The 58,198-nt window shown below is 38.8% G+C and overlaps 2 protein-coding genes and 1 long non-coding RNA gene across 3 annotated transcripts; 1 reads left to right on the top strand and 2 right to left on the bottom strand.

The window, feature by feature from the left end:
• Positions 1-4,223: 4,223 nt before the first annotated feature.
• Positions 4,224-9,978, bottom strand: LOC122989083. Its single transcript, XR_006404936.1, has 3 exons — positions 9,845-9,978; positions 7,635-7,818; positions 4,224-6,089 (listed from the first exon to the last, which is right to left on the bottom strand). It is a non-coding gene; the product is annotated as an uncharacterized LOC122989083 (long non-coding RNA).
• A 2,672-nt stretch (positions 9,979-12,650) lies between these two features.
• Positions 12,651-24,441, top strand: ptmaa (prothymosin alpha a). The gene is made up of 5 exons (XM_044362002.1): positions 12,651-12,829; positions 16,210-16,278; positions 16,365-16,443; positions 19,797-19,879; positions 23,781-24,441. The coding sequence occupies exons 1-5, from the start codon at positions 12,785-12,787 to the stop codon at positions 23,817-23,819; spliced, it is 315 nt and encodes a 104-aa protein (XP_044217937.1). The 5' UTR covers positions 12,651-12,784; the 3' UTR covers positions 23,820-24,441.
• Positions 24,442-26,920: 2,479 nt separating this feature from the next.
• lrrc40 (leucine rich repeat containing 40) lies at positions 26,921-42,606 on the bottom strand. The gene is made up of 15 exons (XM_044361913.1): positions 42,355-42,606; positions 41,253-41,434; positions 40,241-40,314; positions 39,163-39,292; positions 38,945-39,068; positions 38,471-38,610; positions 37,683-37,855; positions 37,256-37,346; positions 36,525-36,570; positions 34,767-34,869; positions 31,998-32,105; positions 31,732-31,842; positions 29,231-29,308; positions 27,959-28,144; positions 26,921-27,388 (listed from the first exon to the last, which is right to left on the bottom strand). The coding sequence occupies exons 1-15, from the start codon at positions 42,497-42,499 to the stop codon at positions 27,268-27,270; spliced, it is 1,812 nt and encodes a 603-aa protein (XP_044217848.1). The 5' UTR covers positions 42,500-42,606; the 3' UTR covers positions 26,921-27,267.
• Positions 42,607-58,198: the final 15,592 nt, after the last annotated feature.

Genomic DNA, 58,198 nt, shown 5'->3' with positions numbered 1-58,198 from the left:
TTCAAGAGTCCACATTTAATTATCTTATTTTGTTGTACTATTGCAGTAGTGGTTTTAATTTTTACTAGATTTTCATGAATGGCTCTTCTTTTATATACTTTGGATTTAATTGATTTATGTGGTCGGGGGACAGACACAGTCTCTATGTGGTTTTGGGTGGGTAACTGCTCTAATGGAAGCGCAGAGAAGCGTGTAGGACTGCAGCTCTGCCTCCTGGTCTCAACTCTGGGTTGTCATGGTTTTGGTTTACTAATAAACTTGGCCATATTTCTGGATATCAGAGCAGCTCCATCCAAAGTGGGATGTATGCCGTCTCTCCTAATCAGACCAGGTCTTCCCCAGAAAGTCTGCCAATTATCTATGAAGCCCACATCGTTTGCTGGACACCACCTCGACAACCAGCGGTTGAATTGTGACATGCGGCTATACATGTCATCACTGGTCAGATTAGGCAGCGGTCCAGAGAAAATTACGGAGTCCGACATTGTTTTAGCAAATGTACACACCGACTCAACATTAATTTTGGTAAATAAGACAGACAGCTGTATGACTAAAAACTCAAAATTCATACTGTGCACAAATGATTTAATTAAACTGACTGACAGATTTCAGCCCTGGTTGATTTGGAAACACCTGTGCTTACTGTTCCTAACAATGCAAACTACTACTGTATAGGGAAGAAATTACACAGTGCAAATACTGAATAGCTTAAAGCATGCCAGCCATAAATCATATCAAAAATGGGGTTTGGTTGATATAATGAAAATAACAATGATTAGAACTGTGAGTCTCTTTCACTAATATACTATAGATTTTTATGAAATGACAGGTTCACAATTTTTTCAAGCCTGTCTTAAAACAACAGTCAGGTGTCCATATGAACAGTGAAAGAGGTTTTCCTTGCTGTAATCATTCCTCCTGTTCATACTAAATATTAAAAGATCGCCTTCAAATGTACTTTCAATGTATGTGATGGGTGCCAAAATCCACAGTGTGTCTACACAGTCATTTAGTGCAAAAATGCATTTAAAAGTTGATGTGAAGCTTATATTCAAGATTTAGTTTATTGTCATTTTCGTGTGTGTTTGCATACATAAAAATACGAAATGCTGTTCCTCCAACAACAGAAAGGATAAAGAAAGTACATGTCTCAGTTTGATGTAGCACCGACGGGGGAGTGAAATAATCCATTTTACTGTCCAGAGAACATTAGGCAGCATAATTGTTGGAACTGCTGGTTTGTATGAGCTAGCAGTTAGCCTAGCTTGCACTCCTATGCGCTTGCCCAGCTTCCGCGTCCTATCACATTGCTTTTGATGTTTCCTGTCCAGTGCAGCTCCAGGCAAGGTCGTGGTCTCCTTTGGGTTCACTGGGGGTAGCAGACCAAGCTTGCTCAGCTGATTTAGGTCCCCCAGCCAGTATTTCTTGTAGCAAAAGTCTTTGTTATGAATGTCCAAAACAAACTGACAATCATAGACATATTTCCCTTGCACTCCACACGATGACACAGATGTAGACATAAACATAGACAAAGACACTGCATAGTCAGGACTAGGAGAGGCCGAGGCAGATATTGTTATATTGTTGCGCCGCCATCACACCGTTTCATGGAGAGGGAGAGAGAGAGAATACCACCAACAAGGGCCCCTTAATTTCTCTTTTCTTCACAAAATAACTCTTCTGTTAGCTTCCTCAGTGCTTCTCCTTTGGAATGTTGGTAACAGCGGCAGTTAGCAGTTGACAGCTAGCTAGTTGTTTTGATTTTAAAAAATATATCCAAAGATGGTATTTCCTCTTCTGTTCTTGCTGATTAATGCTGTTACCTCTTCTTTAGAGTCTTTTCTGAAGATTATTTTTTGCAAAATGTCCCACTTTTTAGGTCCAAGTTTGAGATGTATTCAGGAGCCCATCTCTGGTGAAGCCACTTTCTCTCATTCCAGGCTGGCTTTTATGAGGCTTCAGTAGTCTGAGTTAGTCATATCAAGTGGATATCTGCCACATTTACAGTCTTTTTAGCATCAAATTTGCTTTTTGTGTTTCCTCAGACAGTGTTTCTGAAGCTTCATATTAGCTTCAGATCCAGCCTGGTCACCAGAATAAAACATTGGCATTGTATGTTTCTGCAAACCACGGATACGTTGAATATCTATGCTTCAGCACATGTAATACGTAGTATATCAACATTTCAACAAGATGTATCTTATCAACATTTCTAAAATACATATCATATCAACATTTCCAGAATAAGTTACATATCATATTAACATTTCTAGAATACGTATCATATCAACAAGTCTAAAGTGATGTAGTTCACGAGATCTATATGAGCGGACTTTCTCATCAGGAGGAGTAGGGGTCGGTGGATGGCTTGGAAGTTTGTTGGCAGAAAGTCGGAAATCAGCATGGTTCGAGACCACCTTGAAACAAACGCCCACTTCCCATTTCAACCGACAAAACTGGGTGTTGTTAGTGAGACGTCGGGGCATTTGCAGCCGTTTTTCTGGCGACAAAACCAGGTGTTTTTAGTGAGACGGGACATTTGCAGATGTTTTTAATTATTTAATTTTTTGAATTTTAATCCAAACCACAATCTTTCCCTAACCCTAACCAAGTGGTTTTTGTGACTAATCCTAACAAGACCTGAACCACAACGTTGTCACATCATAAAACGTCATTATTCAACTGATAATGGCCAACATTGAAACATAGATATTCAATGTATCCATGGTTTGCAGAAACGTACAATGCCAATGTTTTTATTCTGGCGATTGGGTTGTCAAATAAACTAGATTTTGTCCCCTACCACTTACACTGTAAGCTGCATTATGAAGGGATCTTCTAATGGTCAGTATGACCAGGGGGAATGATTACAGCAAGAAAAATATATTGTTCATTTGGGCTCCTGACTGTTGTTTTAAGACAGACTTGGAAAATTGTGAACCTGTCCTGTCCTGTAGACTCTTAAACTGATAAACACACAAAGTCCAAGCATTTCCTTTGCTTACTGCCAGGTGTCATAAAATGTGGACTATTTCTTCACTGAAATCTTGTGTTTGAAGCCATTATAGGTCCAACATCAAGACTAGGTGTGAAACATGAGCAGGATTGTGGAAAAAAATCCACAACCTGAAAGCCTCTGATGCTACTGATGTATTCAATTAATTCATCTGCTGCTTTCAAGGAAGGGCGGCAGCCTCAAGACAAACTGATGAAACATCAGTCACTCAATATTTTGTGTTGAGAATAAATGTATTCATTGCATCAGGAACCTTCTGTGTCCACACACTGGTAAATATAGTTTGTCATTGTCATCACAAATGCTGAAAGAACTGTGAACATCAGCTTTGGTCTGCTTTGGATTGGCCCTCAACAGACTGAACTGACATCAGTCAATCACATTAGAATAAGCTTTTAAAATATCATTTATGGGGAAGTTACATGCTGGAACTTTTTCTTGAGTATCTGCCCAGTAGTTCTGTGCAGCACCTTTTTAGTTGCCAGCTACACTTGGTGAGCACAGGTTTGGTCTGTGTATATGCATGATGGTACCAAACCACACTGTGACGACAAGACCATCACGCGATGCTGTACACAGTCACTGTTGTTTTTTTTTTTAAGGAATAGGTCCACCACACTCCTTAAAAGGAGAAAATGTCATTTTTACATGCCTGTTTATGTACAGTTGCAGCTTCAGAGGTGTTTTTAGTTGTAAGTTTGAACTTTTGACAGAGCAGGCTAGCTGCTTCCCCAGGGGTGGAGCAGCGATTTTAAAAGTAGGGATGCACGATGTTGGATCCGATATGCCGATAGTACAATCTATGCTTGCATGCATAATAGTATCGACATTGGCAATCGGCAGAGGAAGCACTGGGACCGTCAGGGTAGCACAGTCCATCCAGGGAAGCATAGTCAGGCGGCGGAGGAGAAGGCGACATATCGGCCTCTCATAATTGGCAAATTCGCCGATGCCGATATTTCATTTTAGTGTTTTTATCAGCCAATACCAATGGCGTGCTGATAATATCGTGCATCCCTATTTAAAAGTGTGGGGGTTCTACAGGTGGGACATGAGCACGGCAACCTCCCCGCCTTCGAGCCCTGTTCCAGTCTCAACATGCCAAATCAAAATGAATAAATGAATACCATGCATTTAAACAATTTTTTCTACTACTGTAGTTGTAACCACTGCTTCAGCTTACCATAAAATAATTACTGAGACCATATGAGTGTAACAACTCAGCACAATTTATTTAGGGTCTGGTAGCAGTTTACTACTTACATCCAGTTATTTGTATGAAATGCTGTACTGAAGCATAGCTAAACTTATTATACTTAAGATAATCACAGAGTATCTTTATCCTACTTCCTTACATACCTTATGGACATGACATTAAAGGAAACTTACACTTCCATTAAAATGAAATGGATAGTTATAGATGCAAAACAAATTGAACCCTGGTAACAAATCAGTATCTTCAAATAATTGGCTTAATAACATTAACAATTACAGGTTCAACCTGAAAATGTTTATGTTGCCCTTAAAACATAGAGTTTCATTTCTGAGTCCATGGACTAGTACAACCTAAACTGTTTTCAAAAAGTGTCTCTTTTAGTAGGAATCCGAAGGGGACCTTTAATTGTCTTTAACTGGGAAATTAAATACCAAAAGTTGTCCTGGAGGTTTTGTATCAGCAGGCGTCAGTTCCTCGCTAATAGCCACAGGGAACAAGTGGTCCCTCTTCACCCGAAGTCCACCTCAAAGCTAACAGGTGAATATCACAAAAGCAGGTGATTTGAGGCTAGTGATTGCAGAGAGTGAGCAACTAGCTCTGCCACAGCTACAACCATCTGAGCCCTTTTTAAGCTTAATAATAAACAGTAATATTACTGTGGTCTAGCTTTAATACACAATTCAAACTACATTTAGCTTATGTGAGTTTACATTCTGGACACAGAGGTAACTTGTACATATTCTTGCCAAAGTCCGCCTAGCATGGTGGCTAATTAGCGATTAGTTTAACTCATGGTTAGCGATTAGCATGCTAATAATTAATTTGGTCGTTAAGACTTTACAATAAGGCAACACATTGTCATGAGACAGACAGATGTTACACATCTCAAATATGAGTGCTCACCTTTGTCTATGACTATTTAAGAACGACTAGCCGAGCTGACACATCACATAACGAGACATCGTTACAAAAGAAAATTCTACATTACTAACTAGTTAAATAGCTGTTTCATACCTCTGATCTGTTATTCTCTAATCTGTTATCACAGCCGGCAGCGAGTAACAGAAGCACCGTCGCTGAATGCACAAACGTGTCTTTACTATACTTCAATTCTTTACTCTTCCCTGGCCCGGTGGATTGGTCAAATGGCTGGATGGATGTTCAATTAATCTAACTTGACCAATAGGTTTCATCAATGACTACCTCAGGAAAAAAAGAGGGGGGCGGCATGTTCAGATATCCATCTGAACATGTCACTCTTGAAAAGAAAACAAATTAGAGTATTTCCCCAAATTCTGAACTCTTTCTTTCAACAATAAAGGGGCCATGGACAGTTTTTGCATAAAGTCGCTGCATTTTGATCAAAACACAATGTGTCAGTGATTGTGCTCCTATAGGCTGAGATTTTGTTCTACAGTTGCTGCCCATGTTGTTTGTCATTTTTAACCATAAGCTGCATAAAGGAATAATCACACCAGTTGAATAATTCATCAAGGCCGTGACAGCTAAATGAACTATAAAAAAGTGTTGTACAAACATGGAAAACTGCCTATCTGGGTAGATTTCTGCCCTATATGACAGTGATTACACTAATGGGGAAAGGACACACCACTATGTAAAGATGATCAAAGAAGCTGCCAGTTACTTGTTTTTACATTTAAAGAATTAAAATCCACTTGTGAATACATTTGCTCTGACTCACAGCTGCAGTTGCTGACAGTGTGCTCACTGCCTCTTCTCATGAAAAAGTCCAGTTCCACTTTGCACTGCAGCTCCACTCTGGGTTTTCTCTGCAGCCTAATGTGCCTCTGATCTCCTCTTTCCTCCGCCATTTCAAACAGCTGCCTTCAGCCTGCCCTGTGATGGAAGAAGACAGAGCTCAGTGGGCTCAGTTTACAGGAGAGCAGAGGAGGGAGGGAGAGAGTGTACAGAGATCAGACAAGAGGTGAATTACAGCAGAAGCAACAGTGACTGGAACACAAAGGAAAATCTAAATTTATTTGCAGAGTCATGTTTAAAATACACATGATTGGGCATTGAAGACATTTGATTTTAAATCTGTCTTAAACTCTATCATTCATTGCAACATTAGAAATGGTTGATAATTCATCAGTTTTTTAACCCAAACTTGAACTGTTCAGGGGAGCTTAGGTCTCTCCATTGGCAGCCTTAAAATTCAAACACTGGTGGAGACCAAACAGAGCTGAGAGGAGAGTGAGTAATGAACTTAAATTCACCAGGTGGACACAAACATGACTCCAAGTGAAAGATAGTGTTACTTTATGTCTGCTGAGTAATTGTATGCTAACATATAAGTCAGAGGACTTAAGTAAGGTGATAAAACAGACCTTTCTTGATCTGTGTTCTTGTCTGTTCCTGAGTTGTCATCGACTTGTGAGTTTAAATTGCACTAAGCTCACTGCTGCTTTTGGTAGAGTGGTTGGGAAGAAACTATCACTGAGGAACATTGTTCACATGGCTACCTGCAGTATGCTTATGGAGTTACTTTTGTGTCTTTATTATGCAATCAAACAGAATAGGTTTGCAATCAAAAAATAGATTTGAGAGTAAAACTATTGTCACTGCAATCTAAAAATGTTTTATTGCAAGTAAAATAAATTTGTTATTAAAATGCAAATCAAAAACTTTTCTTTGCGAATCCAAAGTTTTGTTTGAGAATCCAAGTTTTGTTTGAGAATTTTAAAGTTTTGCTTGCTGAATTTCATGGGCGGGACCTACACTGAAAGATGTAAGACATGCCTCTATTGGCCAGTCTTGAACGGAGTGACAGCTTGGCAACATCCACAGTTAGTAAACGATCTGTGGGTAACTAGCCAATTGAGCTAAGCTAGCAGCTACAGACTGACAAAATAATATATATATATTCTTAACCCATTACACTCATTTACACCCATTAAACTTTTGGATTCACAAACAAAACTTTTGGATTTGCAAAGAAAAGTTTTTGATTTGCATTTTAATCACAAATTTATATTATTTGCAATAAAACATTTTTTGATTGCAGTGTTGATAGTTTTGATTGCAAACCTATTCTGTTTGATTGTATAATAAAGACACAAAAGTAACTCCATATATGCTCAGTAGAAGCTTTCCATCATTAGCATGTAGCTTATCAGCTAGATGACCTCTCATCATCATTGTAACAAGGGGGGCAGAGGGCTGATTACAGAGATCAGTCTGTTATAGCATGCAGCGATTTATTAGATATATTACATACATATTGACATTAGTGCTGTTTGCTTAATTGGAGCATGAATTACAATAACTTGTAAGAGAAAAAGAAAAATATTTCACAATGGGAGCTAAATATAATGAAAAAAGTTACACTGCACTGCCTTAATACATACTTTTGCATTATTCAATAGTATGACCTTTGCTGACCTTTGTTGGAGATGAGATGCAGGAGAAATTATCCTTGTAATTTGTGTGTGCTCCCCTTTCCTCAGCAGAAACATTTAACTGAGGCACTCTTTACTTTTTCACTGTAGTCCATAAACAGTAGCGTTCTTCAGTGTGTCTGTCCACTGTCAATCCACTGCTGCCCCCTGCTGTCAGGCTGTCACAGCTACACGTAATGCAGATAAAACATAGTTTAAATGACCCTGCAGTCAACTACATGTGAATTGGATAACTGGACATAGACAGAAACACAACAAGAGCATCCTTCTTCATACCTGTAGTTTGAGCAGCCAGTGGTTGATTCACATGACAACTTGATAAATTATATTTCTGCTTCTTCACAATTCTCCAAGAGGCTGTGTTGTTCTCTAGCATTATTATTGTAAAAATATAACAGTAAGACCTGCCTGTTTTGATGATGTGGATGTAGGTGCAATAGGATTCAGGAATTTGTAGGATTCGTAGGTTTCAGTAAAATTCTAATGAAAAGTAAAAGGTCTACTAAACTATCTTTGTAATTTATCAGTACTTTTGTTTTTGTGACATGACAGAAAAATGAATTGAGTTCTGTCTTAATTCAATTTGAACTCTAATCACCTCAACAACATCAAAGGACCCTCCTACACAGAGTACAACATCAGTGAGGAGGTTGGAGAGGGAGTACAGCAGGTCCTGGGCACAAATAGGGGATGATGAGAATCTCAGACTGACTTCAGACCAGGACAGACACTACACCAACTGTCTTCGAGTCATAATGAGTCAACACACAAACCATTTAACATGACCACCAGACCAAAACCACTCAAGATCATCAACCAGGAGTCAGTGGATAACCAGAGAAAGAACAAGGACAACATCTTTTAACAGAGTTACAATTTCCCTTCATATACAGCCACCTGTCACATGATAACAAGTGAACTGTCTCTATTCACAAAATTCTATTCTCTATTATCTATCTATCAATACTCTATTCATGAAAATCATGAGATGCAGTTGAAAGCTATGAAAAAAAAAACAAATAAGAAGACTTTGAGTTAAAATTATGTAAAACTATAGAAAAGGGAGTTTTGTGACATCTATACTCATCCAATTCTTAAGATAAAAAACATTTCTGCTGGATGGCCCTGTATTGTGTTGTAGCAAAAGCTGAGCCAGGTTAATCTTTTCTAGACTCTAAAAGACACCCAGTCGTCTCACTGAAATGCATGATGGGGCTGCAAATGTCAGTCTGGACACAGCTTTAAAATGCTCAGTACACTCTTATCAAATGTGTTCACATGACTCTAAACTTTCCAAGTTACATAGTAGGCTAGCAACAGTCCATGTCTCAGGTTGGATTACCAAAAAGGTAAAGCAGACAACTTCACAAGAGCGCAAGAAGCTCAGGGGCCCCTAGAAGCTCCACATTATGTGTCTGTTGGTTTGCAGTACTATGATATGGTGATTCATTTAGAATGAATATACACTAAACTTTCCATTAACTGAGATGATAAGGGCCATAAGATCCTGCAGTATCTTGAAGTTGGGCCCTGTGTCACACACACATCCATGTAATTTAATTTCATGATATCTTCTCTGGTGCAGACATACACCATGCTTATACTGTATATTCATTTTATTTTATTTTAAAAACAAGCCAGAGTTGGGGGATTTCAGCCCTGCTTTGAAACAGCTAGTCCACTCTGTCTCTGATTCGCTCCTGCCTTTACCTGCAACCAAACAAATCCCTCCCACCTTCATACTTCTGCTCTGGCTGATTGGCAGGTGTATCAGCTACTCATTGGCTGCAAAGCGTCAGCTTTACGTTCGCTCCAGTTCACTAACCAATCAGTTGTCTTCAACAATCGCAACGCCATACGGACCCTACGGGCCGCCATGTTGGTGAGGGACTAATAACCACAGCACTGTTTGCGCTCCTTTAAATCTCACTGGGACCACAGAGCAGTATTTTTCTTAATCAGTTTTATAAAAGAAATATGATAAATAAATATTTTTTCTCACAGTGTTTTCTTCCCTTTTCCAATTAAGCTTTTATTAATTTGTATTTCCTGAATTATCAGTGTTTTAATGTAATATTTATCATTTATTTCTGAAATTAATTATTGAATTATTATTGAAATGAATAATATTCTATACATCATTCTATGTGCTACAGAGAACAGTTTCACATGAACATGATTTAAATAGCCTACCTCCATGAACACCTCTCCCCCATTTCCTTAACGAGTCCTCCTGTCCTTCTCTCCACCTTTTTTTTCTTGGCCATTCTGTCTCCCCTTCTTCCCCTTCTCCGTCATCCTCTCTTACCCATCACCACCTCACCTCACCTCCCTCCATGCCTCTCTCTCTTTCTCCCTTTCACCCTTCCCCTCTCTTTCTCTCCCTTTCTCCGTTGCCCTCTCTCATTCTATCTCACTGTAAAGAGCTGTACCTAAAAAACACCAGCACATACAGACTTGCACAAAGAATAATGAATAACAATGAGACCAATTAGGAAAATAACATAAACATATTAGAAACATATTTAGATAAGCAGATATTATAGACTATACACACCCTGACCTAACTAGTAGTTGCCATATTAGTGATAGTTGTGCTACTAAGTAGTAGTTGTAAGACAGTCATAGCAGTCATAGCAGTAGGAGATGCAACAGTAACAACAGTGGTAGCAACAGTAATATTATAATCAAAGTAAAAGCAGCAGTTATGTGTATAACGTACAGGATATAGTTGCAGCAGTAGTAGTGGTAGTCTGTATCACTTAAAGTACCAGTGCCAGGGTACTGTAACCTAAGTACTCATCTTTACCTACCCAGGGATCAGTAATGGTTTGTTTGCAGTAGCTAGTTGTTGTACAGGTTGCATTGGTTGCAGTATAGTTGTGACTACAGCAACAGCATTTTCAATAATTGCTGCTTTGACAATAGGTTAGTAGTTGCAGGGACAGTATCAGCTGCAGTAGCTGTTTAAGGTGCAATAACAGTATTACTTGCACTGCTTAATACTTGAGTAAAATAATTTGTGGTCAAGTACAATACTCATTTACAATACTTTTTTACATTAATTTTGTGTACTTGCACTTTGCTTCAGTAAATCCACTTTGTGCAGCTGTATACTTGGAGTGAAGAGGTTTTTGCTTATCCCATGACTGTTACTTGATAATAAAGATTCAAATAAAGTGTCGACAAGTAACCTGATGCATATAATGAAGTCAAAAATATGATGCATTGATTGAACATGATAATTGGTAGATCCAGTTACCCAACAGTATTAAGCACCACCTGGACCAGCTACATTAAAATGGAACCACATTTATTGCTTCAATAATTGAACAGTCTGGGAGTCATTTTGTAAAATGACTGTTTTTTTAGCACATTTCGTTGCCAATGAAAAATAACTTTTACTGAAGTACATTTTTGAATGCATATTACTTGTAATGGGGTATTTTATATTGACATTAAGTAAAAAAATCTTGAGAATTCTTCCTCCACTGGGGGGTGATGGGGGTTGCAGTACAGTAGGAGTTGCAGCAGTAGTTTTAACAGAAGTAGAAGTAGAAGTTACACTGATTCCATTACAATGCAACTGAAATGACTGTACAGTAGCACTAATAGTTGCAGTAGCAGTAGTAAAAATAGCAGTTGCTTGCCATAGTGGGCTGGTTTAGCCATGACTAACGTAAGAACATGATTTAGACGACAGTGTTAGCAGTTGGGCTGCACAACTTATTAGGAGATTAAAGGTCCAGCCTGTAGAATTTAGTGGCATCTAGTGGTGAAGGTGCAGATTGCAACCAATTGAATACCCTTCCCCTTACCCTCCCCTTCCAAGCATGTAGGAGAACCATGGCTCTGTGAAGGAGGATCAAGTGGCAACCCCCATGTTAAAATGTCCAACTTTACAGCAGACATAAACATGTTTACAACCTGGTACAAAAGGCTGGTCTCTATAGCTATAGCTAATTTCCCCATGCATGACAGCTGTATGGGGGGTGAATTTTTATAAAACTCATCCATTTAAATTTTATGAGGGCTTAAAATTATGCATAATTAAGGGTGTGGCCGCTTTGACTACTAGTGGGTGCTGTCACAGGCAAGCTGTTACCATGGCGACAACGTTGGTTAGGTAACATAACCATGGTGTAACCCCAGATTCACAGAGTATAGGCGTGGCCGTAGCCATCACTGTTTCAGTGAGTTTTCAGTTCATGAAAGTTTGGTAGCCTAAAAATTCTTGTTCAGCGTTAGTTTGTTCTAAAAGACCCTCGAAAGAGTTGGATGTCCATTTTTTCTTTGGTAAGTACATTTTGTTTTACTGGTTTTAAGCCTGTTTTTCGCTAGCGTTAGGGTCAGCTCCACCCTCTTGTCCAAATATGGTCACTTCTCGCTCCAAATATCCAAGATGGTGATGGTCAAAATGCAGACTCGAGGCTTCAAAACAGGAGTCTACAAACCAATAACATCACGGCCAATAATGGTCACGGTGGCTACGTCAGTTTTTACAGTCTATGAAGTCTCCCTGTGTCGGTATAAGGGGCTCATTCTAAGGTAACAAAAACACAAAGATTCTTATTTTCAGATGATTATACACTAATTAAAACCCACTTATGAATTATATTCCATTTCTGCCAAATCCATTCTGCTAGATGCCACTAAATTCTACACAATGGACCTTTAAGCTATACATGCACACCATAGAAAACTCTCACATCCCCTGTGTTGCTGACACACATACACCAAGAGGGTGACAGATTAAAGATTAAAAACTTGTGTAGATAAAATTTGCTTCACATGGAGGTAAATCACACACGCGCACACACACACACACACACACACACACACACACACACACACACACACACACACACACACACACACGGGGGAGGGTTGTCTATTGTTTCCATCTGGCCAATTGCAGGCTGAATATTTTTAAAGCTAATCGACCAATCACCGTGTACCTTCAGCAACCTCGCTCTTCCCACTGGCCTATAAAGTCGGGGGCTCCGGCTAGCGAGTAGGCAGCTGTCAAAGTAACGATTGTCTCTCACACCAACAGCAACACAAACTCCTATTCATCTATTTTTTCATCGTGCAATATTGGATATTCATCTCTTTTTCTAGCCTTCATCTAACATGGCGGACAGTAAAGTGGAAAGCAGCGGAGAACTCAGCGCCAAGGTAAGGACAAGAGGAGAAGATGCAGACAATGCTTTTTCTAATTCCTGCCTCCATTTATATCACTGATTTCCCTTTTTAAGCACACCGTCGACATAAAAGAAGACTTGATTTAAAAAATACTATCCAATATCGCATGTCTTATCATTAGCTTATAAGTTTAGTAAACACTGACATTAAGCTCTATACTATTGTAGTCCACTGAGTTGTATACTGTAGGTAAAGCAGCTGTGTGAATGGATGAGGAGTGAAGACAGGCTGGTTAAGTAACGTTACTGGTTTAGGGGAAGAAAATACATCAGCTCCTCAATGGGTTTTAAGCCTTTGCTGCTTTATTTTTTGAATGTTTAATGAACATGGAGCCAGACATGAAGAGATTAGAGCATATCAATGTGTCATTTTAAACTACATTTACGGGCTCCATGTGCTTTCTGTGTATACCACGGTCCCTGCCAACCAGTCCCCAAACTCATTGAGAGATTTGCCAATCGAATCGGTTCAGTTACGCACCTTATTTGTACATTGTACCGTTTATGTAGCTATAACCTAATTTAGAACCCCCCCTAATCAAATCAGCAGTTTAATTGAAAGTAGTAGTATAAAGATCATAATTTGTTAACTACGCGACCGCTCAGTGTTTCATGCAACGCTGTGGGAATAAAGCATACAGTTGATTTCTGATCTCTAAATATTGGGTCTATATTAAAGAGATGCCTGGTGATATTTCAGAATTGCTCAGATGTCACAATTCAGAATGTGTTTGAACATCCATATTCACACAACATTTTAATTGCATCTTAAATTTATATTCTGAAGGAGTTTTGTATACTATCGAGTTCGGACTGAGTTGTATGGTGAGACAACATGAGTAGCTAATAGGCTAGGAAGGCTATACATGGATATAACTACACTATCCAGCTTAGTCTCGCCAGGCGCTAACTCCAACAATAATAGTTTATTCATCTCCAGCTCCTCCTCACTGTCGGCGGAGAGCTCCGGTCAGTTGTTGAGAACGCGCATGGATCCATGTTTAGTAGTGTGTTATTCTGGAGGCAGCCTGTTGTAGATATTGCCTCCCAGTATTTATTGTCCTCTTTAAAAATGGAAATGGTTTCTCGAAGTCTGTCGTTTCTAACTGGTAGTTCTGTTGCGTAAGGGAGGCAGTTATTGTTGAGTCCCGCTTTTGTTTCTATGATGGAAGGACGGCACGGTAGTGCCAGTCTGAATGCAGCGCGCGGTTTGAGTGATGGATCGTTAGGTAGAGTGTAAAAGAGCTCTGTTTGCGATTGTATTACACAGGTCTGGTGGAAAGGAGTAACGAACAGCCTATGGCAATCACAGACAACTAAATTAAGTTAGAATTAGGGAGGTTTGCCGTTCATTTCCAATAAGAAAGCAGGTGGATGGTCGATACAGAGAAGGTTAGCATGACCCCTGAAGAATGAAAGGATGACACGCAGTCAGATGGATGGGTAGACAGCATGGGATTCTTCTGCATGTAGCAGGTAGTTATGTTAGGTTTCTGCAGCCTATGTGTAAGTAACATTTAGAAAAGTGGCTACAATACTAAAAGACATTGGATACAGCAGCGAGGACTACATGCCCTGGAAACATCTCTTACTACTACTACTACTACTACTACTACTACTAATAATAATAATAATAACAATAATAGTAGCCTATGTGTAGTACAGTAGCCTGCATGGAGATACATGGTGTCATTCAGGTAAGTTTGGTGGCTATTGGGGTTGTTTGAGGAGTTTTGTCAGAAGAAAAGCATGTATTTGCTTTGGCACTTTCTCTGATTAGCAGAAAGAGAACAGTCAGCTGCTGTGCTGCTGGGAGTTCTGGTCTGGGTGTGTCTGTTGTTTCCCCACCAGGCTGCAGTAACAGATGGTGTCAGGTTTCAGCCAGCCAGAACGAGGTAGGAGGGACTTAGAAAAAGCTGACCAATAGGAGGTCTGAGCTTCAAAGCACCACCTGTCGCTAAAAAGGCAACTTGCAGCCCGACAGCTTCATGGAACCGAGAAGGAGGGAGGGGAGAACATCTCAATGTTCCTCCCCTCTTTCAGCAGGACACACTTGTTGTGTCTGCTACCAATCAGAAAGTCCAGTTTGATTAACAAACCACATTTACTGTTGCCAGTTGGAACGTGAGAAAATTGCATTTTTGTGTGTTGTCTATTTGGTTTAGCAAGGGATACATGAAAATTAAACTTTCTTGATGTTGGGTGCCTATTTTTTTCCATGGTCATTTTAGTCATTAATGATAGGATGTCTTTCATTTCATTGTAAAACTTTGTGCCTATTTTGTGTCATAGCATGTGGCAACTGCTCCCTTCAGTCATTACAGTACATTTTGCCAATGCTATAGAGAGTTAAATTTTGCCTTGACCTTTTTAGACTGCCCAAATTCATGTAAATGGGATGGACAAAATATTAGAAACACCTCTCAGTATAACTCCAAAATAACCCTAAAATAAAGAAACACCTCTTGAAAACTGATTAAATAAAAACTGAACATTATAATCTTCATGAAGCTGGGATGTATTGTATGGATGTAGTATTATACACAGCATTACTTTTATCTAGGTGTTCCTAATAAACTGCTCAATGTCTGCACAGTGCCCCGGCAGTTTGACCACAGAGCAAAAGAAAGGACAATACAAAGTTTAAACAAACACAGAAAGATGTTGAACCTTTGCATTAGTATTTTGATGCAGAGAGCTTAAAGATCCCCTCCAGACTTGTTTTAACACATAAAATTGGAATAATAATGTGTGTCTGAACTATTTTTTCCACAGAAAAGCACAATTCGCACATTAACATTTGCACATTCTTAAAATGGCATCTATTCCTTCTCCCTCATTAACAGTTCCAGAATCTATGAATATGCAAATATTTTTCTTTTCAAATGTTTAAGTGCTTGATGTAAAATATGTCCTACTTCATTGAATAGTCCATTCTCAGTGTGCAATGGAGGCTTCAAGTTTCCACATCACACTTGTGTGGAGGATTAGCTTCCAAACTAGTTGTGATGTCACAAATCATGCTCAGAGGTACGCACCTTAAATTCAGATTTTTGATGAGCACAGAGAAACTTTCCTCCTTCAGTAAATGAATGTGAAAACAGCTTTTAAGTATCAAAGTCTGCACATACATCATTCTGCACAGTTAAGCTCAAACTACTAACTGTAGGAACAAGAAGAAAAACACATTTTTGAGTGGAGTGGGACTTAAATGTTGACCTTTCACACTCATTTGCTGGATACATTAAGACAGATCATTTTCAGTTTTGATCATTAGGTCATTTCTTTTGTCCTTGTGTTAATAACACAATACTACATTCATAAAACTGGATGTGTGTGTGTGTTTGCTTTCAGGAGCTGAAGGAGAAGAAACAGGCTGAAGAGACAAAGAATGGAGAGGATGCCACTGCCAATGGCAAAACTGTAAGAACAGATCCTCTCTCAGTTTTTAGAACATGAATGGTCTTTGTTTCTCTGCTGATGAGCAATATAACTGTCTTACATGTCAGGATGAGGAGAACGGAGAGCGGGAGAATGAGGTAGAGGAGGATGAGGAGGACGTGGGAGAAGAGGAGGAGGATGGCGAGGGTAGGTGTCTTCATACCATGCTGAACCAAATGGAAAAAGAGAAGCTGACACTATTTTTGTGAGACTCACACTCATTATCTCACTATTGTCGCCAGAACAAAAAAAAAACATATATATACAGTACTGTGCAAAAGTTTTAGACACTTTAGATGTTTAGATTCCTTTATGCAGTTCCATCAGGGAGGCGTCTGATCATCCCAAATTTATTCTGCGGCATGACAATGAGCCCAAACAGACAGCCAGAGTCATAAAGAACTATCTTCATCAACAAGAAGAACAAGGAGTCCTGCAACAGATGGTATGCCCCCCACAGAGCCCTGATCTCAACATCATGGAGTCAGTCTGGGATTATATAAAGAGACAGAAGCAGCTGAGAAGACGAAATCCACAGAAGAACTATAGCAACTTCTCCGAGATGCAGGAACAACTGACCTGCCAAGTACCTGAAAAACTGTGTGCAGGTGTACTGAAGAGAACTGCTGCTGTCTTAAAAGCAAATCTGCTCACACCAAATATTGATTTAATTTAGGTTTCTGCTTTTTACTCAACTTTGTGTGAAGTTTATTGATAAATAAAAACTATAAATGACAGTATTTTTGAAAGCATCCTCATTTTACTTTTAGTGGCTAAAACTTTTGCACAGTACTGTGCGTATATTACATTATATATGTATATAGAATTTCAGAATACTGTTCAGAATGATGGTTGGTTATTTGTAGAGTATGCTAAATTAACAATCACTTTTACTATTTGTGCAAACAACTGTATATTTACAACAGTAATTCACGTAGTACACTGACAACATAGCAGCGCTTAGAAGAGACTTATTTCACTAACACATGGTTAGCAGAATCTGGGAGGTGTTCTCCGGAGCTTCAGTGCAGAATACCAGTCCAGCCCTCTCTCAGAGGAGGAGCCTGTTTTTAAGCCTGTTTTTACTAGTGCTACTTTAGTTGATTGTGTGTTAACTCAGGTAAGAAAGGAGAAACTGCACTAAAGAATGTAACAGAAGAGTTATTTTATGAAGACAAGAAAGAAAATTAAAGGATCCTTGTTGGTAATGTTTTTATGAGGTGCGTACACACAGGTCCAGATGCAGGGCTGCATGACTGTGAAAAATACAACAAACCAACAGAAATGTCAATGTGCTGTATATTTGTGCATGTCTTTGTGATTACAATATATGTATTAATTACCATCAACCACTGAAGCAAGCTACTTCACACTGTTGTAGTTTATATGTATATATATATATATATATATATATATATATATATATATATATATATATATATATATATATATATATATATATATATATGTGTGTGTGTGTGTGTGTATACATACATTTATTTATTAAGTCAATAATTTCTCCTTATTCAAAATTGAATTTCTGCAGTATCTATAAAACAGGGAACAGTCAGTTCGTGCTGTACAGTCTGCTGACAACAAAACTGACTGATTCTACAAGTCTCTGGAACTCTACCAGAGGAGTGAACACCATTCTTCAAAAAGATATTCCATCATTTGGTGTTTTGTTGATGGTGGTGGAGAGCTCTGTTTAACACGTCAGTCCAAAATCTCCTGTAGATGTTCAATTGGGTTGAGATCTGGTGACTGTGAAGGCCATAGCATATGATTGACATCATTTTCATACTCAGTTAACCATTCAGTGACCCCTCTTGCCTTGTAAATTGGGGCAGCATTGTCATCCTGGACGAGACCACCATCAGGATAGAAATGTTTCATCATAGGATAAAGATGACCACTCAGAACACTGTGTTGATTTGCAGTGACCCTTCCCTCCAAGGGGACAAGTGAACCCAAACCATGCCAGCAAAATGCCCCCCAAAGCATAACAGAGCAACCAGATCCAATCACTGTAGGGGTCAAGCATTCAAACCTGTACGAGTCTCTTGGTGTACACTCGCCCATTTGTCAAGAATACGGTGGTGATGACTCATCTGACCATATCACCTTTTTCCACATCTCTATAGACCAGTACCTAACACACCCTGGACTCCAGAATGCGCAGATCTATCCAGTCGCCTCTCCATCAGCTTCGCCAAATCTGTTCACTTTTGTGAACTTTTTGGACAATGATAACATATGACTATAAGTCACTCATCAGGACAGGGAAATTTTCAACTCACTACTTTGGAGGCTCTCTCCTGCCGACACTGCTACCTCGCCGGTCGAGGTTTTCCAATGTAAACATCGGAGTAAACATCGAGGAAAAGGTGGAGAGGATAAACACCAGCTGCTATCCCGACCACATAGACGAGCAAAACCATCTCTACCTCTATCTCTTACATTGGAGGAAATACCGAGGTGAACATGGAGGGATTAAACACCAGCCACATGAATCTTCTGGGGACCCCAACTGCCCTGATGGTGACCTTTTCTCCCTGCTGTGGTTGGGAGGAAGGTGTACTGGGCACTGAGGGGCTCAGGAGGAGCTTCTACCATCAGGCCACTGGGATCCTGAATTGGGCTGCTGCCTTGGACTGGCCACTCAGTGGCCAGACTATGGCACTCAGCCCCTCACAGACATAGTTTATATTTTAAAAAAGCCTTAGTATTTCTTTACAACTAGATGCTGTAGTTTTTAACAAACATTACTTAAACAGGAGGAAAATTTATTGGGGACTATTATCAACAGCAGATTATATGTAATACATGTTTGGTTCTCTGCTCCAAGCAGCATCATTTACTTCTGTTCAGTAAGCTACATTACAGCCCATCAAAATCAACAAAGGATTAGGTTCAACAACTCTTCTTCAATATACTGTGTTCATTCCTGTCCATAGTAACCTACAGACTTCATAATACCTGTGAATGTATTGTTTTCCCCTCATATACGGATATTAGTTTCCCCTGTTGCACTGCCCATACGAGTTCCTATGATATTTTCCTGCCTATATACAATGTGAATTACATCTGTATTTTAACATGAATATTAGTTCAGATCATACACACCCACACATAAACCCAGATGATACAGCAAAGTACCAGATCTGACAGATAAACCTGAAAGCTGTCTACATCCTTTATCAGTATAGGATCAGAGGAATACCTGACACAGCTGCTCAGCGCTTCCCCAACTCTTTTTAAATGTATAATGCAGTAACATATATTTTACTATCATGTTCAAGTATCTCAGATTGACAAGAACAGAAATGACAGATAAGGGGAGGTTGCAGCAGTATTCACTGTAAGGTCAACATAATCCACACAGTAATGTGATGGGAGCATTGTTATCCAGGTCAGGTAATACATGTCCACTTAAAGCCTGGGTTTATCCTGCATCACTGCATCAGTCTAACAGGCTGTGATTATCTGTGTGTATTCAGGTGATGAAGAGGATGATGAAGAAGATGAACTTGATGGGCCAACAGGGAAGAGAGCAGCTGAGGATGATGACGATGATGAAGAGGTGAGAAAGAGCTGCAATGATATATGTTCAGTTATAGGAAGAACAGTGACCAAAGAACACTTAGTGGCAGCTAAAAGGGACAGTTGATCCCTCACACTATAGAAAGGCCTTCACCCTGAAGCTGAACAAAAGTGGGGTCACCAGAGCTCAGTAGCCTTTGTATAGAGGAGGATTAGGGGCAACTTCATAAAAACCATTATATTTAATATATATTCAACTCAACTCAATTCATTCAAAGAAATGCAGGCAACTGACAAGTTATGAGTATAGTGTGTTTCCATTAACCTGAACTTCACAGATATTGTATCTTCTAAATTTCACATCACATCAACATCCTCATCTTTATAATGCACTGACAGGACAGTGAATTTAACTCCACAAGGCAGTGACTGATGGGCAAGATATTGTCTAATTCAGTAATGGAGACTATGAAGATAAATATTCAGATGCATGGTAACTTTGCCCACTGTCAATATATGAGGAAGTAGTTGGTAAGCAGACTAGATTAGTTGGCACTGGGACACAGTGATTATGTGATTGATAAAAGCTGATAATGAAAGATGATGGTGACTTGAGCTGAATATTGAAACCCCTGAGGTATAGATGTGAGGGCTGACACTGAGGTTGAAGCCTGAATGTGGAGGTGGAGAGATGAACTGATCAGAGAGGAGTGGGCTGCTGGCAGCTAAGGAGGAGTCTGAACCTGCACTTCCTCCGGTGGTCACTAGATAGAGCCTCCAGAACATCCAACTTGTCTTTGCCAAACACAAAGGGGATAGAGAAGTCATTATATACATAGAGGATCTCTATAATGTTCTTATTTTTCATTCTGATTGGTTTGAAGGTGCGGATTAACTTTTAGTAACCAGATAGTATAACCAGACACATATAACATAGGTGTTTGATTTCAATGAATGCCTCAGATGATTAATTATTGGCATAGGAAAGAAGTAAAAACAAAGTTATGCTACAAAAATTTGTATTAATGTTTGGGAAAGGGACCATTGGGAACCACTGGTTTAATACATAACAATGCATGGTATTTTATAAGCTTATCTTTTGTTTTTTTGTTGTTTTTTAATGAAATCTTAATTTACAAAGTAACTAGTATAGCTGTTAAGAAATGTTGTGAAGTAAAAAGTGCAATATTTCCCTCTAAAGTAGTGGAGTGGAAGTATAAGAATAATATGGAGAAACTCAAGGAAAGTACAGGAACCTCAAAATTCTGCTTAAGTACAGTGCTTGAGGAAATGCACTTGTCAGAATTTTAAAACTCCTTGCCCAGCCTTGTGAGTGCCTTCCTGTTTAGTTAGATGTTGCCTTGCAACATAAAAGGCTCAGGAACTATATCTTATGATATTTCAAACAGAAAAATGAGATAAACATTTGTTATGTGTAAATATTATATTTTAAATTAGATTTTACATGTGGATTTTGTTGGCAAGAGGCCATGGTATAAGCAGGATAATCATTCAATTCTATTCAGTTCAATTCAATTCAATTTTATTTATATTGCGTCAAATCATAACAAAAGTTATCTCAGGGCACTTTTCACATAGAGCAGGTCTAGACCATACTCTTTAATTTAGAGAGACATTCCCCCATGAGCAAGCACTTGGTTACAGCAGCACAGAAAAACTCCCCTTTAACGGGAAGAAACCTCAAACAGAACCGGACTCTTGGTGGGCGGCCATCTGCCTTGACCAGTTGGGTTGAGAGAGAAAAGGAGGTAGGGGGAGAGGGGTGAGAGACACAGAGAAGCATAATAACAACAATAATAACAATAACAACGATAATAATAATAGAAGTATGACTAGTAATAATAATAGCAGGAGTGGGTGTTGAGGCAGGATACCAACAGGACCACGCCACAACGGTGTCCCTGCAGCCATGTTTCTCGCTGTCCATAACCAGGTGGTCCAAGTCCCTCATCCTGTGAGACAAGAAAGCAAAAAACTCCGGGGACGAAGCAAAATTAGGCAGTCTAGGCCTATAGCAGCATAACTCAGGGCTGGTCCAAGGCAAGCCTGGCTGGCCTTAACTAAAAGCTTTATCAAAAAGCAAAGTTTTAAGCCTATTCTTAAATGTGGAGAGGACCGAATCTGGAAGATAGTTCCATAGGAGAGGGGCCTGATAGCTGACTGTAGGAACCACAAGTAAACCTGCATTCTGGGAATGCAGTGTTCTAGTGGGATAATACGGTACTGTGAGCTCTTTAAGATCTGATGGTGCCTGACCGTTAAGGGCTTTGTAGGTGAGGAGAAGGATTGATCTCTTTTTCTAGTTTTTGTCAGTACACCTGCAGCTGTATTCTGGACCATGTGGAGAGTCTTTAGAGATTGTTAGGGCAGCCTGATAATATGGAATTGCAATAATACAGCCTAGAAGTAACAAATGCGTGAACTACTTTTTCTGCATCTTTTTGAGACAGGATGTGCCTGATTTTTTGCAATATTATGTAGGTAAAAAAGGCGGTCCTTGAAATTTGTTTTATGTGGGAGTTAAAGGACATATCCTGATCAAAGATAACTTCCTGATTCCTTACGGTGGTGCTGGAGGCCAGGGTAATGCCATCTAGAGTAGCTATATCATTAGATAATGTGTTTCTAAGGTGTTTAGGGCCAAGCATGATAACTTCAGATTAGTACTGATCAGCACTGATGTTTTGCGAAAACCATTACATCCATTACGATACATTCAGTGACACTTGAACATTATAGTAAGACTCGGACATTAATCTAACATGTTTCAGACCTGCCTGAGTCACATTAAAAAAGAAGCAACGTAAAAATAGCAAAAATAAAGAGGCAAAATACATGGAAGTTGGTTTATGATTGTGGAAAGCTCTATGTGTGCACACCTCTGCTAATTGAAGATACACTTTTGTGCTCGCTGCAGTTTTCATTATGGACCAATCTGTGTGCTGAAATGTGGACAAAGGCTTGATACACTAGAAACCACTCCCCTCACTCAAACAGACGCAAACCATAGGCTAATTGCGCTCAGCTGGAAAACTTTATGGGCATGTTTGCGACGGCATACTATTAGCGCAAAATCTTTTGTAGACAAGACCTTAAAACGGAGCAGATTGTGGGTGCAAATGCTACGCAATTCACAGTGCTATTGGCGGCGCAATCCATTCTTTGTGGATTTGGCCCGTTGTGGGCATTCTCCTGGATGACTGTAATATATTTAAACACAGTTAATTTAAATTTGACTACTTTTAGATCAACACAAATAAAAAATTAATCCCCTCAAAATTTATTTCTGGCTTGAAACAGCATGCTGTAATTTCCTAATCATTTCCCAGGAGGTTTACTGGAAAGAACTAATTAATCTGGGACAATTTATAGCAAAAATAGAGACAAAGTTGGAGAAAGTTATTTAATTAGACTTGAGATTAGTTGAGTTTATAGGCAGTTGCTGATATGCAGTGGAAATAACTCCTCCATTTAAATAAAGCTTGGCAGAAGATTTAACTGAATTGAACTGCTAATTCAGTAAATAAAATATGAAAAATCTAAATGGCCACTTTGCAGCTCTGGCTTTCTATAAAGCTGCTCTTTTCCTTTTTTCTTTTGCATATTTCTGATATTATTTGGTGACATACTGCTTCTAATCTATGTTCTATATCGTTCCACATCTATAAATACAATTTTTATTTACATCAAATCTAAAACCAAACAACAAATTAGTTAAGAGTCTTTCCTCTCATGTTAGTGACTGTGGAGCTGTCATTTGTTAAGATTATTAGGTAACCAAGCATCCAGCATCTTAACACAGCACAGCCCGCATCTCAGAAAAGCATCTCTGCTTTTTTCTAACCAGCTGACTGGCTTGCATGCAGACCAGTGTTATATGTACCTGAGACAACACCTATCACCCTGTTCTTTATTTCCAGGATGAATTTGAGACCAAGAAACAGAAGACAGATAAGTAAAGTCTGCAGTGGCTGCTCTGTCTGGAGGACGACACCATCAAGAGACAGACAGTTTTCTAGCAAACCTTCAACACCTCAGTCCTCCCTTCTTAACGAGAATACTTTTAAAAAGAGAATTTGTTTGTATTTTTATTTACATTTTATATTTTTGTATATATTGTAAAGAGGACGGCCAATTTGCAACAGTAATCTTTCTGGTTATCAAGTGGTGCTTTGAAGACTTTTAGATCCAGAGTCGTTATCATGAGCCGTCCACATTCTGTATGAACCAACCAGATGCATCCAGCCTATCATTCCATTCACACTCACACCTCCAACATACTGCAGCATGTCCAACACAACACACACACACACACACCCTGGCTTACTTTACTCCAACATGGGATTCATGTATCAGTTGGAAAAAGGTGTGTTGACCTGTAATCACATGGGAGTGTTACAGTAATTCAGTACTTCTCAGGGTGCTGAGTGTGGATTAGTAGTACTTTGTATGACATTCTAAGGCGGTAATTTCTGCTGACCATCTGTCTCTGTCTGTTATGGCCTAGTTTGAATGTTTTTTATGTTCTGTTCTGTATGCTCTATCTGTGCTATTTTATTGAACAATAAACAGTCATTTGATTTTGTTTGTAACTGTGCTGTTTTGTGCAAAACACAGTCTGTGCACTGTGTATTTTACACCATCTCTGTGTCTTCTCACACTTGCACTACCCAGCACAGATGCAGTGGTAGGTGATGGGAATAAACAGCAGGCAGCGGGATGCTACAGATGTCAGCTGTAAACTGACTTCTGCTGTTGGATTGTGACTGTCACAGATGCATCATCATGCCTTAACACGAGAAAAGCTGGCAGTTGATCCAGATGAGTAAGACCAGAGCTGTCCTCTGACCCACAATTCTCTTAAACTTCCTCAAAGAGTGTGGACGACATGTCTGTGTTTAGGATTTCAGCATTAATCAAATAATGCTCATTTACACTAGATTATAAATAAACAATTTCAAACAATATTTTTGACTCTGATTTGCTTTCACAACCATGTTTAATTTCCCATTTCCATTCGTCAATTATTACCTTTATCAGGGTCATGACTACCAGTGAAGAAAAATTTTGACTTATCTCATCATTAACTATTTCTTCTGGGTCACAATTAATTTGTAATTTGTCACACTCACAATCAGTTGCATATTTTCATGTGTCATGAAAGCTGAAAGTTTGATACATTTTCAGAAAAGATGCTACACATTCCAGCTCCAGGTCTAAAGGCAAACAGCAATTTTGGTGAAATGTCAACAACATTTTAACAGTCTAACATTTTTTGAAGAAAGAGTGATGGATGAGGTTATTTCCACCTGTTGTCAGTGTATGGTTCTCCTTAGCTCACATTATGGTTAAAGTTACAAAGGTTTGGCACAGTTTTTACATCTGCTGATGAACCACGTTGTGTAACAGTGTCCATCCTCCAGTCAGGCATGGACAATCATCTATTTACTGATTCAAACATGTGGGATATGGTGAATAATGAAATGAGGTCAACAAACCACAAGTCAGTTCACCAAACAGGAGGGACAAAGACTACTTTGAAGGAAATGTTTTACTGTATGCAGAAATTGGGCTTTTGTAAGAGTTAACACAAAACAAACTGCCAACTGGAGACCGCCTTGAAGCCAGAAACGACCAATAAGTATACTGCCAGTACTCTCAAAGGTTGCTGGTCTACATTGTGTGCAATTTGGCTTTAGAGCAAATCATTCCACTGAAACTGCTACCTTGCACTTAATAGAACAAATTAAATCAAGACTTGACAAAGGAGGAGTAGTTGGTGCTGTATTTTTAGTTCTGCATAAAGCATTTGATACAGTCAATTATGATGTTTAAATATTGAAACTCTCTTAATTTAACTTCTCATCTGGAGCACTGGCATGGATGTCTTCATATTTATCAAATAGGAGACAATCTGTTAAAGTTGGTGACACACTGTCCAATAACATGAAGTGCACAATGGGTGTTCCACAAGGGTCAGTGTGAGGTCCCCTATTATTTAGCCTATATATTAATGATGTCCCTCAACAGTGTCATGATGCAGAACTACAAATGTATGCAGAAGACACCATTGTGTACACACATGCAAAAATAGCTGAGTTAGCTGCTGCTGAGCTAACAATCGCATTGGAAAGGATCACACATTGACTTGATCAATCATGTCTAAGTCTAAATGTTAACAAGACAAAAGGTATGTTTTTCTCTAAGACTATGGTACAACCTCCTAATGCTGATATTTTCATAAAAGGTGAAAACACTGACATAGTTACTGATTTAAAATATCTTGGTGTGACACTGGATCCAATTTTGAACTTTAAGAAACATGTTAAAAAAACGGTTAAAACCATAAAGTACCACTTAGCAAATTTTAGACATATTAGAAACTGTCTCTCTTTGGATGCAGCAAAGATATTTATGCATGCTATGATTCTTTCCCATATGTCTTATTGCATCACATGTTGGGGGCAGGCTGGAGAAACAGCCATAAAACCTTGAGTCCTTATACAAACAAACTTTAAAAACTCTGGACAAAAAGCCAATGCATTTCCATCACAGTAGGGTACTGGAGAAATACAATTTACTGAGCTTTGAGAACTTTAGATTATTCTCAAATTTGTGCCTAGTTTATAAAATTTTGAATGGTTTGGCCCCTCCTCCACTATGTGACTTTGTGTACACGCGCTTTGTAAGTTCTATTAGATCCTCCAGAATATCCTCTATACAAGATTGTACCATACCATTTTGTCACACTGCATTTGGGCAGTCAGCTTTCTCTGTGAAAGCCACAACTCAATGGAATGCCCCACCTGATGATATGAAGAAATGTAGTTCTATCAATGCATTCAAGACCAGACTGAAACATGTACTAAAATGTTTCAAACTGCACACTGTCCCATTCATTAAATAAATAAATCAATAAAAATTAACAGTTAGCTCACAAGACTCACTTTGGTTTTAAAGCTGTTTACAGTTTTCATGGGCCTGTGTTCTTAGAAGCACTTTGTGACTGAGGTTGTGAAAAGACAGTTGATATTACAATATTATAAAATTCACATCACAGTTCTTAGCAACAACTTTATTAAGTGACCAAGTAGCTTTGTCATTGGTTCTTTTCTGTCATACATGTAGTTTGAATCAGATTGTCCGGCAACATTCATCACATTCAGACACTCAACACATCCATCTAACACAAACCACATCACTGCAGCTGAAATTCAGATTTTTAACAACAGATGGAAACTGCTCTGTCTTGCTTCATAATGAAGACTATGTAATGTCATCACAACTTCGCACACAAATGTGGACGCTGAATTGCAGACTTGTGTAAACAAACATGGCTGATTCATTTAAGTGTCAAAATTTTTAGAAAATGAGGAATTGCAATCCCCAAAAAAATTCCCGTGTTGATCATGGTAGTGGAGCTGATGTAGGTATGCGGCCACGGAGGTACTCCAACACTGCATCCGTTCCTTTAGCAACAATGGCTGCTCTTGGTGTGCGGAAAGGATTCCCCTCCAGACTAAGACACCTGAGGACAACACAGGGTTTGAGTGCCCCAATAGAAAAATTGTTACCTGCATTTGATGCAAAATACCTGGTTCAATTCCAACCAGGGACCTTTGTTGCATGTCATACCCATCTCTCTCCCCGTTTCCTGTCTGCCACTTCACTATCCAGATTATATTGAGTTTTTCAAATCCTATTCTCACCAGTTATATTAAACTCAATAAAAAGCAAAAATAAATTCCTGTATTGAAAAATACAGGAATTTATATATTGAGCCCAAACGACAATTAAGTACAATACAAGACAGATTGTGCTTTGAGTACTTGCAGAGAGCTGTGAATCTCTCACAGTTCTCTGTGCTATACTACTACTACTTAGGAACAAGTAATTGACGCAGTTTGAGGACGGGTGTTAGTTTCACCTCATAATCATAATGCAAGACTTCTAGAAGACTTCTAGCAGTGGACACTGCACATGTAGAATACTGAACAGCACCAGTGGTGGTGTGCTGCAGTGAAGGATCTGAGACTTAGAAATAGTTGGGAGAAGGAGGAGGATAGTGTGTGTTTCTTTGTTCAGGTGTGCTCCTTACCTAAGGCTGACACACAGGCCCAGTTCAGGGGGTATGTTCAGCAAGTCATTGTTTGACAGGTCCAGTGTTGACAGATGAACCAACTTCATCAGACGACTAGGGTCCAACGCGCCCACCTGATTGTTACCAAGCAACACCGTATCCAAGGAAACTATCTGATAGAGGACTTCAGGGAAGGACTTGAACCTGTGTTCAGATCAGAGATTCTGACTCAAAGACCTACTTTACTATAGGTGCTTTCCATTCAACTAATACTGCTTCTTGTCCTCCATCCTCTGGCCCGTGACCTGGAAATCTATTGAGAGGAGGCTCCCAGAGGAATTATTCTACATAATTTACCATTCAAAAGGTTGGACACACTTTCTCCTTCAAGTGAATGGGGATGTGTGTCCAAACTATTATTATAGTATGATTATATTCAAATATAGATTCAGTAAACAAGCATCTACTCTATTTAAATAACATATTTTGGGACCTGTTCTACCAATGACTGTAATGAATAGGGGTTATTTATCCTTCTGAAATCAGTATTTTCACCAATGAGAAAGTGAATACTGATACACACACAGGTACAAAACATCCAAAAGCTTGATGAGACATCATGAAAAATATGACAAAACTAAAATCAACAAAATGAACCCAAGACATTGATGCTTCTTTGTTAAAACTGCTGTCTAGTAACATTATGTATTATGTGCTATGTGTGTGTATGTCCATCTTCCTCTAGAGAAGCTGCTGTGAGCTCTATGTGTAAAGGGCTGCAGGTGAGCCTCTCTGATTGAATGATTATGTAAATGAGTGCTTAGGTGATTCCTCTTTCCACTTCCACTTTGTAATGCTGTATATTGTAAATAGCATCATGCAAGTAGCTATGGAAGCCCTTGTAAGGGTGGGTAGCAAATGTAGTTTTCTCTCTGTATCACCTGTTTTTAGAGATTAGATAAGAGATTTGTGTTTTTGTTTCCTTTTTGTTTTGAACAGGTAATCATAGGTTGGACTGATTTAGTTTGTTGTGTTACTGTTAGCAAACCTTAAAGCAAAAATGTCCTATAACTTGTAAGAAATGAATAGCTTGAAGACTGTTATCTCTTGTTGCTGCTGATTCTTTGGAGCTAGGAAAAGGGGATCCTCATCTTCATGTTGCGCCAGGGTTTCTAAGGTAGCTAAGGTGTGTGTTTGGTGGTTGTGCAAACTTCAGTTCCATTAAAACAGATTCCAGCAGATGATGAAGATTTCATTTGCAGTTGAACTGGTCTTGAAAGAGTGAGTTACCTGTTGTAATTGAGGATTATGGAGCGTAGTTTAGTTAGGTTCCTCATTTCAGATGGTAAATCATTCAGCTGGTTATTCCTGAAAGAAAAAAATGCCACACATTAGTGCAATATTAACTCCTTTACTAATGATTCTATATCTAAATCCTATTCCTGTCCTGTTCCTAGGCCCTTGTCAGACATGAAATCTGTGACATTGCTGGCTGTTAAAGTATTCAAACACAAGTCTCCTTCATGTAATGTTTAGTAATGGCTCTATTCAAATGTGACATGACCACTATAGATGAAGCTGCAATGCTTGCAAAATATTTGGCACCAAGTCCGTGAACAGGAGCAGTGGCACTAATGGAAAATCATGGTAATAGTGTAGTGCCAGATTTGACATCTTATTTTACAGTTGAATGTTTATCACTGTGACTTTATTTAAGATCACTGTGAGTGTGAGAGACACCCACCTCACTCCAACTTTCACTAATTTAAATCAACTCTATAGATCACACTCAAAATGAAAATGACAAAGTATTAGATTGGGACACTCATTTAATCCCTATTTATTCAGATGCTGTATGTAAAGTGTTTTGCTGGATCATTTGCTGATCATTGTGTTGTCTTGTTCCTCGTATGCAGTGTATCATAAGCAAAATGGTGGAATAAAAACACATTTTGATAGACTGATCTGACTGACTTAAAATAAGCTAATTTGCAGTAGTAAGTTTTAGAGTTGTAATATATAATAAATATAATATATAAAAATATTAGATAACAAGTGCTCTTTTACTGTCTGACATCTGAGCATTCAGTTCAGACTTTTGGAAGTGTTACAGAAATGTTACAAGGTCCAACCTTGTAAGATTGCTATTGTGACTTTTATAGAATCTCTGGGCTTATTCATATGGAAAGAGTAAATTATGAAAAAAATACTCATATATAAATAATTTTACTTAAAATAAACAATTAATACAATTAATTATGTTAATGTATTTCTTTCATTTTCATCAATTAAAATGAGCTTATATTTAAGATGTAAGGAAAAACAAACAAACAAAACCCAAAAAATGGTTTTGGGCATTTTAATATGACATGTAAGCTGCTTCTGATGTGGAGAGAGAGAACATCCTGTTTCTTTGTTTCTTCTTAAGTTATTGGGACCATGTAGAGTGTTAAACATAAATGTTACCATTTGATGTACTGTACCAACGTTAGCTTATAGTTAAGTTTCATCTGCAGTCTCTTCGGCAGGTCACAATTAAAACATATAAAAGCACAATAACAGTACAAAGCAAAAAACACACAGGACACATACAAAGTACAAAGCTACACACAATAATAATCGTTCTGGCCAATGAGCCGTTGTTGATGTTTACATTTTTCAAATTGAAAGACCAAAATGTTACTTCCTACCATTCTTTTTTTACCCCTGCTGTACCAAAATCATACCAAACTGTGACCCGAAAACTGAGGTACGTACGGAACTGTAAACTTGGTGTGCTGTTACACCCTACTGACTGCCCAAACACAGCGCAACAAAATGGTATGGTACAATCTCGTATAGAGGATATTCTGGAAGATCTAATAGAACTTTCTGAGCAAGTGTACACCGGTCTGACTCCACTGACAGGACTTGTTTTCATTTTTACCATTGATCAGACAGCCACTTAACACGAATATGAATTTGGGAACGTGTAACACCACAACTAATGTGAACAGATAATGATGGATATCCGTCTCTCACAAGCAGCCAAAACCTGTCCGTTAAGCCATCAGCCGAGTCGTTTTATCAGTCAGCTGAGTTTCAGTCGTCTTGTTGAGAGCTGCAATGTTTCAACATTTCTCTGAACAACATTTCCCTTTTGTGTCAAATGTTTCCATTGCTGCTCTGAAGCTCATTTTTTTCTGACTGCTGAGCTCCCCAAAAAATCCCGAGCTAGAAAGCAGGTTGTTTTACTATGACAACAGGCAATAATGAGTTGTCATGTCAGCCAACTACCTGCATATTATACAATTTTTAATATTTAACAGTTATAAATTTGGTGATTTTAATATCGATTATTTATTCTGTTTTGATATGTTTGAAAATGTAACATAAAGAGTGGTTAATGTAATTGTTGCTGTTTTTTTTAAAATGTGATGAGATGTTATTAAAAATGCACAATAAAAGATGGTATGATTAATCTCATGGCATCCACTTTGGGAACCACTGCTGTAGTGCCAGCCTCTCCAACGTGAATACTTTCTGTGTTTTATGTCATTATGAACAGATTATCTTTGGATTTTTGACTGTTGGAGAAAACAAGACATTTGAAGATGGCTGGCCTTTTCCTCCCAATATTTTCTGACATTTTATAGGCAATTTGTTTTATCAAGAAACTAATCAGCAGATTAATTGATAAAAGAATTGTTAGTTGCAGCCCTACATATTAATACTGTATGAGCAGAACTTATAATGGAAATAAGAAATCTCTGTGTTGATCTTTGTTGGTGTGTGTTAATCTGTGTGCGTACCTGAGGTCAATGTGTGTCAGCTGCAGTAACTTGCAGATGTCAGGAGGACAGCAAGTCAGTTTGTTGAAGCCCAGATTGATATCTGATAGTGAGGACTGGAACTCCACCAGTCTGCATACACAGTTCACAAATCTGTGGTTAGTCTGGAATTCATCTCTGTTCAAACAGCCTTTTGTTGTAATATTATCTTTGATCTCAGTCCCACCCTGATGATGTCAGCACCACTCATGTTGAGTGTGAGTGATTGTGTGTATGTGTGGTTGTACCTGGTAGGTATGGAGGTCAGCTGGTTCTTGCTGAAGTTAACAGTGGTAATAGCTTGATCTACTGCAGCATCAAACAGCTCATCTGGAATATTATCTGCCTGCTTCTCACTGAACACAAACACCAAGTTAGTTAAACTCTAGTAACTTTAACTTGAAAAACATCAAACACCCTGTGATGTGAAAGTCGCTGGTAGTGCTGAAACCAGTGTAAAGAAATATACAACCATGCAGCTTTAAATTCCAGTTTATGACAACTTGGGTCTTATTCTGTTATTCAGTTAAGATAACACGGCACTTGCCAAAGTAATTACTGAGATCTGGGAACACGGTGCCATCACTAAAATTAAGTCTGATGGAGGTTTGACTATTTGGAGGTCAAACTGGAAGTGAGCACACCTAAAATGTTGCTAATAGTCCTTCATTGTACAGGAAAACTGTGCGCAAAACTACAAAAAGTGCAGTAGGTCAAAGCTAAAACAGGAAGGCAGTCTGGATGCTGGATTTTAGAGGCCAATACTGATGTCTGATAATAACAATGCATTCGTCAATATTTACTCTTTTTTCCATAAACACATGTCATAAAACATTTTTGATAAGGGACATTTTACAGTGTAAAAACAAACCTGTCAGTGGAAAACTGTAATGGTTAATGTTGGACATATAAAGCTTTATTTACAAGTGACAGCATGAATAATAATTTAAACAAATACCTTGGTTTTCTCTTCCAAAATAAGTTATCTAACTTGGGGAGTTTGCTTCCAACTTATCTGATCTGATTATAACTGGTTACCCTCTCAACTCAGTATAAAACTGTATGTGGCGGTAAACAAGCTCAGACAAGCCACATGTATAGAACCTGCCCAGCACCAAACCCATGACCCTGTACAGGACACGCAGTGTAGGGAATGGATGGATCTCAGCCAGAGGCATGCTAAATCTGCAACATCCAAGCTGTGATTTGCAAAATGAGATCATTTCCTTCTGCTCATTTTGACACATAAAGACATGGCACAAGTTATTGGTACCCTTGCATTTTATTAAAATAATGTACCATTTGCCCTGAACAATGTTGAAATTAAAATATATTTTAGTGTCAATGCATGCCTATGTTAGGTTTGCAGTGGAACAAAACAAAAAAGTTGTGAAAATAACTGAATTCATGCTTATTCTACATTAACCATGCTCATTCTAAAATGCCTGCACAAAATTATTGGTACCCTTTAGAAGTTGTAAGAAATAATTGATTTGTAGTGATACTTTAAGCAGACTATTGTTTTAATTAGTATCACGTGTTTTCATCTTATAATCACTCATGCAGCTAGTTTAAAAGGAGAAAGTTACTCTGCTGTTTTGTGCCACTGGGTGCATCACATTGAACATGGAAAACAGAAGGAAAACCAGACAGTGGTCTGAATACATTAGAAAAAAGGTAACAGCCAAGCATGGTCAACGTAAAGGTTACAAGAGCATCTCCAAAGAGTTTGATGTTCCTGTGACCACTGTTGCCAATGTTATTAAGAAGTTTAAGGCTCATGGAACTGTAGCCAACATCTCCGGATGTGGTCGCAAGAGGAAAATTGGCCTGAGATTGAACAGAGGGATTGCGGGAATGGTCTAGAAATAACCAAGGAAAACTTCAATACAGATCCAAGCTAATCTTAAAGTTCAAAAGTACAAAAGTTTCAAGCCACATCATCCGTTGCTGTCTGAATGAAAATGGGCTCCATAGCAGAAGACCCAGAAGACCCCCCTTCTAAGAGGGAGACACAAAAAGCCAGACTGGACTTTGCCAAAATGCATGTTGACAAACCACAGTCCTTCTGGGAGAATGTGCTTTGGACAGATGAAACAAAATTAGAACTTTCTGGTTAAACACACCAACCCTATGTTTACAGAAGAAAAAATGGAGCTTTCAAAGAAAAGAACACCATGCCTACTGTGAAACATGGAGGAGGCTCAGTGATGTTTTGGGCTTGCTTTGCTGCCTCAGGCACTGGGTGTCTTGAATCTATGCAGGGCACAATTAAATCAGGAGACTTTCAAGGCATTTTGGAGTGAAACATGCAGCCCAGTGTCAGAAAGCTGTGTCTTCATCATAGGTCATTGGTCTTCCAGCAGGATAATGACCCCAAACAATACATCAAAACGCACCCAAGAGTGGATGAGAAGAAAATGTTAGACTGTTCTGAAGTGGCCTGCTATGAGTCCTGATCCGAATCCCATTGAACATCTGTCGAAAGAGCTGAAACTTGCAGTTGGAAGACGACACCCATCAAACCTGAGAGAACTGAAGCAGTTCGCTCAAGAAGAGTAGGCTGAACTACCAGTGGAGAAGTGTAGAAACCTTACAGAGTTACAGAAAGGGCTTGACTGCAGTTGTTGCCTCAAAAAGCTGTGCTACAAAATATTAAGCTAAGGGTACCAATATTTTTGGCCATGCCATTTTCATTTGTTTTATTGTATTAAATATGTTACGTTGTAAATCAAAAGCAAAGTTTCAGTTATATTCAATGTGAAATAAAGAATGATGGATACCATATACTTCTGTTAGTTTCAACGTAATACAGAGAAAATTTAGTTTTTTTAAGAAAAGGTGGAAGGGTACCAATATTTTTGGCCATGTCTGTATAACTATTCAAAACAAATGGCATATTTGCAACCCATACATGAGCATGCAAGAGCCCTGCAGGACTCATATTACTCTGCAGTTAGAGAGCGACACAATCATTAATGAAATTTGATGCTGTGTGTGCAGTGTGTATCGCTAACCTGTACATCAATGACTTGAGAGTTTTAATGTTATGTACATTGACCCTGGCCTGGCTGGGTAACGTCATGGCTGTAGGTCCTTCATCTGCTCTCTCAGGTTCCTCTGCAAGTCTCACACACACACACACACACACACACACACACACACACACACACACACACACACACACACATTAGAATAGGCTCTCCATCCCATTTAGTGGGTGAGAATAGTAAGCAGGTTAAATATATTCAGATGTAACTCGTAGAACCAGGAGAGTCAGTAATGTCAGCAGATTATTGAGTTAAGTAAGTAAAGAGTGTTGATTTTCTGGGCTACAATGATTTAAAACATGAGTTCACCATCAGTTTTACACATGGAAACTAAATGAAACTGGAGTTTAGGGAGTATGTTTTAATTAGTATATAATTACTTGAAAATAAGAATCATTGTGTTTTCGTTACCTTAGAGTGACCTTATTACCTTAGAACAAGCCCTTTAAATTTACAGAGGGAGTGGGACCTCTTCCACAGAGCACGCCATGTTACATCGCCATGTTTCTACAGTAGCTCTGAACGGACAAACCAAACACTGGCTTTAGAGAGTGCCTTTCATAATGAATATGCAAGTTTTCGTGTATTCAGTTTGTTGCAATCTGAAAACTCACTGCTAGATGCCACTGAATCCTACACACTGCAAACCAACACAGCTTGCAGTGTCCAGTCTCCTGAGAAGAAGCAACAAAGCAGTATGGCAGACTAGCATCACATTTTATCTGGAAGATAACTGAATGATAGAAGAAGGGGAGCTGGTGGCTTCTAACTGAGATGAGAAAACAATGACACTATATTTGAGCAGTTTTCACTACATTTGTCAGTGACTGAATGAACCATAGGGAGGGGACAGTATCTCTTGTCTCTGTTCAAAGATGGTCTCTGGTGGTGGTTGGTGGTTCAGTGTTCATTCAGTCTCTTTTCAAGCGTCCTTGCAGTTTCCCTGATGTACTGTGTGTCAGGCTTTCTCAGGCCTAAGCAATTTTGCATGAGGCCTACAATTCTGGACCTGGATTCATGGACCTGCAATTCTGACTGAAGCCACTGCGTCAAAATCACCTCACATCTCAGCACTGCACCTGATGGCTTGTGAGGTTATGATGATATCATACACCCCAAGTGCCCTTAAATATCCATCTTGCACTTTCTGATGAAGACCTTGAGATGTAATTTAAAGCTCAGCTAAAGCTGAGTGGACCTTGAGCTGAGGTTATATTGTCACTGATAATACTGATAACAAGGTGAAGAGTGAACTTCCATGCTCTGATAATCAAGATGACTTAAGAAATGCCTGTTTCTGTTGTTGTCACCAGTGATGTTGCCATAAATGTAAGAAGAAACTGATGCTGCAGTTAATCTCGGTGGAACAGATGAACACTGTCCAAGGATGTTCGGACAAACATGGGGACAAGAAATCATTCTTATTTTGGGAGTTTCTAGACAATTAGAATCAGAATCTGAAACTTAATAGTCCATCACAAGGCAATGGAAATTTGTCCTTGATGTGGCTCACACAGTACACAGTATTTTTTTGTAAGAAATGATTTGATGTGTGTGGTGGGATTAGTGGCAAATCTTCAGTCTGCTGTCATTACACTCATATTGGTTTCTAACTAAAAGATACTACATGTGACCCTGAGTCATGGGCTTTTTATGGAACTACTTCAGTCCTTCTGGGTTCAGTGGTCAAAACAGTTTCCAGTCAGCACCAAAAGTGAACTGTACCTTTAATTCTTCCTTTTAAATATTTCAGAAGCTCGTTGGTTCCTTTCTGTGATGAGGACAACAGAAGAGGAGTGATAGAATATTATTAATATGAATGCATGTACTAGTGGAGAAATACATGAACATTACCAGCTGATTTATGGATTGTTAATAGAAACATGTCAGTGAAATTCCATAAATAAAGTATCATCTGTAAACTTATTTACTGCAGACATCTGTAGGGTATTGTTTTCATTCATGGTTTGCAGCCATTCAAATGCAGTGCACAATGTCTGTTGTGATGTGAGTTATGGCAAGCAAAGCATTGTAAAGCTTTCTTTTAAATGAAAATCTATATGGAGGAACCTTTCCTAGAGACCGGCCTTAGTGGCAGGTGTGTTGAATCTTGTTGACTTAGGGCTGAAACGTCTTTACATGGAAGTTAGTGTGACACAGTAAACTGTTACAGTGACACAGTGCTACTTTCTTACATCATACAAGCACATTTCCCCCAGCCATTCTTATATTCACACAATCTCTTATTATGATTTATATCTGTACTTAATTTAGATCATTTTGACAAGATTTTTTTAAATTAACATTAACTCTAAGATCTAGACACATGTAAATACAAGCGTGTTTGGCTATGTATTATAGTTTGGTTACTATAATTTCAGTGTTTGGACAGGCTGTACTACCACTGCAGTATTTGCCTTCCTTCACTGTGCTCATGTCCTCAGTGTGTCACCTACAGTGAGCAGGTCTCTCCTGATTCCTCGCAGAGGGTTTCCCTCCAACAGTAGCATCTTCAGGTTAGGCAGCAGGCTGAGAGACGCTGGAAGACTGACAGAGAGAGAGATTCCAATTCACATGAAAATACCTGGAACTCAGGTGGATGACAGCGTCCTGATAGTATCTCCTGATAAATATTATCTAACATCTCAGTCACTAACATTTGCTTTGGAAGACTCAGCTGAAACAGTGTGCATCATACTGAAATCATGTAGGACTATATTAATATGTAGGAGTACATGTGTATATAAATGTGTTCCAATGGCTAACTCTAGAATCCACCTGGTGAAATCCCTGTGAACTAGTGCAAAGACCAATGCTCATGTTAGTTATTAACTACTAGAATCATCTGTTGAATTTGACACATAAGCACAAACAGTTAATTACGTCGTTATGTCATTGTTGGTGAGGTCAAGGCGTGTGAGCGTGCTCAATAAGGTGATCTGGTCAGGGAGGGTTTTGATCTTGTTGTCTCGGAGTTCTAGAAGAGAGATGACTGTCAGGCTGGCCAGCTGCTCCGTCTCCAACTGCTCAATCTGGTTGTTTCCAACATACAACTCCTATACTCACACACACACACACACACACACACACACACACACAATTATATTTCTTGCGGCCATAATATATGAACAACATTTAAGGCTGTAGATATAGATGTAGAGGTTTCAGTTCCTGACCTAAAATAAAGATCCAAATTCATTTGGCCATTGGTCATGTTAATGATAAGTAATGAATTAATCATTACAAGCTAATAAAATCTATAAACATTTTGAAGTAAATGGGGTATTTGACGCATAATTTAAATGAAAACACACGAAAATTATTTGAATCATAAATTAAGGCAGTAACTTTATATATTAGACATAAAGTTAAACCATTTAATGCTGTTCCACATATTGCTCTTGTTCCTGCTCCACCTGCTCTTATGCAACAAATGGCCAAACTACATTCTATTCTTCTCAAACTATAAGAATCAGTTTTCAGTGTGCCGCTAACTCTGACAGTACACATCAGATGACAGCACTCTCAGGTTGCTGTGCTTGTTAAATGAATAACATATATGACTCCAGGAACAGAATGGGTCAGAGAGGACGCACAGAACGATCAGTAAATTTGGTCAACATGACTCAAAATCACTTTACACCTGGGGACACACATGTTTCTATGGTTACCTTGAGTGCGGGTGCGGGGAGCTGTGGGAGGAGGCGGAGCTTGTTGTGTCTGAGATACAGCTGCTCCAGAGCAAGCATTCCTGATAGGCTGGCAGGAATGTCAGTCAGCTGGTTATTGCTGCAGTCCAACAGCTTAACATCTGTCAAACAAAGTCAGAACTCTGCTTTTGATTTATTTACTTTTTTTCTCATAGAACAAAATAATACGCCTCTCAGCTCCTCAAATGTACTTCAAAGTACTTCAGGGCCTCAGTATGCTTCAGACAAAAAGTTTGCTGGACTGTCGAACAGCGTGGGGAAGAGATAACATATACAACAGACCTGTCTTTCATGTAATACTGTTTCAAAAAGGGCCGGGTTCTCTCTACTTTTGAGGTAAATAAAGGCCGCTATTTGATCATTTACGGTACATCAAGTGTGAAAAGCTGCATGGTAAAGAGACAGTGAAGCACACTGCAGTATAGCTGGTCTTACTTGTGAGCTGGGTCAGGCTGTCAGGCAGACAGCTGAGCTTGTTGTGACACAGGTGCAGTTTCTGCAGACAGGTTAGCCGGCCCAGGGTGGAGGGCAGACTTGTCAGTTGGTTGTTGGACAGGTCCTTCCACCAATCACAACAGATAGGACAACAACGTAAGCAGTCACACAACACAGTAGAAAGAGCCTGGTGGGAGTGTAATACATGCATTAGTTACCAGCTCAGTCAGGTTCTCCAGCTGGCCTAGTTCTTCTGGCAGGCTCTCCAGCAGATTCTGCTGGAGTGTGAGGCTACGGAGGTTCTTCAGAGTATACACCTCCACTGGCAGTGATCTCAGCTGGTTATGACTGCTCACACAGGAATAAAAATACACATTCGATTTAAGTTTATTTTTTAGAGATTTTTTTTTCATTAATTTTCCCACACAGTCTTGAGTCAGTAGGGGCTTACTGCTGCTGTCAGAGATTTGTAGATTGTAATTAGAAATCTAAGATTATGTTTCTAAATCAGTTATGTCAAAGTCGGTGCTGTGGCACCCTGTGGTGACATAATGTCTGACCACAGATGCTGCAAGATTTGTTCATTTTCATTTTTCACCCTGGCTATTTGCTTATGTTTCAATACATATAAAAGTTTCTATCAGTACACATTTGTATCGAGAGAAATAATGTTAACTAAAATAATGCAGGTTGCAGTATGTGTGTGTGTGTGTGTGTGTGTGTGTGTGTGTATTGAGGCTCGACAGCAATTCAGACAGAGGGCAGAGACCACATAGCAGACTGATGAAATAGCCACCACTTACAATCACAACAACAAAATACTTTTTGGCCAAGCCATCTTTTATTTCTTTGTTTGATAGTCCATGAAGGTTACAATAATCAGTCTTGCTTGGTCTGCTTGTGTCTGAGAAAGACATATAGATATCATTGCCTTCCCATGTCTTTGGAATGTTGTACAGTATATGCTTATATTATTTTGTCTGGACTAAATTTCTAGGTCGTCTGTCTACTCTGCCTGTTTATTAAGTATGCAGTTATTTTCTGTTGTTGTATGTTCTAATCATTTATTTTTCCAACTGTGTTCAATTTCATTTGTGCTTTTTTTTGTTCTCCAACTTTTACCATAGCTCTGTGGTTTGTTGTATTATTCTTGTACATAGTTTTCTCCATATCTGTGAAGCAACATTTACACTTAGATATAAAGTATTCCATTTCTGTCATTAAACAGTCTTTCAACTTGTTTCCATCATTGCTCCAGATTTAAGGATTGAAGAGAGCGTGTGTGTGTGTGTATACCTGAGTCGCAGTTGCTGGAGTTCCTGCAGTTCTCCCAAAGCACTGGGTAAACTGCTGAGTTGGTTGTCATGGAGCTGCCAGAGCAAAATCATGATTTTAGTTTAACAGCTAGAATTAAAATGATTTCATCATTTTTTCTTATATCCACCAATTAAAGTTTGTGCCCCTTTTTAGATCCAGTGTTTCTCCTATAGTAGTACAAGCCTGGCTGCCAGGCCAAGAAGTACCCCTGCCAGGCCAAAACATAGTTTTTTAAATGCCAAAAATAACGCCAAATATCCATCAATCCAGAAATCAATAGCATTTGGGAGCCTCTGAGCAGCGCTGTTTCGAAATGTGAGTCAACGTCTGTGTCGTTGCCCGGGAAACTGCAGGTAGCATAACTCCTTTTAAGGAATAGCACAGAGCGTAAGCGAGTGAGTGGTTATGCAAGAGAGCGAGCGTAAGAAAAGTGATGGTGAATGTGAGCAGAGCAGAGGAAAAGGTTAGCAGTAAGGCCGTATTCAGACCAAATCAGGCAGTGCAGCATTCACCCGCAGGTTCGAGCGGAGGTGTGTGGGGGTGTGGGCTTGTTTATTTGTCCTCCAGAACATAACTGCTGTGAAACAATCAGAAAATAACATTTTTTGATCTGATTCACCGGCATTCTCGCTACCAGCGCTCCCTCTCTTCATTCACTCTCTAGCTCGCTTGACCACTGCTGCTCTCTCTCGCTGGTGCTCTCTCTGTCTCTTGTCTTTTTTACGGTACAGACTACAGTGTGTCAGTTAATAAATGCTGCAGCTTGGGGGTTTTGTCTTTTGATGAATGAAGTTTTTCTCTTTTTTTTGAGGGTCAGTGTAGTGAGACAGGAAACGAGAAGAGAGAGGGGTGTGACATGCCCAAAACACATCTCAAATGGTCAGATTTCATGTGCTTTTTCCATGGACATATTCATAAGACATGTATGATTTGTGTATTAATTGCTGGATAAATTACTGAGTCAGGCTCCTTACTTGTTGGTTTTACTTACATCCAGTGTAGAGAGTCCAGGCAATAGTCTGATGTCATCAGACAGTTGTGTCAGCTGATTGGATGACAGCAGCAGTTTGGTGAGGTCAGTCTGTTCCCACCAGCGATCTGACGCTCCAAAGGACACATTCTGCTTGGCTTCCTCTGGTGTGTCGACGTTTAGACGATACACGTTCTGAGGGACTGAGATTCATGTTAATATGGTTGATGGTTATTACACACTTTTTTTTAAAAAAAAAATCACAGTATTTATGAAATGTATGATGTGTAGTACTGTTGAATTATTTGGTACTATACAGCAGCAACATAGTGTGTCTAAGGCAAATTTCCCTCTGGGACAACAAAGTCTTATCTTAATCTTAAACCTACTGGCACTGGTATGTCAGGTAACTGATACTGCCACTATTCATAATTCTGGTTTCATGATCTAAATGTCATTAAACCTTCAGAGATGTTTTTATTTCTCTTTTATCACAAAAAGAAAAAGAGACAGTCAGAAGGACAGTCCTAAATCACGCAAGAGGCGATGTGACATGAGGAGAATAAAACACTGAGGGGTGGCCCTAATAATTGTAATGTTGAAAAGTAACAATGATAGATTGTAATATCTTATAAAACTCAGATTTATTTCATCTACCACGTAAATATGCTGTGCTGCTGAGCCCAACATTAACTGAGGTCAAGGTAAACATCCATCCAGCCTAACAACACGTGTTGAAATACACTAACCATGAAATTGAAGCCTATCTGATCATGTGGTCTCTATGACGATGTATGATTTGGTGTGGTTGAAAGAAATCTGAGAGCATATCTGATCATTAAATTACGTGAAAGCACGTTAATCATATGCTTCATGAACATAACTTAAAAATACATTCCGTGTATTTCAGTTAATGAAGCAGTTTAGTTTGGGAAAACAAACTGAAACAGTACTATCTGTGTCTAAATGTAAACACTGACCAACAATCTTGAGTGAATGGATTTTTTGTTTGTATCTGCGTTATATCCACATTTTTCGCCATCCTGACCAAACATTTGACCTTCTAAATACTTCCAAAGGCGGAATTAGAATTTCAGCGTTAGCTAATAAGTGAAAATGGTACCTTCTGTCAGCCCTCGGCCGGACAGGTTGAGCTGGCCACTTTTCCGGGCTGCCTTCAGCAGTCCGTGAGGAATGGTGGGTTCGATCTTTTCCGCCCTGAAGCCCGCCAGAGAGTCCACCTTATCCGCTCTTTTGAAACGAGACATTGTCAGTATGTTTACTGAAATGAGCCCTTGTGGCTCTGAGCTGTTATCATTTGCCCCCACACCCAAACTGTCCGAGTTCGGCCCGTTTTTTTTTTTTGTTTTTTTTTGTTTTTTTTAACCAGGATGGCGAAATCATGACCCGCCCTACTCTGCCTCTGATTGGCTAACGCTGATGTTCTTACCCTAACCCTAACCAATCTCAGTCCTCATGCCTAAACCTAACCAATCAAACCAATGAAGGCAACGAGTACTACCCGGAAGTCGATTTTTTTTTTTTTTGCTTCATGCGCTGCCACTATGGATGTATAAAGAGAACGGGATACAGCATCGGAGGCGGGGCCACGTTCATTCCTATGAAAGTTGCTCAGTGGCGCATGAAGCAATAAAAAATCCACTTCCTGGTATGAAAGTACCCGGATCTTCCGCATTGTGCGGCCCATAGAGCTTGCGCACTAGTGACTTTCGCTGGCCGAGTCCGCTACTTCCGGTTTAGCCCTCCGGCTAACTTGAATGGGGAATGGGCAATACAATCATGCGGCTCTTCTAGACTTTTGAAATGTAATCGGACCGAAAGGATTTAATTCTGATAATGAGACAAGTCATTTCGCGGGGGTTGTGACGCTCAAAAAAATTTATCCGCTGACTACAGACGTCTCTTTAACAATGTAAGTCTATGGGAAAAAGTCTTTTTGGGCCAGTGTGCATCACGTGACGTTGTAATTACACGGTTTGGCCGCTATGTCAAATTTGCTTCAAAGCCTGGCGCTCTTCCTGTATCCAGTTCTCTTTATACATCCATGGCGCATACACCAAAAAAAGTTTCTAGCTTCCGGGTTTGCTTCTGCATTGTGCGGCCCACTGCTTGGCCCATAGACTTTACGTTGTGATGACATCACGGATTTTTAAATCGCTTTTCTCGGCTCGAAGAAAGTTTTACAAACATAAAGCCTCCATGGATCAAAAGTTCATAATAGAAAGAGTCCTAATTGACGTTTGCAGTTCGAGGCGACCTGTCAACAGTTTTACAGGCGTCTCTTTTACATTGGTGGTCTATGGAGAAAATCCATGGATGTATACAGAGAACTGGATACAGCGTCAGAGGTGGGGCCCCGTTCATTCCTGTGAAAGTTGCTCAGTGGCATATGAAGCCAAAATTGCTCAACTTCCGCGTATAAAATTACCCAGATCTTCCAGGATCATTGGGCCCATAGAGCAAGCGCAGTAATGGCTTTCGCTGGCCGAGCCAGCTACTTCTGGTTTATCCCTCCGGCTAACTTGAATGGGGATAAAACAATTTGATCGTGCGGTTCTTCTAGGCTTTTGATCGAACCGACTGAATCAAATTCTGATAGTGAGACGAGTCATTTTGGCCCAATAGCGGCACGTGATGTTGTAATTACACGGTTTGGCCACTATGTCAAATTGGCCTCACAGCCTGATGCTGTTCCTGGGGGCTTGGGAAAATCCTTTTTGAGCCGCAGGGGGATTTTTCGCTGCAATACCGCAAGTGGCCACTGGGAAAAATTGGCTGCAAGGCTGAGCGGTGGCACCTTATCCAGCTCTTATTATACATCCATGGACGTCACCCGTCTCTGAAGAGCGATTTTGAAGCTCAAAGCGAGCATGGACGTATAAAGAGAACTCTCTTTATACAACTTTATTTTGCCACAATGTGCCACGAATTGTTGCAGGATCAGCATTACAACATTCCCATCGACACTGGAAAAATGGTGGGTAATGGAGAGGACAGGGGGATGGAGTCATAAAATGGAGAGGGAACAAGGGAAAAAGAAGATGAGAATTTTGAAGTTAGAAGCAGGAGAGCCTCAGGGAAGAGAAAGAAAAAGGAAGTTGATTCATTGAACCATAGTGAGAGTGAACATGAAAAACAAACCTACATGGTTGAAATGAAGATTCGGGGTTTGAAAGAAGATGCTGGATGTGGAGCTTTGTCAGAAAAGCATTCGATGGCAGGATGGATTAAGAATGAAGTGGGCAAAGTGTATGTCAAAGATATAGATGGAAAAAGCCTTGAAAATCTTGGTGTGGATATGTGTTTTCCACTCAGCAAGAAAGCTCTAATAAAAGGTGTTGTTGATGGAGACTCACACAGAGTGGATGCAATGAGATTTAAAGAGTGTAAAGGGGTGACAGACAGCTATCGAATGAAGTTGTTTGATGAAGTAGTTAATGAAAAGTATGAAAGTAAATCCGTTATGTTTCACTTCGATTTGGAGAACTTGCCTGATAGAGTGTTCTTGGATCATGTGTCATACCCAGTAAGCCAGCCTGCTCCCAAACCTTTGCAGTATGAGAATTGTTGGAAGTTTGGTCATAGTTAGTTTGTATGTAGGAGTGACTTTGCCACATGTGGTAAATGTGGGGAGAATGATTGTGAAGGAGACTGTGAGAGAGATCCAGAGTGTCTTCTTTGCAAAGTGAATCATGCAGCATGGGAGAATTACTGTCCAAAGAGACTAAGGGAGACAGAAGTAATCACGGTTAGATCTAAGAAGAGACTTAAGCATGAGGAAGTAGGTAAGAAATATTGTGATGTGAGACATGAAGCTAAGGAGGACAAATCAGCCAGAAAATTTTGATTTTTGTAAGGATCGGGTGAAGTTTTTGACCTTTTTGGGAGTGGTAATTAACTGTACTACTGGAGTAGAAAGAAAATCTGAGAAAATTGACATAATTGTAGATGCAGCAAGAAGATTTCTGGGTGTTGTGGGAGTCTCTGGAGAAAGTATGCAGCAGCTGCTAACAGAAGCTTTTAGTTTCTCTCATATACCTAAAAGATAGAGAAGTTAGCAAAGTGGGAAATGAGTAGACAGGGGTTATTATTATTTTATTTAGTCAGTGGAGATTTAGATTTTAGTTATTATCCAATAGATGGTAGTAATGCAACATTTTGGATGCCAACTGCCACTAAAAACCAATAATAATAATAAAACACTCCATGGGCATGGTCTTATCAGGCGTTATCAGGTCATGTAAATTACCCTCCTCTGGTTTGCTGTGTGTCAGCTAATTAAACTCAAGGACACAACAGGTAAAATGTGGGAGACAATATGCACCTATCATTTTAGTGTATATTATGCCTTAGCATATTAGCAAACAAACAATCACAAAAGTTTATGGCCCTAGAGCATTTGCCCACTTTGCCCAGTTCATAATCTAACCTTGCTAAGTATGACGCACCAATTCTAAAAAACATATAAGTAACTGTAAATGAATGCATGGTAATTTTGTTAATCAGGAACAATTCATTAAGAAACTGGTGAATTTGTCAATTCACACATATAACTACTTATTAGGCTACTACAGACTAATCTACTCTCATGTAACTAATCACGATCCACTATAGGTCCTATGGTCAGTTTTGCAATTTTTCAAGTTTGTCTTAAAACAACAGTCAGGTATAACAGTGAAACCTGTTTTTCTTGCTGTAATCATATGTTCATAATGACCATTAGAAGATCCCCTCAAAATGCACTTACAATGGAAGTGATGGGGAACAAAATCCACTGTCCTCCTTCTGTGCAAAAATGTATTTAAAAGTTTATCTGAAGCTAATATGAAGCTTCAGCATCCAAATGAGTCAAATCAAGTAGATATCTTTCAATGTTACAGTCTTTTTAGTGCCAAAGTCCCTCTTTTTGTTACTTACTTACTTCCACCACAGCTCAACAGGGAAACACTGTCCGAGGAAATACAAAATGGGAATTTGATGCTAAAAAGACTGTAAATGTGTCAGATATCCACTTGATATGACTAACTCAGACTGCTGAAGCCTCATATAAGCTTCACATCAACTTTTAAATGCATTTTCACACTAAACGACTGTGTGGACACACTGTGTATTTTGGCCCCATCACTTACATTGAAAGCACATTTGAACAGTGGTGGAAGAAGTATTTAGATAATTTGCTTTGCTTGTAAAAGTACCGATACAGCATTGTAAAAACATCATGAAAAACATGAAAACTCCTACTTAAGCATAAGTACATAAGTATTAGCGGCAAAATGTAAAGTAAAGTAGTGTAAAGTGTGTAAAGTATTAAAGTAAAAGTGCATTAAGTTTACAAAAAGTTAAGTTTTGCACCTTTTCTCTAATATTTGATTTTTGGTGAAATATTGGATCATTTGAACCAGTGCTGCCGCTCCACATACGCAGAGTACGCAGAGCGCATGGGGCCTCAAGTACAGGCGAGGGCCCCCAAAATTAACGCTCAGTCGGGCCCCGCTGGGGACGTAGTACTCGACCCCACGGGTGCTGCAGGAATCGGAGAACTTAACTCTCTCAGCTTCTTCTATTCATTCTCTATAGTAGTTCTTATCACCACTTATCACCCACAATGTGGGTTGCAATGGCAATTCAAAGTTTATGACCAACTTCGCTGAAAACTTTATCCAAAATATGAGATATTTGTGTCTTTTTATGTTTATGGTGAATGAAACTTGCCAGACAAAGTTTCAGTCTTCTGAGACTCATTAAGAGCTATTTGCGTTCGTGTGTGGATGAGGCCAAACTATCCAAACTCACTTTGCTGTGTACTGAGCGGGACATAAACACTAATAAGGACTAAGTGGTTGGCAGGTTTGCCACCATGAAGGAGAAGAGGATGAAGTTTTAAAAGGGACCATGAAATGTACAAATTTTGTTAAACTGTTCAGATTATTTTGTTCCATGGAGGATGGAGAAATACACAAATGGACTAACGTTATACTATACTATAGCAGTCTAAGCAGGGACAACAACTGGTGACTGAAACATCCGCAATTAGTCTTTATTAACTTAAAAGTTGGTTATGAAGAAATGAGTCATAATGTTAGATTAATGTGTTGTTTAACTCCATGTTTACCGCATCTCAGCACCTGTCTGTGTCACTGCCTGTGGTGTTGTAGACTCTCCACTTTGTATTTGAATAGGCCTTGTAGTGTTGTAGAATGCTGTGTCTATTTTATGTTCATGTTATTCCTGTGTTAGAAAGTCATGGTACGGAGACAGAGCACCTGGCTTGTCGCTATCTATTGGTGGTGGTGCTGAACTGTTCGTCAGTCAGTGTATGTAGAGCAGCACATGCTGTCCTCAGTGCTGAAACATTTGATCGCGGCTGGCAACCTGTTTTCCTTTTTGTTTTTCAGAACAAGCTTGTCACAAAGTGGCTTCACTGTATGTTTCCTGAGACATAGGCTCGCATGGCTCAATAACAATTTGTGATTATGAATAGGATATATCAGCTATTTTACAGTTGTGAATTTTCGCCCCCTCTGTGCTGAGAGTCTAGCTCCGCCCCTGAATGAGGCATAATGGCAAGTAAGAGACAACATGAATCTCTGAAAAAAAGCTGAAAAATGGAAGAAGAGAGAACTGGGCCCCCATGACCAATTACGCTTAGGGCCTCCAAATGGTTAGCAGCGGCCCTGATTTGAACATTGTGAGAAGTTTAGAGGGAAAAATCACTATTTGGTGGAGCTGTTAACAACTCATTTACATCTGAAATGTGACCCCGACTACACACTGCTTTTTGTAAGACATGAAAGCCAAAAAGGTTGGAAACCACTTGTTTCATCTTTAACAATGTGTTGTATTTTAAAAGCTTGTTATATTATCCATTATGTCAAATCTTCATCTGAAAAGTAACTAAAGCTGTCAAATAAATCCAGTGGAGTAGAATATTTACAAATATTTCCCTCTGAAATGTAGTTGAGTAGAAGTATAAAGTAGCATCAAATGGAAATACTCAAGTTAAGTAGAAGTACCTCAAAATTGTACTTAATCACAGTACTTGAGTAAATGTACTTAGTTACTTTCCACCACTGCATTTGAAGGGTATCTTTTAATAGCCAGTATGAACAGGAGGAATGATTACAGCAAGGAAAACCTCTTTCAGTGTCCATATGGGTACCTGACTGCTGTTTTAAGACACACCTGAAAAATGGTGAACTTGTCCTTTAATTATAAGGATTTTACCTTCTCACTCATTCCTTGATAAATACACAAAATATTGTGTACTGTTTTGTATTGGACTGATCATATACAGTATGTCTGACCTTATTAAGCAGATCAGGCATCTGCAATGACAGGATCTACAATAAATGCATTTCTTTGTCAATGTCATAAAGTCACCTGTTACTTTCATTCAGTTAAGGCAGGCCCCTGACTTAGTTTATAGCACCACAGGAAACCTCATATTACCTTACAAACAATGATTCCATGCAGTGACCTCCATGCAGTAAGGTATACAGATTTTAAATTGGGAAATTGGGAGCACTGATATTGGGTTGGCAGGTAGGCTATCTGATGAAACCCTGACTTGGCACACCCTGAGTTTAGGCATCAGAATTGGTATCAGGAGAGGAAAAAGTCATATCAGTGTATCCCTACTATTGTAAAATGTTATTCTAAAGTAAAGTAAAACAAAGTGTCATTTCGCAGTATATGTGTGTTTTGAAATGGAGATAAGCAAAAGGCTAATGGAAAAGCTCAAGTCACATATTTGGCCCATATGGCCCGTCATACTGACCTGAGGTGTAATCAACTACTCAAGAATTTAGGTGAACTGCTTTGTGGTGTGAATGAACACTTGGGTTTTTTCACAGATTATGTCTGGCCTTGGATGTTTGACTGTGTTATTTATGGATTTATGATTCCGACAGAAAATAAGACAAAGCTTTTGATCCCTGTTATTATTCATCATGTTTATGTAGCATGTAGTATACAGAAAACTGCTGATGAGTAACACAGCAGATAACACACACGTAGATTGCTGTGACAACCTCCCTCTGGACTGTAAACTTTGACCGCAATTAGAATAAGGTGTGTGTGTGTTTTTCTCAGCAACTCAGTTAAGCTAGAGTTCCAGGCAAAGTGTGCTGTGTGGAGTCAACCTGATATATTCAAGATGATTCTGTCATTTCTTGTGTTCTGTGTGCTTCTGTCTGCCACCAGCTGCTCAGCTCACAAAGGTAAAATCTTTCTATTCTATTCCCTCTTTCGATATTTAAATAATATATGATGGTATATAAATATTACATTATTTGTGTTTTCCCCATTCAAGTAAAAAACAATGATTGCAACATCATTGTGAACCCAACCTAAAATGATGTGTGATAATATTTTCTTACAGTATGTTTCTTTTTTAGTATGTTTTACCTGCCATGGAGTGTTAGTGCCATTGTTGGATTAAAAAGTGCCAATTTTTTTTCTCAAACCATGATGACATTGTCATCTGTACAGTATGTACATTTTATGTCATAACATTGCAATATTCTCAATCTTTCAATCTTGTATATTTACCATAACAGGCTTTATTTCCTTGAGACTTAATTCTCAAAATCTCAGCTTTTTTCTCAACTGGCTCTGATAAAGAAAAATGCTAAAAGTGGTCCTAAAGTTTAGTTCAAATTTAGATTCAGATCCAGAAGGGCTCATCATCCATCATAATGTGACAAATGTTCGTCTTCAACATGGCCCAAAAGATAAAAAGATAAACAAAATAAAAACATACAGTGCACACATCTCACCAAAAACAGACAGACATACAGCAGGATAAAAACACATTGAAAACAGAAGCACATAGATGTCAGTGTAGTGATTATAATTTGCTTAAAACAGTGTTTTAAAATGAAAATGATTTCCGTCCACACAAGCATTTTAGCACCATCTCAGAAATAATCTCTGTCCATACTAATACGCCTGAAAATAAATATTACATTCACATACACTAGGCATGCATGTCATAAATGTGGGTGATTCTTACAGTATCTGCAACCCAGTTTCCAGAAGAAAAAGTTGGCATTGAACGTTTCTTCAAACCACAGAAACGTTGAATATATACGTTTCAACATGTGAATTATGTATCATATCAACATTTCTACAAACATAGCATATGAACATTTCTACCCATTGAATAATGATGTTTTATGGTGTGACAACACTGTGGTTAAGGTCTGGTTAAGTTTAGGCACAAAGACTACTTGTTTAGTCGTTTTGTTGATATTTTGATATGACACGTATTGTTGAAATGTTAATATACTACGTTTTGTAGAAATGTTGATATGATACGTTTTGTTGAAATGTTAATATGCTAAGTATTTCACATATTGAAACGTAGATATTCAACGTTTCTGTGGTTTGCAGAAACGTACAATGCCAACGTTTTATTCTGGTGACCAGGCTGGTATCTGATGATCACAGTTGCTTTATACTGTATGAAAAGCTTCTCCTTCAGTTCATTAAATCAAATCGATTTTGAAACACAAATCGTTTTGAATCGTGAATCAATTATGAATCGAATTGTGACCCCAAGAATTGGAATCAAATCAAATCATAAGATTTCCTGAATCATGCACCCTTATTTGTGTGGATGTAGCCTAAGACCTGGACCAGTGAACTATAGAGGATCTTCGCATGTGCTTGGACTGGCTGGGATATTTTCAGGACTGCTACCAACAGGCTGGATGAGTACACAGAGGCTGTGGCTTCATACATATCAGATCTGTAAGGACAACTGTATACCATCACGCACCAGGGTCAGTTACACAACAATGACAAACCCTGGTTTACAGCTGAACTCTGACAGCTAAGGTTGGAAAAAGAGGGGAGTGTTTAGGAGTGGGGACAAAGACCAGTTCAAAGAGTCTAAATACAGGTTCAGCAAGGCGGTGAGAGATGCTAAATGTCTGTACTTGAAGAGACTCCAACAGCAGTTCTCAGAAAACGACTTGACCTCTGTCTGGAAAAGCCTGAAGCAGATTACCAGCTATAAACCAACTGCCCTCAGCCCCACTAATGACTCATGACTGGCCAGAAGCTTCAATGAATTCTACTGCCAATTTGAAAGACAATGTGTCTTGATGTCCTGACATCATGCCCAGTGAGTCCATCCATCAGCCCCAGATCACCAACTCCTTGCCCACCTAAGCATGGCCTCTCTAAAATCGCCCACCTCTGAGGCTCCGTCCCCTCCTCTGACATCTCTCTCCATCCTGAAGAGATCTCCATCCTGTGGACAGACATAAACAGGCTGCTCAAGAGACAGCAGCAGGATCAGAGGCCCTGTTCACACCTGGTATTAACATGCGTCTTGTGATTGGATCTCACTTCCCCGCTCTATATGCAAATAAACACGTATGTCATTTCCATTTGCAGAGACCAAATCTCAAATCCCATCCAACTACCGGCCAATAACCTGCTTCTGTACATGGAAGCTCCTGTCAGGCATCATAGCGGTTAAGATGAATAGGCACATGGCCCATTACATGAGCAGGGCGCAGAAAGGAATTGGTAGTAATACCAGGGGAGCCAAGCAGCAGCTACTGGTCAATAGAGCAGTCACCCAAGACCAGGCAGACCAATCTGTGCACCGTCTGGATTGACAACAAGAAAGCCTATGACTGTGTAACTCCCCAGTCGACACAGTGGAGTCCTTCCTCTTCCTGGGGCCCCCACTGAAACGGACTCTACCAACACCCCCCTCTTCCACATCAACATCACACGTTATATTAATGTAACACCCCACAACCTCCCATTTGCATATAAGTGATCTTTGATTGTACATAGCATGTTACATTAACACAAATTGTATTAGTTATTATAAATAATGTATCCTGTACATTCATCTCGTTCTCTTCTATTTAATATTTAAAATTTCATCTGTAACTGCTCCCCTCACCAGAATATATTTTATATTTTACATTTTTCTTTTATTGTAAATTCTTTCTTTTTTATATTATTTAAAATTTATTAATTTTGTGTATATTTTTCACGGCTACACACCACAACAACACCAAGACAAATTCCTTATATGTAATATGATTACCTACTTGGCAATAAATCTGATTATGATTCTGATCAGTTCATACTTTATTATACAGTAAATCAGTCTGTATCAATCATTTATCAGTAAAGTCCAGTCTCCCCCATATTGGACTTGGCCTGCTTGGAAATATGAGCAGAGAAGTATTAATAACTGATAATATGTAAGAATTAAACTAATGTGTGAAATTATATGTGAAAGAAGAGCTTAGACCTCAACACTGTCCACTGACAGCCTGAACAGTGAAAAATGTAATATTAGTTAGCTGTTGTTTATTACAGCAATGCTGTTCATATATAGCAAATAGCATTCCACCTTAATGGTGTGTGTGTGTGTGTGTGTGTGTGTGTGTGTGTGTGTGTGTGTGTGTGTTCAGGTGTGCAGACTGGCATACGAGTAGCAGCAGGATCTCATTCAGTGACTCTTCAGCCCTGGTTGGTGGGTCTGACAGCAGTAGTTGGTTTCCTCTTCGTTGTCTTCACCATCTTGATTGTTTACAGACTGCTCAGGAAAAACAGGTCAGTTGCACACAAATGCACACACACACACACACACACACACACACACACACACACACACACACAGCAAAACATTTTATTAACTGTGTTGTACATATAGAAAATGTGTTTTATTTTCAATAATGGTCTTGTCAATCAACTATCCCTCCTCTAGTTTTAAAAATGACAGAAGATTTAAAATGTATAATTCCTGAATACTGTATTATATTTGGTTCACAAACATGGTACTGTAATTTGTTTTTCTGAGGTATTAATTTTAAGAAATACTGAAATGATGAGCTGAGAATTGGTCCGTATACCCTTGTCCAAAGCTGTGTTCAATATGTTTGATAACAGGATAAACAAATTTACGATGCAGTATTTAGTTTTTTGTGTGAATCAAAAAAAAAGGGAAATCTACATGCTTTTCCCTGTTTTTGTCTTTAAATCAGCAATTTGAATTGACAGACAGTTCTGGCTAACAGCTGTCTAGCTGACTGCAACTTCTGAGAACAGTCAGGTTTAGGAGACTGTGTGACTCATTACAGACAGCAAAATTCTCCTTAACTTCAACATGCAGCAAAGTTAACAACAAAGCATCACTTCTGGAGATTCCTTTATTTACCTGGATCTCCTAGTAAAGTATTGATTTCACATATTAATGATGACATAGACACCATGGCTAGAGTCTAGAGTATGGTCTGATTTTACAGTGTCTACTTGCATACATTAAAGCATTATACTGTCAATTACATGTAATATTTTGTCATACAGTATGTCCTGCTCAATTGAATCAATCTACTCAATCCAATGCAGCACCTCAAAAGGGCGTTCAGTTTACACTCTGACTGTGTCAGAGTGTAAACTGAAGGCTTCACATTGGTGTGTTTAGCTGGGAGGTTATTACACTAATGGAAAATATAGTGTACATTGTATATTCTATTATACTAATAAATAAGCAGTATTCATTTCCATAGATCTGACCAACCTTGGCTTATTTTGTTTTCTTTCTCTTTTATATTATTCTTTCTTTTTCATATTATTTAGGACTTCTTAATTTTGTATATATTTTGATTGTTAGGCACCACAACACCAAGGCAAATTCCTTGTGTGTGCAAACCTACTTAGCAATAAACCTGGTTCTGATTCTGATTTTTTACTCAGCTGCATTAGAACATACTCATGAGAGGTGGAGACATTATTGACAACTGATGGAAGTAACAGCTTTGCTCTTTCTCAAGTTAAATTCTTTACTGCACCATGGCCACAGAAAACACTTACTATGATTGGCTGGCAGGTGTCCATTAAAACTGCAAATTGGGAGACCTCAAATGTTGTTCCTGTCAACCGTTTAACCAGTGAGGGCATTCTGGTGGCCTAGGGATTTAGCATGCAGGCAAAGTTAACCCCCACAAAGTTTAATCACCGTTTAAGAATACTTTCAATCACTCTTCTATCAGCGCTGAAGTCCTCATCATTGACTTATTTTGTGGCAAATGTACTAATTGACATGCAAGTAGAATTTTAATGTTGTAGTTTTCACACCTATTTTGGCTACTATAGTGCTAGACTACCACTATACTGACTATAGTCAAATAAAAGTACCACTTAAACATATAAGTGTAATAAAAGAAGAATGTACTGTAATTAAAATATTTAAGGAAAGTACATTATGTGCCTTGTAAAAACTGTAATTCAGTGTAGTACTTTAGTAAATGTACTCCATTACTTGCACCACTGTACATCTATTATATGTAGTATTCTACTGTCATAGTAAGACTACTTCTGCTTTAGGTTGCATTACCTGTGAACTGAGAGGTGAAACTAACCTAACCATGTGGTGACCTGAATGAAGTCATGTAGTCATGGTAAAATTCACCCTCAGATGTCCACATTTAAAGAATAATGGACTCGTTTCATATCGCACTGTTCTTCACCTCCACCACACATCCATTATAGTCTTACATCAGGACACATTTACATGCATTATGACTTACATTAACTTTCTGATATCTGCAGGAAAAAAGGTAAAGAATAAACTATCAACCTGTCTGCTTGTTGTTGTCTTGTGTTGCAGGGAGGATGAAGAGGGATTTAGTTATGACAAGGCTCTAGAGTTGGATGGAGGTGATATGAAACAAACCAGTCTGTAGAAACCCAACTGAAGAGCACCACTCTGCCATTAAATCAATCACCTGTCAATTTCTTATGGGGCTGTCATGAAATTCATGCTTTAAATTCACTGTAAATTCAATGACGATTTGGATATGTGGCTTTTGTTATGAAAGGATTGTCATATTCAGTTCAGTGAGTGCCATTTACAATGTCTGGTGTGTTCATTGCATTAAATACGAAGTGGCCTGAACTGTGTTATTTGCTCATCTGTCTTTTTTCTGTTGATCTTTGTTTTGTTATATTCTTTGAGAGATTGAAATGCAAAAAGAGAAAAACAAATGGTTATTTGCTTTCATTTTAAAACAAAGAAAAAAGTTTTAAAGCCTTCCTTTTCTTTCAGTTGTCATAAAGTAGCAGATATAAAGCTTACACATAAATCATAAACCATAATCATTTCAATCCATTGCCTAAACCCTGCCTTCTGAGTGGATGAGCCAATCACAGTGCTTTTGGAAAGTTTAACCTATTGACCCCAACACTCAGTCGGACCCACCAATGAACTCATGTTGTTATGCCAACAAGCCCACAGAAGTTTATTTAAATTCTAGTGAGGATCCCAAAGTTTCAACAGATTCCAAATTTGTGAGGCTGTATTTTGGTGTCTAAAATGATACACACCGCATGTAGGAAATTTCCATTTGATGGAATGGTGCAGCTATAAAAACATGGACACTTGGGTTTGAATACTTCACTCAGTGAATAAGTGTTAATCCTGTTTCTATCCTGTCCTCCGTTTGAATTAACTTCTTTTATTTTCTGTCACCAGAAGATCCAATAACAGATTAACAATATATCGTTCAGTGTTATGGTGACACTAGTAATATAACTGTATAATTTAACAATGTAGAAACAGGAGAGAGGCAATTTGTAGCATGAACTTTGAGTGACCTCGTGTACTCAACTCCCTGGTCTCTGCTGCCCTCCACTGACACAAGTAGTGAAAGACCCTGAACGACACTAAGCTTCAGTACAACACAAACAACACTGAAGAAATTCTACTGTATAATGACTTACATCACTGCTGCTCCAGTTCCAAAACTGTGGTAATTACTTCTCATAGCTAAAATGATATTACAGTGTTACAAAGAACTGTAGTGACAAGTGACATGTACAGTATTATTTACTTGTGTGTGGAGGTTCATACTTGACCTTGGGAACACTTGTTTGGCAAAAGCATCTGAATTCAAGGTCCACTTAGTAGTTGTAGTAGTAGCAGTAGTAGTAGTATTAGTAGTTTCAACTGCATTCCACAGCCCCAATCAGCAGATGGAGTTGCTGTTTTTCCGTACTAATAAGGATTATGTTGAATCTTATTGGTTTCATTTTTATTTTTATTATCTTATTAGTTCAGTCAGGTGTTGCTGTCATATCTCACTGGCTTTAAAAACCCCCTACATTAACTTGTCATATGGTTATCTCAAAATCTCAGAATTCAACCCAGCTGAACGCCTATGCAAAATTTTTGAGCACTGTGTTAGACAGCGCTCTCTGCCACCATTGTTAAAACACCAAATGAGGAAATATCTATTAGAAGAATGTTGTTTATCCTTACAATTTGATCAATTGCAATTGTGTTTAGGAATGTGCACTACTAAAACCCAACATCAACTGACATAATACAGGGTGAGTTTTGCTTATTATTATTGTATATAGTGAAAACCATGTTTAAAGATCTTCATTATTTCAGCTGAAACTGTGCTCCAAGCCGTCCATAACAACACTAGGCTGCAAGGTGATTTTGGCTACAGTCAGTATTGCAGGTCACATGACACCCACTGGCCCCAAAACACCTTTCCCCATACATAATCATTACAAAAGAAATGGCTGTAAAATAATTTATACATCTGAGTGTAAGAGACACTCTTTTGCTCACTTTCATCCCCATTAATTAGACACAAAACACACAAAGGTGCTATAAATTCCTTTAAGGAAGACCTAATGAAACAAGACTGGAATAAAGTCTTTGTGGAAGATGTAGATGAAGCCTATGAATCATTTTTGTCAATTACAACCGCTCTCTATGAAAGTAGTGAAAGTAGTAAAGAAGTAGTGAAACAAAAATTTGCTGAAAAGCTGTGGCTAACTAGGGAGTACTAAACACATGCAAGAAGAAAAATTTGTTATACAAAGATTTTTTAAAGAAAAGAATAAAAGAAGCTGAACACACATATAAAACATATAAAAAAACTGACTAGAATTATGAGAAGCAGCAAAAAGGACTACTACAGTAAACTACTGGAGGACAACAAAAACAATATCAAAAATACATGGAAGGTATTAAAAGCCATTATTAAAAATGAAACTGGGAAGGCAGGATACCCAAATCATTTCCTGACAAAGAATAATACATTTAACACACACTATTAATGATGTGGCCTTGGTTACAGATGAATTTAAAAAAAAAATTGTCAGTGTTGGTCCTGGTTTGGCCAGGGAGATTGCAAAGACTGGTAGCAGTGATGATGTGGAAAGTAAAGATGTATATGTTAAAGAATCTATGTTTATAATGGGGAACAGATGAAAAAGAAATTATTGACACTGTTAAAAACCTCAAAAGTAAGAAGTCCACAGACTGGAATGGAATTGACATGTCCACAGTTAAAAATATTATTGAACGTACAGCAAAAGCTCTGATTCATATTTGTAACCAGTCTCTACAAACTGATGTATTTCCAAGAAAAATGAAAACAGCTAAAATACCGACGTATAAGGCTGGAGACAGACATACTCTCAAACTACAGACCTGTTAACTTGCCTCCACAATTCTCAGAAATACTGGAAAAAAATATCCCATACAAGACTAGATGACTTCATCAAAAACATAATGTACTGTATGAGCAGCAGTATGGATTTAGAGCTAACAGGACAACTTTGTTTGCACTTACAGAATTTATAGAAGAAACAACAACGTCAATAGGAAATCAAGAATATGCAGTAGGGGTATTTCTGGATCTCAAAAAAGCATTTGACACGGTAGACCAGGATTTATTATTAAAAAAATTACAAAGATGTGGAATTAGAGGGATAGTACTCTAGCTAACCAGCTACCTAGAGAATAGATATCAATATGTTCAGACGCAAAATGTCAAATCACAGTTACTGAGGGTTACTTGTGGTGTTCCCAAGGGCTCAGTGTTGGGACCATTGTTGTTTATTTTGAACATAAAGAATATATGTGAAGTGTCCAAAACACTGAAAACTAT

Source organism: Thunnus albacares, chromosome 9, assembly GCF_914725855.1.
Source record: "Thunnus albacares chromosome 9, fThuAlb1.1, whole genome shotgun sequence".
NCBI classification, from domain to species: Eukaryota; Metazoa; Chordata; class Actinopteri; order Scombriformes; family Scombridae; genus Thunnus; species Thunnus albacares.
This window is presented reverse-complemented; position numbering and strand designations above follow the sequence as displayed.

What these genes read in the sequence shown, in the direction of transcription:
- lrrc40 (XM_044361913.1), bottom strand. Translation starts at nt 42,499, where the DNA reads ATGTCTCGTTTCAAAAGAGCGGATAAGGTGGACTCTCTGGCGGGCTTC. An exon ending in CTCCAGCAACTGCGACTCAG is followed by an intron (nt 39,293 to 40,240) that starts GTATACACACAC and finishes CTGTGTGAGCAG; the next exon opens with TCATAACCAGCTGAGATCAC. An exon ending in ACCAACAATGACATAACGAC is followed by an intron (nt 37,347 to 37,682) that starts GTAATTAACTGT and finishes TCTCTCTGTCAG; the next exon opens with TCTTCCAGCGTCTCTCAGCC.
- ptmaa (XM_044362002.1), top strand. Translation starts at nt 12,785, where the DNA reads ATGGCGGACAGTAAAGTGGAAAGCAGCGGAGAACTCAGCGCCAAG. An exon ending in CCACTGCCAATGGCAAAACT is followed by an intron (nt 16,279 to 16,364) that starts GTAAGAACAGAT and finishes CTTACATGTCAG; the next exon opens with GATGAGGAGAACGGAGAGCG. An exon ending in AGAGGAGGAGGATGGCGAGG is followed by an intron (nt 16,444 to 19,796) that starts GTAGGTGTCTTC and finishes GTGTGTATTCAG; the next exon opens with GTGATGAAGAGGATGATGAA.